This window comes from Oncorhynchus tshawytscha, linkage group LG03, assembly GCF_018296145.1.
Source record: "Oncorhynchus tshawytscha isolate Ot180627B linkage group LG03, Otsh_v2.0, whole genome shotgun sequence".
Classification (NCBI taxonomy): domain Eukaryota; kingdom Metazoa; phylum Chordata; class Actinopteri; order Salmoniformes; family Salmonidae; genus Oncorhynchus; species Oncorhynchus tshawytscha.
Window position 1 is genome coordinate 35024596 of NC_056431.1, and position 72089 is coordinate 35096684.

General features: G+C 41.0%; 1 protein-coding gene and 1 long non-coding RNA gene across 2 annotated transcripts; both read right to left on the minus strand.

Annotated features, from left to right (window-relative positions):
• Positions 1–20358: 20358 nt before the first annotated feature.
• Positions 20359–26790, minus strand: LOC112245452. Its single transcript, XR_002952739.2, has 3 exons — positions 25596–26790; positions 24912–25014; positions 20359–20798 (listed from the first exon to the last, which is right to left on the minus strand). It is a non-coding gene; the product is annotated as an uncharacterized LOC112245452 (long non-coding RNA).
• Positions 26791–43343: 16553 nt separating this feature from the next.
• On the minus strand, positions 43344–50904 carry p2ry8 (P2Y receptor family member 8). The gene is made up of 3 exons (XM_024403113.2): positions 50831–50904; positions 46030–46348; positions 43344–45889 (listed from the first exon to the last, which is right to left on the minus strand). The coding sequence occupies exons 2-3, from the start codon at positions 46320–46322 to the stop codon at positions 45130–45132; spliced, it is 1053 nt and encodes a 350-aa protein (XP_024258881.1). The 5' UTR covers positions 46323–46348; positions 50831–50904; the 3' UTR covers positions 43344–45129.
• Between the last annotated feature and the right edge of the window lie 21185 nt (positions 50905–72089).

Sequence of the window (72089 nt, forward strand, 5' to 3'; positions counted from 1 at the left end):
CGGCACAGGTGGCACCGGACTGGTGACACGCACTTCAGGGCGAGTGCGGGGAGCTGGCACAGGACGTGCCAGACTGGGGAGGCGCACTGGAGGCCTGGTGCATGGAGCCGGCACAGGTGGCACCGGACTGGTGACACACACCTCAAGGCGAGTGCGGGGAACTGGCACAGCACGTACCGGACTGTTGACACTCACTTCAGGAAGGGTGCGGAGAGCTGGCACAGGACTCACCAGACTGCTGACAGGCTCCTCAAGTCGGATGCCGTGCAGAACACACCTACATAACATTTCTCTTATCTCTCTCTCTCCCAACTTCTCCATCGCCTCCCTGACGGTCTCTGGCTCTTCAGGGTGAGTACGGGGAGTTCGATAAAGTCCTTCTTTATTTCCCCAAAAAAGTCTGTCTAGTTAGCACGTTTGATTCAGTAATCCACCCGTTCCACTCATTCAACATGCAGACAAAGGAATACCAAAAGTTACCGGTAACCTTCATCCAAACAAGTTCAAACAACATTTCTTATCAATCCTCAGGTACCCTAAGATGTAGATAAACGATAACATTTAAGACAGAATGTAGTATGTTCAATACCGGAGATAAATAACGAAGTGCGCGCTCTTATCCACGTGCACAACAAGACTGCAGTCCCAATAAAAGACACCTTGAAAAACGACAACTACTAGCTCATTTTTCAAAAAACATCTAGTGGAAGCCCTAGGAACTGCAATCTGGGAGGAATTCCTTTGAATATACCATAGACAAGCATTGGAATGGCCTGTGATCTCAAAATTATTCCGGATTGATTCTCCTCGGATTTTCGACCTGCCATATCAGTTCTGTTATACTCCCAGGCATTATTTTAAACATTTTAGAAACTTCAGAGTTTTCTATCCAATACTATAATTATATGCATATCCTAGCTTCTGGGCCTGAGTAACAGGCAGTTTACTTTGGGCACGTCAGTCATCTGAACTTCTGAATACTTCCCCCTAGCCTTAAGAGGTTTTAATATTGTACTTATTCACAGAGATTTCCTCCCATGCCCAGTTCACATTTTCTCACATGTACCGCGCAATTATTGGAAAATTGGTCCACCAAATGCAAGTCAAATAAAACCAACAACAAACACAAATGGGTTGTTGCATATTATCAACATTAATATGTATTTGCAGTGCCTTCAAACAAAGACACAAAGAGACTTAACCTGTTGGTGTCTACAGTGGTGGAAAAAGTACTCAATTGTCATACTTGAGTAAAAGTAAAGATATCTTAATAAAAAAAATACTGAAGTAAAAGTGAAAGTCACCAAGGAAAATACTACTTGACTAAAAGTCTAAAAGTATCTGGTTTCAATATACTTAAGTACAGTGGTGTAAAAAGTACTCAATCATCATACTTGAGTAAAAGTCAAAAGTAAAAGTAAATGTTATACATTACATTCCTTATATTAAGCAGTGGTGGAAGTACTTAAGTTTCATAAGTAAAAGTATGAAATGTAAGAGCCGTAAATCCAAAAAGCAAAACAGCCAGGCCTTTTATTTGGTTTGAGCTTTTCTGAAAGGTAACGACTTGTGTGGATTCTCAAATTGTCAGCACTTCAAAATACATCTCTTACAGACAAAATAGAATTATGGCTTAACAATTAAGGAATATAGCCAGTAAACCTAACCACTTACAAACACAGTCACTTTGCTTTAGAAAAAATAGAACCCTATTCATAGGGGAAAAAATTGAACTCATCAAAAGTACACACAACCTCACTGTAGGAATATGAGGACATCACCACTGATGGAACTGTATCAGAAATCAGTGTGACAGGTCAAGCATTTTAACAAGGACACCTATAACTTGTGAATTTTACACATAAATTAACAAAATGCATGAGGCATCCATATCCTTGTGCTTGCTAGCATTAAGCTGTCATTACTTGAAGTTGAAGAATTGAATGTTCATCATCAGTAAAAATTGTTTTTCAAAGTTTCTGGAATCCAGCCTTGCACTCCTGGGACTGAAAACAAGTCCTGCAGTGCTGAACAGCTGATGCAGGTAAGGGTGTGTTTAACCTCAGAGACAGCTTACAGACTGCCGGGAAGAACTTGAGCAACTCAATTTGATCAGCTAAACAGACCAGGTATCCGTCCAGCTGTTTGGAGCTTTCTTGTGCTTGAGACGTTTTCATGGCAGAGAAGAAGTCCTCCTCATCTGATGAACTGGTGCCATCACCTAGCTGCAGTAAGGGTTATTCCAGGTGGTCCTTGATGTAGTCCATTCCTGAACTACAAGGAAGACGGCAATATTTTTTATTTATTTTTATTTATTTTACCTTTATTTAACCAGGTAGGCAAGTTGAGAACAAGTTCTCATTTACAATTGCGACCTGGCCAAGATAAATCAAAGCAGTTCGACAGATACAACGACACAGAGTTACACATGGAGTAAAACAAATATACAGTCAATAATACAGTATAAACAAGTCTATATACAATGTGAGCAAATGAAGTGAGAAGGGAGGTAAAGGCAAAAAAGGCCATGGTGGCAAAGTAAATACAATATAGCAAGTAAAACACTGGAATGGTAGTTTTGCAATGGAAGAATGTGCAAAGTAGAAATAAAAATAATGGGGTGCAAAGCAGCAAAATAAATAAAATAATTAAATTAAATTAAATATTAAATTAAATTAAATTAAATACAGTTGGGAAAGAGGTAGTTGTTTGGGCTAAATTATATGTGGGCTATGTACAGGTGCAGTAATCTGTGAGCTGCTCTGACAGTTGGTGCTTAAAGCTAGTGAGGGAGATAAGTGTTTCCAGTTTCAGAGATTTTTGTAGTTCGTTCCAGTCATTGGCAGCAGAGAACTGGAAGGAGAGGCGGCCAAAGAAAGAATTGGTTTTGGGGGTGACTAGAGAGATATACCTGCTGGAGCGTGTGCTACAGGTGGGAGATGCTATGGTGACCAGCGAGCTGAGATAAGGGGGGACTTTACCTAGCAGGGTCTTGTAGATGACATGGAGCCAGTGGGTTTGGCGACGAGTATGAAGAGAGGGCCAGCCAACGAGAGCGTACAGGTCGCAATGGTGGGTAGAATATGGGGCTTTGGTGACAAAACGGATTGCACTGTGATAGACTGCATCCAATTTGTTGAGTAGGGTATTGGAGGCTATTTTGTAAATGACATCGCCAAAGTCGAGGATTGGTAGGATGGTCAGTTTTACAAGGGTATGTTTGGCAGCATGAGTGAAGGATGCTTTGTTGCGAAATAGGAAGCCAATTCTAGATTTAACTTTGGATTGGAGATGTTTGATATGGGTCTGGAAGGAGAGTTTACAGTCTAACCAGACACCTAAGTATTTGTAGTTGTCCACGTTTTCTAAGTCAGAGCCGTCCAGAGTAGTGATGTTGGACAGGCGGGTAGGTGCAGGTAGCGATCGGTTGAAGAGCATGCATTTAGTTTTACTTGTATTTAAGAGCAATTGGAGGCCACGGAAGGAGAGTTGTATGGCATTGAAGCTTGCCTGGAGGGTTGTTAACACAGTGTCCAAAGAAGGGCCGGAAGTATACAGAATGGTGTCGTCTGCGTAGAGGTGGATCAGAGACTCACCAGCAGCAATATAAATCATGCAGTTATGAGCCTACATTAATCCATCCCCATCCCATATCCTCTCACTGTCAACTGCGTTTATTTTCAGCAAACTTAACATGTGTAAATATTTGTATGAACATAAGATTCTACAACTGAGACATAAACTGAACAAGTCCAACAGACATGTGACTAAAATAATTGGAATAATGTGTCCCTGAACAAAGTGGGGTCAAAATCTAAAGTAACAGTCAGTATCTGGTGTGGCCACCAGCTGCATTAAGTACTGCAGTGAATCTCTTCCTCATGGACTGCACCATATTTGCCAGTTTTTGCTGTGAGATGTTACCCCACTCTTCCACCAAGGCACCTGCAAGTTCCCAGACATTTCTGGGGGGAATGACCCTAGCCCTCACCCTCCGATCCAACAGGTCCCAGACATGCTCAATGGGATTGAGACCCGGGCTCTTCGCTGGCCGTGGCAGAACACTGACATTCCTGTCTTACAGGAAATCATGCACAGAACGAGCAGTATGGCTGGTGACATTGTCTTGCTGCGAGGTCATGTCAGGATGAGCCTGCAGGAAGGGTACCACATGAGAGAGGAGGATGTCTTCCCTGTAACACATCATTGAGATTGCCTGCAATGACAACAAGCCCAGTCCGATAATGCTGTGGCACACTGCCCCAAAACATGACGGACCCTCCACCTCCAAATCGATCCCGCTCCAGAGTACAGGCCTCGGTGTAATCCTCATTCCTTCAACAATAAACGTGAATCCGACCATCACCGCTGGTGAGACAAAACCGCGACTCTCCAGTGAAGAGCACTTTTTGCCAGTCCTGTCTGGTCCAGCGACGGTGGGTTTGTGCCCATAGGCGATGTTGTTGCCGGTGATGTCTGGTGAGAACCTGCCTTACAACAGGCCTTCAATCCCTCAGTCAAGCCTCTCTCAGCCTATAGTGGACAGTCTGAGCACTGATGGAGGGATTGTGTGTTCCTGTTGTAACTCGGGCAGTTGTTGTTGCCCTCCTGTACCTGTCACGCAGGTGTGATTTTCGGATGTACCGATCCTGTGCAGGTTTTGTTACACATGGTCTGGCACTGCGAGGGTGATCAGCTGTCCGTCTTGTCTCCCTGTAGCACTGTTTTAGGCATCTCACAGTACGGACAGTGCCATTTATTGCCCTAGCCACATCTGCAGTCCTCATGCCTCCTTGCAGTATGCCTTAGGGACATTCACACAGATGAGCAAGGACCCTGGGAATCTTTCTTTTGGTGTTTTTCAGAGTCAGTAGAAAGGCCTCTTTAGTGTCCTATGTTTTCATAACTGTGACCTTAATTGCCTACCGTCTGTAAGCTGTTAGTGTCTTAACGACCGTTCCACACAGGTGCATGTTCATTAATAGTTTATGCTTCATTGAACATTGGTGTTAGCTAAAATTTGAAAGCTAACATTAGTTAGCTAGCTAGTTTGACCAGGTTTTTAGAGAAAATATATTTGTCTAGACTAACATTAGCTGACTAAAATGTGCCCAGATTCAGAAACTACCAGTTAACTAGCTTGTTAACAAGGGCACATTTTAGCATGTGAAGTTGCAACGTAAAGTTGGTTTTATATTCACACATTCTGACATTCATCAGACATTCGCCAAAAGCCATTTAAAATGGTAAAAATCAATAACTAATTCACCGTTTGTCAAAGAAACACCAAACTAGGTATGATTGAATCTATAAATGTTTTTACTTTTACAACCTTTGTTTTGAGGAAAAAAATCAAGTTTTGACTTGATATAAATACACTACAGTTCAAAAGTTTAGGGTCACTTTGAAATGTCCTTCGTTTTGAAAGAAAAACATTCAAATAACATCAAATTGCTGAGAAATACTGTGTAGACATTTTTAATGTTGTAATTGACTATTGTAGCCGGAAACAGATTTTTTTATGGAATATCTACATAGGCATACAGAGCCCCATTATCAGCAACCATCACTCCTGTGTTCCAATGGCACGTTGTGTTAGCTAATCCAAGTTTATAATTTTAAAAGGCTATAGAAACCCCTTCTGTAATTATGTTAGCACAGCTGAAAACTTTTGTCCTGATCAAAAAAGCAATAAAACTGGCCTTCTTTAGACCTGTTGAGTATCTGGAGCATCAGCATTTGTGGGTTTGACATGGTCAGAAACAAAGGCTTTCTTCTGAAACTCGTCAGTCTTTTCTTGTTCTGGGAAATGATGGCAATTTCTTGAGAGAAATTGCCAAGAAACTGAAGATCTCGTACAACTCTGTGTACTACTCCGTTCACAGAACAGTGCAAACTGGCCCTAACCAGAATAGAAAGAGGAGTGGGAGGCCCCGCAACACAAATGAGCAAGAGGACAAGTACATTAGAGTGTCTAGTTTGAGAAACAGACACCTCACAAGTCCTCAACTGGCAGCTTCATTAATTAGTACCCTAAAAACACCAGTCTCAATGTAAACAGTGAAGAGGCGACTCCGGGATGCTGGACTGCCTAGCAAAACAAGTTCCTCCATCAGCGTGCCAACTCGCCGATGTTGCTTGCATATTTTTTCCAACATAATTCATTTTTCCTTCCAGCTTCAGATTGATTTGATTTCGAAGGTAACAAAGGTGTCAGAGGAAATGTATCGGAGGAAATTATATTTTTTCAATGTTTGATGTAGTGAAGTAAAACTTAAAGTCAGCAGAAATATAAATAGAAAAGTAAAGTACCGATACCCCAAAAAACTACTTATGTACGGTAACAAAGTATTTCTACTTCATTACTTTACACAACTGGGTGTCTAAACCTCTTTCCCTTGGCGTTCAAACCTAGCTTGCTTAATGATAAGCCATAATTATGATATTAGGAAAAACTAACCAATCACATTCTGTACATTCCTGCACATTGAATACACTTAAATAGTATGTATATGCACACATTAATAAACACACTAAAATACTATGCAAATACAGTGCATTCCAAAAGTATTTTGACCCATTAACGTTTTCCACATTTTGTTACGTTACAGCATTATTCTAAAATTGATTTTTTTTTCATCGTCAATACCCCCTCACACAAAACCCCATAATGACAAAGCAAAAACAGGTTTTTAGAAATGTTTGCAAATTCTTATTTTTTTAAACACGGAAATATCACATTTACATAAGTCTTCAGACCTTTTACTCTGTACATTGTTGAAGCACCTTTGGCAGCATTTACATCCTTGAGTCTTCTTGGGTATGAAGCTACACGCTTGGCACACCTGTATTTGGGGAGTTTCTCCCATTCAACTCTGCAGATCCTCTTAAGATCTGTCAGGTTGGATGGGGAGTGTCGCTGCACAGCTATTTTCAGGTCTCTCCAGAGATGTTCGATGGGGTTCAAGTCTGGGCTCTGGCTGGATCACTCAAGGACATTCAGAGACTTGTCCCGGAGCCACTCCTGTGTTGCCTTGGCTGTGTGCCTAGGGTCGTTGTCCTGTTGGAAGGAGAACCCTCGCCCCATTCTGAGGTCCTGAGCTCTCTGGAGCAGGTTTTCATCAAGGACCTCTCTGTCCTTTGCTCCGTTCATCTTTCCCTCGATCCTGACTAGTCTCCCAGTCCCTGTCGCTGAAAAACATCCCCACAGTATGATGCTGCCACTCCCATGCTTCACTGTAGGGATTGCGCCAGGTTTCCTCCAGACGTGACGCTTGGCATTCAGGCCAAAGAGTTCAATCTTTGAAAGTCCTTTAGGTGCATCTTGGCAAACTCCAAGCGGGCTGTTGTGCCTTTTACTGAGGAGTGGCTTTGGTCTGGCCACTCTACCGTAAAGGCCTGATTGGTGGAGTTCTGCAGAGATGGTTTTCCTTCTGGAAGTTTCTCCCATCTCAACAGAGGAACTCTGGACCTCAGTCAGAGTGACCATCGGGTTCTTGGTGGGCTCAATTTCGAGTCTTGTAGCAAAGGGTCTAAATACTTATGTAAAACGTGATATTTCTGGTTTTTGTGGGGGGTTTTGCCAAAAAATCAAAAAACCTATATTTTGACTTTGTCATTTTGGGGTATTATGTGTAGATTGATGAGGGAAAAAAAATATTTAATCAATTTCAGAATAAGGCTGTAAAGTAACAAAATGTGGAAAAAGTCAAGGAGTCTGATTACTTTCTGAATGTACTGTACATGCACACAAGACACACACATGCACACACATGTACACACTCATGCACACACAAACAAACACACACAACTACACATCTTTCCATGAAAGGCCAAGTCCTAGGCCTGGTTAATGTAATTGCTTTTCATTGATCCTGTCTGATCAGGTGACTACTGTTCATCCTTTTACAGGAAGCTAATGCCAAGCTCCTCTGTCTGTGGGGACGTGAGAATGTGCTGACCTCTGTCTCCCATTCCACGTACCAGAATGATACCATTGGGCATTCAAACCTTCACTGTTAAGGCAAGGCTGCAAGCTCTTCCCGACAAATATAACCTAGCTCTCTGGTACCCTGCAAATCATGTCCCATTTTGTATTCTACAAGAGTCAAATGTCATGGAGTCTGTTGCCAATGTTGTTAATGATTGTATAAACAGCAATCATTTGTACATTGCTAGACATGACCGCCTTGTCGATCTGATAGCCAGCGAGGTGAAATAGGTAGTCTCACCAACAGCACACATCCCGAAACATTATTGTGTAAGAGGAAGCTGGTTTGAAGTTGATGATGTTTTTTCCCGTGTGCCAAGTACTCCAGATGTTGTTGTTGTTGGGGAAGGCCAGAGGGAGGTGCTCATTTTGGAAGTGGGCTGCTCATTTGATGGCTACATGGAGCATGCCTTTGCCGACAAGCTTCTTAAATATCAGCCCCTCGTGGCACTCTTGGACAGCCTCTGGTTTAGGGGCAAGCTGGTGGCACTGATATTTGGCAGTCTCGGCCATGTGTACAGGCTTGCAGTGCGTGTTCTCCAGATTGTGGGCCTGCCAAAGACTAAGGCAAAGTTGTTGGCTAGGTACTCCTCTGTTTCAGCTGTCGTGGGCAGCCTAGCTGAGCTCTTAGAAAAAAGGGTTCCAAAATAGGGGAAAGGGGAAAGGGTTCTATGTGGAACCAAGTTGTAGGTAGCACATTTTTTATAAGAGTATGTTTGGAGAAGGAGGTGCTTTCTGTACCCTTGAACCAAGCATACAGGGACCTTCTTTTTTAGTGTAAATTTGATTGATGTATTCAAATAAAGTATGAGAGAGAGAGAGAGAGCTTGCATTTGTCAGTTCTCATATGACTTCATCAACCCACAAGGCCATGTTTGTGTGTATGTAGGGTTTCATGACTTTAAACTAAACATGGAGACACTTCATACTGTGGACAGACAGATACTTTTTTTAACCAAGAGGAAGAAAGAGGGTCTCTTTGTGTTTTAGATAAGAAACAATAAAAGGAGACTTTGTAAAAGCGTATCATGCAAGACCAAGGATTTGGGGCGATACTCAAAGCTCCTCCCAGAGATCATGTGATGTCAGCATCTGAAGTGTGTGCCAGGCCAGTGTGTGTTTGCCGCCGCAGCGCAGCAGGCCGAGCTGGAAGAGTTTTAAGGATATTTCAGTTTGTTTGAATAATGCTGGCAAGTGCATACCTCCAGGAATATATCTGAAAGAGGGTTTTTAAACATACTCCTGAACCCAACTGGACTAGAGCCATTTGCCTGGAGTCTGGTACTGCCAAATGCATTTGCGCACACACACACACACGCATAATCGTACACAAGCACACACTCTGCACTGTGTAGACTAGAGCATGTACCATAGAGGGGGTTTGTTAATATGCAGTCCAATTTTTGGTGGTAGCATCGATCAGATCAGAGGTGAGGGTTTAAAATCAGACCAGGCTGCTGAGAGACTCTGAAGAGACATTCTCTGGCAGAGATTAAGATAACATTTCCCCCCTTAGAAGATCACAGTTTCCCGCTTTTGATGGAACAATAAAATAAGGCCCAATTGTCTTGTGATGCTCATTAGAAACATTGACTTTAAATGTGGGGAGAGTTTTTTTTAGCTGTAAATTGACAGATAGAGTTCCTTTGAAAGTAATTGCATTATTATTGTAACTTAGTGTATTATTTTAGTATAACCTTGACTACAAAGTATTCACTATGTCAAGCTGTGAGGCGATTTCATAAAATAATAAAGCATGATTCTGCTGTTCAGTATTTCAGTCTTTACAAAGCTTTCATGGACACAGTACAAAACAGATTGTATTCACAAAACAATTTGGCTCACCGATCACTTAGCCAGGCCTCTTGTGTGCTGAAGTATATCTTCCTGTGTGTCTAAAAGGTGTATTATGTCAGGCAATATGAAAGGTAGTCATTTATAAGCTCACTATATAGCAGAAACATCAATGTGACCCCTATTCCGATCAAATGCTGCAAGTTAGGATTAAGAGACTCATACACACTGTCATTATCTGACCTTAGTTCCTTTTGTATGTTTCTATTTTAGGTTGGTCAGGGCATGAGTTGGGGTGGGCATTCAATGTTTTTGTTCTATGTTTGGTATTTCTATGTGTTTGGCCTGGTATGGTTCCCAATCAGAGGCAGCTGTCAATCGTTGTCTCTGATTGAGAACCATACTTAGGTAGCCTGTTTTCCCACTCTTATTTGTGGGTGGTTGTTTTCTGTTTAGTGTATGTCACCTTACAGAACTGTTTCGTTTCTTCCATTTCACTTTGTTATTTTGTTTTGTGCGTTCAGTCAATAAATTATGACGGACATTTACCACGCTGCATATTGGTCCGATCCTTCTTACTCTTCCTCAGACCAAGAGGAGATTCGTTACACACACACCACTTATGTGAAACGTAAAAGAATATCAGACACTAGTGTGTGTGTGTGTTTGTGTTTGTGTGTGTGCATACAGTGATGCACATTGATAAATTATAACAACATTTCAAACTGTTTACTAATTTATTAGCTATGTAATATCAGTTTATAAGCAGTTAATTAATAAGCAGATCCTTATCTTGTGTGTTAACAATACCCTCTAATCCGTTACCGAAGCAACATCAGCCTTCCTCAACAGCAAGCAGAGCAGGGCGGCCACCGAACAAGCCACAGATAATGTGATGTAAAATGTGTGTGTATGTGTGCGTGTTCAAAGTTGAGACCTTGGGTGATATCGTGGCATAGGCTTCCTTTACCTCCTATACGCACAGAGGAGGATTTTATTTTATTTATTTAACCAGGTAGGCTAGTTGAGAACAAGTTCTCATTTGCAACTGCGACCTGGCCAAGATAAAGCATAGCAGTGTGAACAGACAACACAGAGTTACACATGGAGTAAACAATGAACAAGTCAATAACACAGTAGAAAAAAAGAGAGTCTATTTACATTGTGTGCAAAAGGCATGAGGAGGTAGGCGAATAATTACAATTTTGCAGATTAACACTGGAGTGATAATTGATCAGATGGTCATGTACAGGTAGAGATATTGGTGTGCAAAAGAGCAGAAAAGTAAATAAATATAAACAGTATGGGGATGAGGTAGGCAAAATTGGGTGGGCTATTTACCGATAGACTATGTACAGCTGCAGCGATCAGTTAGCTGCTCAGATAGCAGATGTTTGAAGTTGGTGAGGGAGATAAAAGTCTCCAACTTCAGCAATTTTTGCAATTCGTTCCAGTCACAGGCAGCAGAGAACTGGAACGAAAGGCGGCCAAATGAGGTGTTGGCTTTAGGGATGATCAGTGAGATACACCTGCTGGAGCGCGTGCTACGGGTGGGTGTTGCCATCATGACCAGTGAACTGAGATAAGGCGGAGGTTTACCTAGCATGGACTTGTAGATGACCTGGAGCCAGTGGGTCTGGCGACGAATATGTAGCGAGGGCCAGCCGACTAGAGCATACAGGTCGCAGTGGTGGGTGGTATAAGGTGCTTTAGTAACAAAACGGATGGCACTGTGATAAACTGCATCCAGTTTTCTGAGTAGAGTATTGGAAGCTATTTTGTAGATGACATCGCCGAAGTCGAGGATCGGTAGGATAGTCAGTTTTACTAGGGTAAGTTTGGCGGCATGAGTGAAGGAGGCTTTGTTGCGGAATAGAAAGCCGACTCTAGATTTGATTTTAGATTGGAGATGTTTGATATGAGTCTGGAAGGAGAGTTTACAGTCTAGCCAGACACCTAGGTACTTATAGATGTCCACATATTCTAGGTCGGAACCATCCAGGGTGGTGATGCTAGTCGGGCGTGCGGGTGCAGGCAGCGAACGGTTGAAAAGCATGCATTTGGTTTTACTAGCGTTTAAGAGCAGTTGGAGACCACGGAAGGAGTGTTGTATGGCATTGAAGCTCGTTTGGAGGTTAGATAGCACAGTGTCCAAGGATAAAAGATAACTAATATAATGACCATGGCATAATGAAGGCTTGCTGATGTCCATGATTTCCATGGTTTCCACTATCCATATGAGAGGCTAAAATAAGCTTTGTCTGGACAAACATTAGCAACCGACCGAAAGAAATTGCCCAAATACAACACAAACCCTTATTCCCATGTTCAAGTCGATATGGCCAAGATTATAATCTCCAGGCAAATTAATAAATGAAACACATTTTTCTCTTTTTTTAATGGTGACCAATTTAGGAGCAATTTCCCTAATGAAATTATTTAGAAAGTGATGTAACGTCCATTTCTTTTTATGTTGAAAGCAAAAGCAGCGTCTAGTCTTGGACCTTTCGGAGCTGCTAATGCAGCACAACAAAATCAAAGTCTTCAAAAGAGCTTTTCATTCCACTTAAAGTTGATGAAAACCCTGCGACTGACCTCAGAATATGAGTAGATTACATCTTCCGCAGGTTCACCTACGGAAACCTTGTTACGACTTTTACTTCGTCTAGATAGTCAAGTCTAGATAGTCATTCTTGATATGCCACACCTGTCAGGTGAAATGCTCACTAACAGGGATGTAAACGTGTGTGCGAACACTTCTGGGATTTTTTATTTCAGCTCATGAAACATGGGACCAACAATTTACATGTTGCAATTATATTTTTGACATAAGATAGCAGAGTGAACAGTCTATGACTTGGGTGGCTGGTGTCGTTGACAATTTTTAGGGCCTTCCTCTGACACCGCCTGGTACAGAGGTCCTGGATGGCAGGGACCTCGGCCCCAGTAATGTACTGGGCCTGTACGCACTACCCTGTAGCACCTTGCGGTGATGCTGCCAGTCAAGATGCTCTCAATGATTCTGCTGAATAACCTTTTGAGGATCTGATGACCAATGCCAAATCTTTTCAGCCCCCTGAGGCTTTGGCGTGCCCTCTTAACAACTTCACAATGTGTCTAGTCATCGTCGGCAATCAGGCCTACCACCTGACGGTGTTGGAGTCATGCGCGGCCATGCATTCGTGGGTAAACAGACAATACAGGAGGGGGTCCCCGTGTTGAGGGTCAGCGTGGCGGATGTTTTGTTGCCTACCCTCATCACCTGGGGGCATCCTGTCAGGAATTCCAGGATTAAGTTGCAGGGGAGGGCACTTTGGTGTTGAATGCTGAGCTGTAGTCAATGAACAGTATTCTCAATTAGGTGTTCCTTTTATCCAAGTGGGAAAGGGCAATGTGGAGTGCAATAGAGATTGCATCATCTGTGGATCTGTTGGGGCGGTATGCAAATTGGAGTGGGTCAAGGGTGGGACAAGCGTGTCTGAGATGATGGTGTTGATGTGAGCCAACCTTTCAAAATATTTAATGGCTACAGATGTGAGTGCTATGAGGCGATAGTAATTAAGACAGGTTATCTTGGTGTTCGTGGGCACAGGGACTATGGTGGTCTGCTTGAAACATGAAGGTATTACAGACTCAGTCAGGGAGAGGTTGAAAATGTCAGTGAAAACACTTGCCAACTTGTCAGCACATGCTCTGAGTACTTCTCCTGGTAATCCATCTGGCCCTGCAGCCTTATGAATGTTAACCTGTTTAAGGGTCTTACTCACATCATCGTCCGGAACAGCTCGTGCTCTCATGCAATATTCAGTGTTGCTTGCCTCGAAGCGAGCATAAAAAGCATTTAGCTCATCTGGTAGGCTCGCGCCACTGGGCAGCTCGCGGCTGTGTTTCCCATTGTAATCCGTGATAGTTTGCAAGCCCTGCCACATCTGATGAGCATCAGAGCCAGTTAGTAGGATTCGAGCTTAGTCCTGTATTGTTGTTTAGCCATGTTGATGGTTTGTCAGAGGGCGTAGTGTGATTTCTTATAAGTGTCCGGGTTAGTGTCTCACTCCTTGAAATTAGCAGCTCTAGCCTTTAGCTAAGTGAGTATGTTGCCTGTGATCCATGGCATCTGGTTGGGAAATGTACAGTGCATTCGTGTTTTCAGATCTCTTCCCTTTTTCCACATTTTGTTACGTTACAGCCTTATCCTAAAATGTATTAAATAAAAACATATCCTATCAATCTCCACACAATACCCCATAATTACAAAGTGAAAACAGGTTTTAGAAATACCTTATTATTCAGACCCTTTCCTATGAGACTCGAAATTGAGCTCAGGTGCATCCTGTTTGCATTGATCATCCTTGAGATGTGTCTACATCTTTATTGGAGTCCACCTGTGATAAATTCAATTGATTGAACATGATTTGGAAAGGCAAACACCTGTCTGTATATAAGGTCCCAACAGTTGACATTGCATGTCAGGGCAAAAACCAAGCTATGAGTTCGAAGTAATTGTCCTTAGAGCTTTGAGACAGGATTTTGTCGGCACAGAATTGGGGAAGGGTCCCAAAGAATGTCTGCAGCTTTGAAGGTCCCCAACGTCCACAAGTCTTAGTGCCAGCATCGGTTTGTGGTGGTAAATGGACAGCTACTCAAATACTCTCTTGGTAAATAGTATAGTCTACCATGAGGTATTCTAACTCAGTGGATCAGACTTCCTTAACATTGCACAACAGCTGTTGTTTAACAAAGAGGTACACAACACGTCAGAGCCCGTGTTGTAGGATTTGAACTTACCCGATGCTGCTTTACTGTCCTGCCGATGCATAGAAAAACCAGCTAGATGTGTATTATGCAGGTCCTTGTTCAGACAAGCTTCTAACAAACGTAGGATATTACAGTTCTTCAGGTCCCATTGACAAGATACTCTTGAACATAGCTCGTCCAGTTTTTTTCTCCAGTGAATGTACAGTGCCTTGCGAAAGTATTCGGCCCCCTTGAACTTTGCGACCTTTTGCCACATTTCAGGCTTCAAACATAAAGATATAAAACTGTATTTTTTTGTGAAGAATCAACAACAAGTGGAACACAATCATGAAGTGGATCGACATTTATTGGATATTTCAAACTTTTTTAACAAATCAATAACTGAAAAATTGGGCGTGCAAAATTATTCAGCCCCCTTAAGTTAATACTTTGTAGCGCCACCTTTTGCTGCGATTACAGCTGTAAGTCGCTTGGGGTATGTCTCTATCAGTTTTGCACATCGAGAGACTGAAATTTTTTCCCATTCCTCCTTGCAAAACAGCTCGAGCTCAGTGAGGTTGGATGGAGAGCATTTGTGAACAGCAGTTTTCAGTTCTTTCCACAGATTCTCGATTGGATTCAGGTCTGGACTTTGACTTGGCCATTCTAACACCTGGATATGTTTATTTTTGAACCATTCCATTGTAGAATTAGCTTTATGTTTTGGATCATTGTCTTGTTGGAAGACAAATCTCCATCCCAGTCTCAGGTCTTTTGCAGACTCCATCAGGTTTTCTTCCAGAATGGTCCTGTATTTGGCTCCATCCATCTTCCCATCAATTTTAACCATCTTCCCTGTCCCTGCTGAAGAAAAGCAGGCCCAAACCATGATGCTGCCACCACCATGTTTGACAGTGGGGATGGTGTGTTCAGGGTGATGAGCTGTGTTGCTTTTACGCCAAACATAACGTTTTGCATTGTTGCCAAAAAGTTCAATTTTGGTTTCATCTGACCAGACCACCTTCTTCCACATGTTTGGTGTGTCTCCCAGGTGGCTTGTGGCAAACTTTAAACAACACTTTTTATGGATATCTTTAAGAAATGGCTTTCTTCTTGCCACTCTTCCATAAAGGCCAGATTTGTGCAATATACGACTGATTGTTGTCCTATGGACAGAGTCTCCCACCTCAGCTGTAGATCTCTGCAGTTCATCCAGAGTGATCATGGGCCTCTTGGCTGCATCTCTGATCAGTCTTCTCCTTGTATGAGCTGAAAGTTTAGAGGGACGGCCAGGTCTTGGTAGATTTGCAGTGGTCTGATACTCCTTCCATTTTAATATTATCGCTTGCACAGTGCTCCTTGGGATGTTTAAAGCTTGGGAAATCTTTTTGTATCTAAATCCGGTTTTAAACTTCTTCACAACAGTATCTCGGACGTGCCTGGTGTGTTCCTTGTTCTTCATGATGCTCTCTGCGCTTTTAACGGACCTCTGAAACTATCACAGTGCAGGTGCATTTATACGGAGACTTGATTACACACAGGTGGATTGTATTTATCATCATTAGTCATTTAGGTCAACATTGGATCATTCAGAGATCCTCACTGAACTTCTGGAGAGAGTTTGCTGCACTGAAAGTAAAGGGGCTGAATAATTTTGCACGCCCAACTTTTCAGTTTTTGATTTGTTAAAAAAGTTTGAAATATTCAATAAATGTCGTTTCACTTCATGATTGTGTCCCACTTGTTGTTGATTCTTCACAAAAAAATACAGTTGTATATCTTTATGTTTGAAATGTGGCAAAAGGTAGCAAAGTTCAAGGGGGCCGAATACTTTCGCAAGGCACTGTACATATGCCAATAGACAGAGGCTAGAGGCGGTTTATTTACTTGCCGCCTTAGTTTCATCAGGGTGCCTGAATGTCGGCCTCTATAAATGCCGTCTCTTTCTCTTCCGAGTGTCGGGGATTAGTGCCTGGTCCAGGGTAAGCATTATGTCCTGCACCGCCGACTCGTTGAAGTACAAATCTTCATCCAAATCGAGGTTAGTGATCGTTGTACTGGTGTCCAGAAGTTATTTTCGGTCATAGGAACCAATGGCAGAAATATTTATGTGCAACAAAATTGAAGACCAGAGCGAAGAAACCTTAATCCGTGCCTTAACTATTTTAAATTACAATTTCAATGGGGTGATGTCAGATTTGGGAAGTGCCAAGGATTCCGTTTCAATTTTTTCCCCTTTTAGTAAGAGACCACTGTACGAATGACGGTAAGGACCATTTCAATGTAAGATTTTTTTTATGTACATTGTTAGCTCTTTTGTCAACATTGTTATTGGAGTTATTTACAGTGAGGCAAAGATGTTTTTAAATCTATTTTTTATTAAACCTTTATTTAATCAGTTAGTCTCACTGAGATCAAAATACCTCTTCCTGTAACGGATGTTGTCGGGAGAAAGAGAGGAGGACCAAAGCGCAGCGTGGTAAGTGTTCATGATGATGATTAATTAAAACTCAGAACACTAAACAATAAATGACAATGTGAATTTACAAAACCGAAACAGTACCGTGTGGCAACAAACACTCCCACGGAAACAAACACCCACAAACCAAAAGTGAAACCCAGGCTACCTAAGTATGATTCTCAATCAGGGACAACAATTGACAGCTGCCTCTGATTGAGAACCATACTAGGCCGATCTCAAAAACCCACATAGAAAAACAGACTGCCCACCCAAATCACGCCCTGACCATACTAAAACACAGACAAAAACAAAGGAACTAAGGTCAGAACGTGACACTTTCTCAAGGGAGTGTGTGCATATGTTTGTGTGAGCGAAAGACAGAGAATGAGAGAATGACAGAATGTATGTGAGTTGAGCAGCCGAGTTCAGCAGAGCCTTGAGCTGTAAACCAGGTCAAGTTTGCCCTCTACAGGTCATTGTCTTGTGTTCCAATCAAGTCACTCACTCCATTCACTTGTTTTTCTCCACAGGTACAGTATATTGGGGGGGTCAACATGTACAAATCAACCGCATGTTTTACATACAGAGATTGCTATACCCCAACGTCGTAGGTTTAAAACAATAAAACATTGCTCAAAGAAATTATACTTTATAACTAGGTTGTGGGATATCAGACAAAGGATAGAGTGACCTCATTGCTAAATAAGAATGAATTGATGTTCTAAAACATGACACATGACCTTATAATAAGGCCAAACTACCGTACACATAGAAACGTGTTACTTTATGTGGGGTGAATGTTGGAATAATGACCAGTGTCTTTAATATTATTTCAGACATAATATACTTTTTAGTGTAAAACAATTATTAAAGCAAAATGTATCTTTCATGCCAATGGTCACTATTGGTGCAAAATACTGTATTTTTCAGTAAAGGGTTGGGAATGTCAAGTTATAAAACATGTATGTGGCCAGTAGACCTAGCTTGGCTGATGCGCGACCCACGTCACTACGAGAGCCGGGGTCAGCCGGACTAAAGTAGACCTACTTAGTAGAATGTTTATTTGCTACAAAGAATTGTAAATGAATGTTATTTAAAGGCATGCATAGTAAAACTTTTGAGACATTATCCTATTTGCATTTTGTTTTTACTGAACTGTAAGAATTGTCTATTTCCCCAGCAGTTGGTTCACATTAGCCGCCTGCACAACAGAATTTCCTATTTAATCCAACCAAACCTTTATTGGAGCAGATTGCTTTCTAGCCTACTTCAGAAAGTCCATAGCTTGACAGCAGTAGGGGTAAGATGAACACATGAACCCCTCACTAACACGTTTCCACGCTAACCAGCTGTCCCCCTGCGGTTTCTGACTCGGCCAAACCTTTGAAATGTCTTTTCAAGGCATGAAAACACATGTTCACAGCTTTGGTAAAAATCCTATTTGTACACTGTAATTACACTTTGAGAAGTTGCAAAGTTTTGTGTTTCGAAACCTTTACTTTTTCTCCTCTCATTTCTGATATTTATTAGGGTGCAAATGAGGCTCTGTTGATAAGAACAAAGAGGTTTCTGATTATGTTGCTGCTGTTATCAAGGGAAGCAATCAGGAGACCTCAGTCAATAATTTTAACAAAAGTGAGACACATTTGCTCATAGCAAACAGGCCTGTGTATCAAATCAAGTTTTATTTGTCACATACACATGGTTAGCAGATGTTAATGCGAGTGTAGCGAAATGCTTGTGCTTCTAGTTCCGACAATGCAGTAATAACCAACGAGTAATCTAACCTAACAATTCCACAACTACTACCTTATACACACAAGTGTAAAGGGATAAAGAATATGTACATAAAGATATATGAATGAGTGATGGTACAGAACGGCATAGGCAAGATGCAGTAGATGGTATCGAGTACAGTATATACATATGAGATGGGTAGTTTAGTTTAAAGTGGCTAGTGATACATGTATTACATAAAGATGCAGTAGATGATATAGAGTACAGTATATACAGTGGGGAGAACAAGTATTTGACACACGCCAATTTTGCAGGTTTTCCTACTTACAAAGCATGTAGAGGTGTGTAATGTTTATCATAGGTACACTTCAACTGTGAGAGATGGAATCTAAAACAAAAATCCAGAAAATCACATTGTATGATTTTTAATAAGTAATTCATTTGCATTTTATTGCATGACATAAGTATTTGATACATCAGAAAAGCAGAACTTAATATTTGGTACAGAAACCTTTGTTTGCAATTACAGAGATCATATGTTTCCTGTAGTTCTTGACCAGGTTTGTACACACTGCAGCAGGGATTTTGGCCCACTCCTCCATACAGACCTTCTCCAGATCCTTCAGGTTTCGGGGCTGTCCGCTGGGCAATACGGACTTTCAGCTCCCTCCAAAGATTTTCTATTGGGTTCAGGTCTGGAGACTGGCTTGGCCACTCCAGGACCTTGAGATGCTTCTTACGGAGCCACTCATTAGTTGCCCTGGCTGTGTGTTTCGGGGTCGTTGTCATGCTGGAAGACCCAGCCATGACCCATCTTCAATGCTGTTCATCGACTACAGCTCGGCGTTTAACACCATAGTACCCTCCAAGCTCATCATCAATGTCGAGACCCTGGGTCTCGACCCCGCCCTGTACTCCCTGTTCACCCACGACTGCGTGGCCACGCACGCCTCCAACTGGAAGACCCAGCCATGACCCATCTTCAATGCTGTTCATCGACTACAGCTCGGCATTTAACACCATAGGCCGTTTCGTTGCTGTTGGTAATCAAGACTACCACTGTCGTGTCGTCCGCAAACTTGATGATTGAGCGAGTTGTAGGCGTGCATGGCCACGCAGTCGTGGGTGAACAGGGAGTACAGGAGAGGGCTCAGAATGCACCCTTGTGGGGCGCCAGTGGTGAGGATCAGAGGGGTGGGGATGTTGTTAACTACCCTCACCACCTGGGGGGCGGCCCGTCAGGAAGTCCAGTACCGAGTTGCACAGGGCGGGGTCGAGACCCAGGGTCGTAGTCAATGAACAGCATTCTCACATAGCTATTCCTCTTGTCCAGATGGGTTAGGGCAGTGTGGTTGTGATTGCGTCGTCTGTGGACCTATTGGGGCGGTAAGCAAATTGGAGTTGGTCTAGGGTGTCAAGTAGGGTGGAGGTGATATGGTCCTTGACTTGTCTCTCAAAACACTTCATGATTCATGAAGTGAGTGCTACGGGGCAGTAGTTGTTTAGCTCAGTTACCTTTCTTGGGAACAGGAACAATGGTGGCCCTCTTGAAGCATGTGGGAACAGCAGACTGGGATAAGGATTGATTTAATATGTCCGTAAACACACCAGCCAGCTGGTCTGCGCATGCTCTGAGGCTGGGGATGCTGTCTGGGCCTGCAGCCTTGCGAGGGTTAACACGTTCAAATGTTTTACTCACGTCGGCTGCAGTGAAGGAGGGTCCGCAGGTTGTGTAGGTGTACAGTAACAAGTTTGAAGTACATATATGGCATCCTACCTCCTTTATTGTGCTACTCATAGACCTTTCTAAATGTGGTTATATTTCCTGCTGAGAAAAGGTTCATGTGAGAGTACTGATGGGAAAAGTCTATTTGTTTTCTGTGGGGGTGTATGATGGTACCTTTTATTGGAACTGACCTCTCCCAGAGTTGCTTCCTATGCAGGGGAAGCAGTAGGGGAGATATGTTGTCTGGAAATACTCCTCTCCAGTAATCAATAAGACTGCCCAGTTCCCCTGCCCTGGCTCACCCCACAGAGTCTTCAGTATGATGAGAATGAAAGGTGGGAGAAGGATAAGAGAGCCTGGAATCAGACACAGATAAAGCATTGTTATTCATGCAAAGAGAAGCAGGATTTATACAGGCAAAAATACTTGTTTCCTGGAAATTGTACTTCAGTGAGGGGAAATTAGAGTAACTTAAAATCTGGATTATGCGTCACATATAACAAGCTGCAGTGGAATGTGATTGATATTTACAAATGGAAAGAACTATAAGTACTTTAAGGTTATGGAATATATGTGTGCGTGCATGTGTGTCCTTATTAGGTATACCACTTCCACATTGACCTGCCAACTCCAACTATACAATACAATACACCTAAATGCTGACAAGCAGTATTTTTGTGTTGATATAAACGTATACATTTGAAAAAAATACATATATATTCTCCATTATAACCACCGGTCCTGTTGATCTTTTCATTCTGTCTCGATTGATCTTAATGGTGGGCGGAGGAATAAATACAATTTAAGAATCTGATTACAACATCTTCTTACTTGCCTTGTGTTCAATTTCTCTGGTGTTGACACACTGCACATCTCAGTGAATAGGATCAGTTATTCATCATGCATGGAATCTCAATTTCATGAAAATGTTCAACAACAAAAAATATAATCAACATGTAAAGTGTTGGTCCCATGTTTCATGAGCTGAAATAAAATATTGCAGAAATGTTCCATACACAAACATCTTATTTCTTTAAATGTGTTTGTACAAATTTGTGTAGATCTCTGTTAGTGAGCATTTCTCATTTGTCAAGATAATCCATCCACCTGACAGGTGTGGCATATCAAGAAACTGATTGAACATCATGATCATTACACAGCTGCACCTTGTGCTGGAGACAAAAGGTCACTCTAAAATGTGCAGTTTGGTAACACAACACAGAAGTCTTAAGTTTTGAGGTAGTTTAATTGGCATGCTGACTGCAAAAATGTCACCCAGAGTTGTTGTTAATTTTTCTACCATAAACCCCCTCAAGTCATCTTTGAGAATTTTGCAGTACGTCCAACCGGAACTCATGTAACCATGCCAGCCCAGGACCTCCACATCCGGCTTCTTCACCTGCAGGATCGTCTGAGACCAGCCACCGGACAGCTGAGGAAACTGTGGGTTTGCACAACCAAAGAATTTCTGCACAATTTGTCAGAAACCGTCTCAGAGAAGCTCATCTGTGTGCTCGTCGTTCTCACCAGGGTCTTGAACTGACTGCATGTCGGGCATAATAACCAACTTCAATTGGCAAATTCTCACCCTCGATTGCCACTGGCATGCTGGAGAAGTGTCCTCTTCATGGATAAATCCCGGTTTCAACTGTACTGGGCAGATGGAAATAACTAAAATAAACTTTTATTGTTAAATAAAATGTACTTTTATTAATTCATTGTCCTCCTAGAGTTGCTGAATCTCCTCTCTACTTCAGTTTGCTCCTCAATTCATGCACCTTGGTTGGAAAGCGAGGTAGTGTCAATGATCCCTTCCCTTGTAAGTATGCTGCATCCCGACCATTCTGACCCATTTGTCAGACCATTCTGTCATGAGTGAGAATGTGGTCAGTGTTTTAGCTGCAGCATACTTCCAACCCATATTTCCTTCCTACTTCAGTCAGTGGATGTGAGGAAGCACAACGTGGTCTCAGAACATTTCGTATTATTCTGTACGTAAATCCTAGAAACTCCATTTAGTATGATAATCTATGTTATTTTTCTTATGGTATGTATTAACTTTTTATGGCTGCAGGGGCAGTATTGAGTAGCTTGGATCAAAAGGTGCCCATTGTAAACGGCCAGCTCCTCAGTCTCAGTTGCTAATATAAGCATATTATTATTAGTATTGGATAGGAAACACTAAAGTCATCAAAGGTAAATTATTAATTTGATTGCTTTTCTGATTTTCGTGACCTGATGCTAAATGTACTTAATGTTTATCGTGCGATCGATAAACTTACACAAACGCTTGGATTGCTTTCGCTGTAAAGCATCATTTCAAAATCTGAGACGACAGGTGGATTAACAAAGGCCACCCAAGTCATACACAGTTCTCTCTGCTACGGCACGGCTGGAGCGTGAAGTCTAGGTCCAAAAGGCTCCAGCTTCTACCCATAAACCATAAGACTGCTGAACAAATAGTCAAATGGCTACCCGGACTATTTGACTTGCCTAGTTAAATAAAGTTGAAATAAAAAAATATATATATTTAAAAAATTGCACTGCTGTTTATTATTGATGCATAGTAACTTTATTCCCCTATGTCTTCACTGTCATTTTCAACCTCTCCCTAGCTGAGTCTGTAATACCTACATGTTTCAAACAGACCACCATAGTCCCTGTGCCCAAGAAAGCGAAGGTAACTTGCCTAAATCATTACCGCCCCATAGCACTCACGTCGTTAGCCATGAAGTGCAATGAAAGGTTAGTCATGGCTCACTTCAAAACCACCATGCAAGAAACCCTACACCCACTCGAATTCGCATACCGCCCCAACAGATCCACAGATGACGCAATCTCAATCGCACCCCCACACTGCCCTTTCCCACCTGGACAAAATACATCTGCACGCTGATCTTCAACACTGGGGCCCCTCAGGGGTGTGTACTTAGTCCCCTCCTGTCCTCCCTCTTCACCCACGACTCCAACATCTTTTTTAAGTTTGCTGACGACCATAAGACTGCTGAACAGCTAATCAAATGGCCTCCTGACTATTTACATTGACCCCCCCCCAACACACACACACACACTTTTATTAACACTACTGCTACTCACTGTTTATTATCTATCCATAGTCACTTTACCAATTACCTCAACTAACCTATACCCCCACACATTGACTTGGTACCGGTACACCCTGTATACAGCCTCATTATTGTTATGTAAATAACTTTAGTTTATAATGTAAATATTTTATTAACTCTATTAATTGAACTGCATTGTTTGTTAAGGGCTTGTTAAATAAGTAAATATTTTACGGTAAGACCTACACAAAAGTTTGGATTCACGTACTCATTGCAGGGTTTTTCTTTATTTTGACTATTAATAAGCGTGCCTTGTTAATTTATGGAATTTCTTTCATTCTTAATGCATTTAAGCCCATATGTTTTGTTGTGACAAGGTAGGGGTGGTATACAGAAGCCCTATTTGGTAAAAGACCAAGTCCATATAATGGCAAAACAGCTCGAATAAGCAAAGAGAAAGGGCAGTCCATCATTACTTTGAGACATGAAGGTCAGTCAATCTGCAATTGCAGTCGCAAAAACCATCAAGCGCTATGATGAAACTGGCTCTCATGTGGACAGCCACAGGAAAGGAAGACCCAGAGTTACCTCTGGTGCAGAGGATAAGTTCATTAGAGTTACAGCCTTAGAAATTGCAGCTCAAATAAAGGCTTCCCAGAATCAGAACCGGCCGTGATTGGGAGTCCCATAGTACGATGCCCAGCGTCGTTCAGGTTTGGGCGATGTAGGCTGGTATTGTAAATAAGAATTTGTTCTTAACTGACTTGTCTAGTTAAATAAGGGTTAAATAAAAATAAATAAAATGAAATCAACTGTTCAGAGGAGACTGCGTGAATCAGGCCTCATGGTCGAATTCCTGCAAAGAAACCACTACTAAAGGATTACCAACAAGAAGAAGAAACTTGCTTGGGCCAAGAAACACAAGAAATGGACATTAGACAGGAGGAAATCTGTCATTTGGTCTGATGAGTCAAAATTTGTCTTCGTGAGATGCAGAGTAGGATGATCTCTGCATGTGTGGTTCCCACCATGAAGCATGGAGGAGGTGGTGTGGGGGTGCTTTGCTGGTGACACTGTCTGTGATTTATTTAGAACTCAAGGTACAGTTAACGAGCATGGCTACCATAGCATTCTGTAGCGAGTTTTTAGGAGCAATAGATGTTACTGTCACCACAATTGTTGATATTCCATCAATTTTGAAATGTTAAATTAAAAACCCCACTGAATGGAATGAAGTCCTGTTAAGTCATAATAACTCTGTCCTGCCCCAAAATACCTATTTCCCACCTGCCCAGCCACAAACAAACCTTTCCCTCCTTTCTGCTTTTCCCAGGAATACCGCCCATTCCCTCTCCCCAAGCTAGAATCCCCCTTTTCCCAGGTGGCTGTGTGGTGTTCTTGTACCTGTTGGAATGGAATTAAGTCCTCTTGTTCCAGGAAATTACAGCCAGGTTTGGCCAAGCAGTCCAAAAACTTAGACACATCACCGTGACAGGTCTGCAACGTTCTGGGAAGGAAAGAGGGAACAGATGGTTTCAGGGTTTCTCTCGTTCAGAGGACATTTCAGACCGAGTTTGAAATCATTCACATTTGGCGTTGCAGTGCAGGTTAATACATTCTGAAATTAGGATTTTGAATTGATGCTGCAACATTCTCAGTGTGACATCCATTATGTCATCGTCATTGTTCTTTCCAGTTTAAACCCCCTCAGAGCCACGAGGTAACGTCAGAGGATATTTGACAAATTCTCCAGAGGCTTTACAAGTTATTATAACAGTACATTTACAACAACACACAACCAAGATCACAGTCCAGTAGAGTATAGTACACGCCCTGCGTCCTTACTTTAGTGTCCAAGAGAAACACAGAAAAGGACCATACATCCATTCATACATGCAACCATCCCCACTGTTTGTTTTTTTAACTGTTTTCTTAAATAAATAAATAAAAAGACAAAACATTAGAGAAAGACACCTGTGTAGGCTTTGCCTTAGCTTTGACCATCACATGTGGATATTCGTAGTTGGTAACAAGAGAATATGGGACTATGGGGTGGCTGGTTGGGTACAAGAAGCACCATTGTCTTACTTTCTCCACTTGGCCACAAACTTGTTAACGGATACGAAGCCAGTCCTGTCACCTCCAGAACTGAACAATGGAGCTTTCCAGTAGAGAGGACACTCGCACACCTGGAGAAAGAGAGATGAGAAGGGGTAAGTGTCAGATCACTTTACTATCCTTGACAGGTCACATGTAATAGAAATGTGTCAAACAAAATATGGTCCAGCTACCCTCTTAAGTGCTCTACATTATCCTTCAATAGGGTGAGCTAAATCAGATTATTTTTCTCTCTCTCTTTCTTAAACAAACAGCTGTCAGTCATTGCTCTGTTCCCACCTAAAGAGCTTAATGGAGTCCAGGAAGATTGTTAAACATGGTCAAAATGTGACACAGCATTTCCCTGGGCTGTGAGTGATATAGCAGCGAGTCCAGTTGAGCTCCCCGGGATGACTGGCTTTGTGAATGGCCCATCTCCCACTGATAATTGCCGTGTTTCCCTCAAAGAACTCTCTGACAAAACCTGGCTGACGTTTCTTTCTCAACTCAGGTTCCACTCAGGTCAGCGGTCACATACCTGTGACCGGGGGGTTAAGAGGGGTGACAGAGATAATATTTTCAAGGGTTAAGAGAAAGAGAAAAAAATATTTGGTAAAACCAGGGGCTAATTGAGCTAATGAAAACAATTTGCTGGGTGGCTGTGGAGCTCCGGCGATACAAATCACCATCTCACCTTGGCAACCTGCTCCATCTCCTCAAAGGTGGCCCTTTCACTGGGGAATTTGGAAAATATTTTTTAGATCATGAAAATGAGGCTGTTGATGTTAAAGTTGGCTTTGGGCCAACGCCTTGGGAAGTAGAGAACTTTAGAAGGCTTTCACTCAGTGCCGTGGCAACGGACTGCTCGCTTTTCACTTGGGCCTGAAGAGAGATAGACAGGACAGAAATACATACTGTTAGCCGCCGATGCTAACACAGCACCCACTAACACTAGCGCTTTCTAAAGTAAGCAAAGCCTAACTAGACCTTATAAATACTCATCCGTCGGCCCTGTCTCCCTCTGCCCCATTAGGTAAGAGATATGGTTGCTCAGCAAATTACGCCATCCATCTACCAGTTAACTGTAATGGTTTTCAATAAAGATATGTCAAGTTATGTTGGAATGTTCAAAACACACCATTTACACGAAGAGTCATTCTGGCAGGCAGGCGCGAAACACCAGGATAGACTCCTACAGACATATAGTACCAGTCAAAAGTTTGGACACTCATTCAAGGGTTTTTCTATACTTGTACTATTTTCTACATTGTAGAATAATAGTGAAGACATCAAAACTATGAAATAACACATGGAATCATGTAATAAAACAAAAAGTGTTAAACAAATCCAAATATGTTATATTTGAGATTCTTCAAAGTAGCCACCCTTTGCCTTGATGACAGCTTTGCACACTCTTTGCATTCTTTCAACAAGCTTCACGAGGTAGTCACCTGGAATGCATTTCAATGAACAGGTGTGCCTTGTTAAAAGTTAATTTGTGGAATTTCTTTCCTTCTTAATGTGTTTGAGCCAATCACTTGTCTTGTAACAAGGTCTATTTTCTGTATACGATATATCTTCTGTACTCCCTATTTGGTAAAAGACCAAGTCCATATTAAGACATGAAGGTCAGTCAATCCGGAAGATTTCAAGAACTTTGAAAGTTTCTTCAAGTGCAGTCGCAAAAACCATTAAGCGCTATGATGAAATGATGAAGGACAGCCACAGGAAAGAAAGACCCAAAGTTACCTCTGATGCAGAGGAGAAGTTCCTTGGAGTTACCAGCCTCAGAAATTGCATCCCAATTAATTGTTTCAGAGTTCAAGTAACGGACACATCTCACCATCAACTGTTAAGAGGAGACTGCGTGAATCAGGCCTTCATGATCAAATTGCTACAAAGAAACCACTACTAAATACCCGAGCTCTGAAGCAAGCTTCCAGAAAATTGGAACGGAAATGGCGCCACACCAAACTGGAAGTCTTCCGACTAGCTTGGAAAGACAGTACCGTGCAGTACCGTAGAGCCCTTACTGCTGCTCGATCATCCTATTTTTCTAACTTAATTGAGGAAAATAAGAACAATCCGAAATTCCTTTTTGATACTGTCGCAAAGCTAACTAAAAAGCAGCATTCCCCAAGAGAGGATGACTTTCACTTTAGCAGTGATAAATTCATGAACTTCTTTGAGGAAAAGATTATGATTATTAGAAAGCAAATTACGGACTCCTCTTTAAATCTGCGTATTCCTTCAAAGCTCAGTTGTCCTGAGTCTGCACAACTCTCCCAGGACCTAGGATCAAGAGAGACGCTCAAGTGTTTTAGTACTATATCTCTTGACACAATGATGAAAATAATCATGGCCTCTAAACCTTCAAGCTGCATACTGGACCCTATTCTAACTAAACTACTGAAAGAGCTGCTTCCTGTGCTTGGCCCTCCTATGTTGAACATAATAAACGGCTCTCTATCCACCGGATGTGTACCAAACTCACTAAAAGTGGCAGTAATAAAGCCTCTCTTGAAAAAGCCAAACCTTGACCCAGAAAATATAAAAAACTATCGGCCTATATCGAATCTTCCATTCCTCTCAAATTTTAGAAAAGGCTGTTGCGCAGCAACTTACTGCCTTCCTGAAGACAAACAATGTATATGAAATGCTTCAGTCTGGTTTTAGACCCCATCATAGCACTGAGACGGCACTTGTGAAGGTGGTAAATGACATTTTAATGGCATCGGACCGAGGCTCTGCATCTGTCCTTGTGCTCCTAGACCTTAGTGCTGCTTTTGATACCATCGATCACCACATTCTTTTGGAGATTGGAAACCCAAATATGTCTACACGGACAAGTTCTGGCCTGGTTTAGATCTTATCTGTCGGAAAGATATCAGTTTGTCTCTGTGAATGGTTTGTCCTCTGACAAATCAACTGTAAATTTCGGTGTTCCTCAAGGTTCCGTTTTGGGACCACTATTGTTTTCACTATATATTTTACCTCTTGGGGATGTTATTCGAAAACATAATGTTAACTTTCACTGCTATGCGGATGACACACAGCTGTACATTTCAATGAAACATGGTGAAGCCCCAAAATTGCCCTTGCTAGAAGCATGTGTTTCAGACATAAGGAAGTGGATGGCTGCAAACGTTCTACTTTTAAACTCGGACAAAACAGAGATGCTTGTTCTAGGTCCCAAGAAACAAAGAGATCTTCTGTTGAATCTGACAATTAATCTTAATGGTTGTACAGTCGTCTCAAATAAAACTGTGAAGGACCTCGGCGTTACTCTGGACCCTGATCTCTCTTTTGAAGAACATATCAAGACCATTTCAAGGACAGCTTTTTTCCATCTACGTAACATTGCAAAAATCAGAAACTTTCTGTCCAAAAATGATGCAGAAAAATTAATCCATGCTTTTGTCACTTCTAGGTTAGACTACTGCAATGCTCTACTTTCCGGCTACCGGATAAAGCACTAAATAAACTTCAGTTGGTGCTAAATACGGCTGCTAGAATCCTGACTAGAACCAAAAAATGTGATCATCTTACTTCAGTGCTAGCCTCTCTACACTGGCTTCCTGTCAAAGCAAGGGCTGATTTCAAGGTTTTACTGCTAACCTACAAAGCATTACATGGTCTTGCTCCTACCTATCTCTCTGATTTGGTCCTGCCGTACAAACCTACACGTACGCTACGGTCACAAGATGCAGGCCTCCTAATTGTCCCTAGAATTTCTAAGCAAACAGCTGGAGGCAGGGCTTTCTCCTATAGAGCTCCATTTTTATGGAATGGTCTGCCTACCCATGTCAGAGACGCAAACTCGGTCTCAACCTTTAAGTCCTTACTGAAGACTTATCTCTTCAGTGGGTCATATGATTGAGTGTAGTCTGGCCCAGGAGTGGGAAGGTGAACGGAAAGTCTCTGGAGCAACGAACCGCCCTTGCTGTCTCTGCCTGGCCGGTTCCCCTCTTCCCACTGGGATTCTCTGCCTCCAACCCTATTACAGGGGCTGAGTCACTGGCTTACTGGGGCTCTCTCATGCCGTCCCTGGAAGGGGTGCGTCACCTGAGTGGGTTGATTCACTGATGTGGTCATCCTGTCTGGGTTGGCGCCCCCCCTTGGGTTGTGCCATGGCGGAGATCTTTGTGGGCTATACTCAGCCTTGTCTCAGGATGGTAAGTTGGTGGTTGAAGATATCCCTCTAGTGGTGTGGGGGCTGTGCTTTGGCAAAGTGGGTGGGGTTATATCCTTCCTGTTTGGCCCTGTCTGGGGGTGTCCTCGGATGGGGCCACAGTGTCTCCTGACCCCTCCTGTCTCAGCCTCCAGTATTTATGCTGCAGTAGTTAATGTGTCCGGGGGCTAGGGTCAGTTTGTTATATCTGGAGTACCTCTCCTGTCCTATTCGGTGTCCTGTGTGAATCTAAGTGTGCGTTCTCTAATTCTCTCTTTCTCTCTCTCTCTCTCTCTCGGAGGACCTGAGCCCTAGGACCATGCCCCAGGACTACCTGACATGATGACTCCTTGCTGTCCCCAGTCCACCTGGCCGTGCTGCTGCTCCAGTTTCAACTGTTCTGCCTTATTATTATTCGACCATGCTGGTCATTTATGAACATTTGAACATCTTGGCCATGTTCTGTTATAATCTCCACCCGGCACAGCCAGAAGAGGACTGGCCACCCCACATATGCTCTCTCTAATTCTCTCTCTCTTTCTCTCTCTCTCTCTCGGAGGACCTGAGCCCTAGGACCATGCCCCAGGACTACCTGACATGATGACTCCTTGCTGTCCCCAGTCCACCTGACCGTGCTGCTGCTCCAGTTTCAACTGTTCTGCCTTATTATTATACGACCATGCTGGTCATTTATGAACATTTGAACATCTTGGCCATGTTCTGTTATAATCTCCACCCGGCACAGCCAGAAGAGGACTGGCCACCCCACATAGCCTGGTTCCTCTCTAGGTTTCTTCCTAGGTTTTGGCCTTTCTAGGGAGTTTTTCCTAGCCACCGTGCTTCTACACCTGCATTGCTTGCTGTTTGGGGTTTTAGGCTGGGTTTCTGTACAGCACTTTGAGATATCAGCTGATGTACGAAGGGCTATATAAATAAATTTGATTTGATTTGATTACTAAAGGACACCAAAAAGAAGAACAGACTTGCTTGGGGCAAGAAACACGAGTAATGGACATTATACCGGTGGAAAACTGTCCTTTGGTCTGAAGAGTCCAAATTTGAGATATTTGCTTCCAATCACCTTGTCTTTGTGAGACGCAGAGTAGGTGAACGGATAATCGCCGCATGTGTGGTTCCCACCATGAAGCATGGAGGAGGTGTGATGGTGTGGGGATGCTTTTCCAGTGACACTGTCTGTGATTTATTTAGAATTCACAGCATTCTGCTGCGATACGCCATCCCATCTGGTTTGCGTGGTGGGACAATCATTCGTTTTTCAACAGGACAATGACCTAAAACACACCGCCAGGCAGTGTAATGGCTATTTGACCAAGAAGGAGAGTGATGGAGTGCTGCATCAGATGACTGCCAATTGAAATGGTTTGGGATGAGTTGGACCGCAGAGTGAAGGAAAAGCAGCCAACAAGTGCTCATCATGTGTATGAATTCCTTCAAGACTGTTGACAAAGCATTTCTCATGAAGATGGTTGAGAGAATGTCAAGTGTGCAAAGCTGTCATCAAGGCATAGGGTAGCCATTGTGAAGAATAATTTTTGGTTACTACATGATTACATAGTTTTGACATCTTTACTATTATTCTACAATGTAGAAAATAGTAAAAATAAAGAAAAACCCTTAAATGAGTAGGTGTCCAAACTTTTGACTGATACTTTATGGTCAACCCATTTTAATACACTCTTCAGCACCATGCAAATTGATGCAAACACAGAACAATGCCAAATTTATGAGAAGTTGAATGGATTAGAAAAAGCTATAAAAGGACAATTACTGAACAGAAAAATAAACTTCAGGCTCTCAAATTTTAAAAAGCATGCGGACCTGATGGAATCCTAAATGAGATCTACACATTCACTAGTAGAACATTTCACTTGGCTATATTAAAACTGTTTAATTTGATCCTGAGTGTAGGTTATTTCCCTGACATCTGAAATAATGGACTCATTACCCCAATTTTTCATAACGAAGACACATTTCACCCTAACAATTAATGAGGCATGTGTGAACAGTAACCTGGAGAAGATTTTCTGTAGTATTATAAATGTAAGATTTCCAAACTTCCTTCAGAGAAGAAACAACTTCATTGTGTATTTTATCCCCTTGATTAAAAAATAAATTGTGCCGATCACATCCCTGAGTGAGTATTACTGTGCTGGCCATTTGTATAGCCTGTCTGGTGTGTAGCGTATGTGCCCCACATTCAGCTGATTCATATTCCTTCTGGCAGAACCGTCAGGGTCTCGGCAAAATACTCGTTAGCATACCAGGAGGAGATGCCTTCTGGCATCCGCCTTTTAATTTGTATTGCGTGCCGAGCGAATGGGCTCTGACCGTTGTGATGAATGAAGAAGGGTTTGGCGCCAAGTAGATGTGACTGTCCTGGGCCGTTTCCTCACACCTGGTGATTTATGGGTTTTTCTATAATTTAATTTCTCATGGGAAGGGTCAAGGGCGGCGCACTGCCATCCGCCCCAAAATGAAGCTGTTTTGATTTCACTGCCCCCTTCGCATTTAGATCAACATTTAGTATCCTTTACTCCTTCAGCAGAGAGGGGGTCCAGTGTCGTGACTTGACTTGAACATTAACCTGAGGACTGTTATTTATCTAATCAACTAACTGTTTAACTGTTACCCGATTTCAATTAATAATGTAACAAGTAACTCATTAGGATCTAGGGCACCACGAGAGTGGTTCTTTAGAGTTGCCATCTCCCGAATTAAACTCTAAAAGGTCTCTAATTATCACATCTATAAATAGTCAACTTATTAATCATAACCTCATATCATATCATCCTTCTGAACAGTCGTAACCTCCTTGCATCTGCAAAAACAGAGCCTTACTTATGATTCAGTACAACACAAATTGGTTTAATTATATACTGTATTTACTAGCTAATTAAATGGTACCACAGAATAAACATACACACTTAATGAATTAAAAACAGGTCTTTAGCGGACTGACAACAATATGGCTGCTTGCTACAAAAGACATGGAGAGGGAGAGAGGGACAGAGACACTTAACGTTGGTACATTTAGAAACTCCTCTCACTTACAGTACTCCTATACTTTGCACACAACCGCCGCCCGCTTGGATTTAGAAATTATGAATGTATTTACGTGAAATGCCTTGGTTCGCCGTGTATCTCTCTCGGAACCGAGCTGCCTTGGAAAGGGGGTTGGGCCTTTTCGTGGCACGCTTGAAAGGCTCTGATTGTCAAAAAAAAATTCCAACAAGTCTTCTACTGTTGTTCTTCTCTGTAGTTGTCCGCTTGTCGTGTAGTCCTGAACAGAACTACAGAGTTGATTTTTCTTCCATTCGCTCCTGAAGATAGGCTAGCCAGCCGTATCGATGGTTCCCAGTGGGGTGAAGAGAGTAGCATAATACGATGGTTTTAATATAGTAGTAGAATGGTTGAGATTCAGACCCCTTTAAATGTAAGCTGCAGCTCTAAGTCTCTGGGTTGATATGTTAATTCATTTGTTCAGTCGGGCTGACACGCTCTCTGACCTCACACAGGGGCGTGACTTGTCACTTTTCTAAGTTTATGTAAAACAATTATCTTATGGCTCCTAAAATGACATCCCTCTCTTAACAAAAACACTCATAATTTTTCATATTTCATGCACAAAGCACAGGATGGACACAAAGCACAGGATGGACACTTCATGTGTGTAGTGGGCATACTTTCCAAGTTACAGTATTTCCTTTATATTATTTTTAATGACATCACAAAATAACAAACTAAATGACATTAGTGTTCTATAGATCGCCTCTGACCATTCCTCACGTTCTATGTTAGAAATATTGTTCCAGTATTCACTTTAGAACGTGTTAGAGTTTCAGCGAGAAAGGGTCTATTGAAACAAAAGACATTCCTCTGGTGAACATTGGAGAGGGAGTGCTGAATGTTCTGTCAACATAAAAAAAATCATATGACCTTCCATAATGTTTATGACCACAAATAAGAATAACTGCAGCAACCATGTGTTTATAAACGTGGGTATAAACTTTTACACTTCAGCATGCTTTTGTGGCACTGTCGATTCCTCACGGGCAAGGAAGGTTGAGGGTTTGCCGACTACAACAGACAAAGCATACTGATTTCGGGCACTTCAATATCATGGTTTGCGTTTTCAACACTGCAATAAAGACTGTCAATCTCGACCAACAGAAAATACATCCCTCCCTGGTGTTTTGTAACAGATGTCTCTTTCCAATCATCAAATGGCTGCTGCACAGATTGTTGCTAACATCCTGTGTGTGTGTTGTTCAGGATGTGGTGAACTCTCACACATGCCTGGCCTTCCTGAAGGAGACGTCTAACTTTCACTCACGCTACATCATCACAGAAAGTCAACATGCATACCACACCAAAATACCACTAAGTTTGTCTAAAGAGGTTAAAGTGTTTTGTTAAACCTGTTGGGGCTGAAAAGGTGGCGCAGGGAATTCAAAAATATTCTTTAGAAATATTTTACTTTCACACATTATCAAGTCCAATACCTCAAATGAAAGATAAACAGCTTGTTCATCTACCCATCATGTCAGATTTTCTAAATGTTTTACAGCAAAAACACAACATATATTTAAGTTAGACCACCACCAAACCAAAGAAAAAACACAGCCAAAGATAAAATCACAAAAGCAGGATTAGAAATAAAATGAATCACTAACCTCTTGAAAATCTTCATCAGATGACAGTCATATGACATGTTACACAGTACTTTTATGTTTTGTTCGATAATATTTTTTTATTTTTTTATTTTTTTATTTCACCTTTATTTAACCAGGTAGGCTAGTTGAGAAAAAGTTCTCATTTGCAACTGCGACCTGGCCAAGATAAAGCACAGCAGTGTGAACAGACAACACAGAGTTACACATGGAGTAAACAATTAACAAGTCAATAACACAGTAGGAAAAAAAGGGGAGTCTATATACATTGTGTGCAAAAGGCATGAGGAGGTAGGCGAATAATTACAATTTTGCAGATTAATAACACTGGAGTGATAAATGATCAGATGGTCATGTACAGGTAGAGATATTGGTGTGCAAAAGAGCAGAAAAGTAAATAAATAAGAAGAGTATGGGGATGAGGTAGGTAAAAATGAGTGGGCTATTTACCGATAGACTATGTACAGGTGCAGCAATCGGTTAACTGCTCAGATAGCAGATGTTTGAAGTTGGTGAGGGAGATAAAAGTCTCCAACTTTAGCGATTTTTGCAATTCGTTCCAGTCACAGGCAGCAGAGAACTGGAACGAAAGGCGGCCAAATGAGGTGTTGGCTTTAGGGATGATCAGTGAGATACACCTGCTGGAGCGCGTGCTACGGATGGGTGTTGCCATCGTGACCAGTGAACTGAGATAAGGCGGAGCTTTACCTAGCATGGACTTGTAGATGATCTGGAGCCAGTGGGTCTGGCGACGAATATGTAGCGAGGGCCAGCCGACTAGAGCATACAAGTCGCAGTGGTGGGTGGTATAAGGTGCTTTAGTGACAAAACGGATGGCACTGTGATAAACTGCATCCAGTTTGCTGAGTAGAGTGTTGGAAGCAATTTTGTAGATGACATCGCCGAAGTCGAGGATCGGTAGGATAGTCAGTTTTACTAGGGTAAGTTTGGCGGCGTGAGTGAAGGAGGCTTTGTTGCGGAATAGAAAGCCGATTCTTGATTTGATTTTCGATTGGAGATGTTTGATATGAGTCTGGAAGGAGAGTTTACAGTCTAGCCAGACACCTAGGTACTTATAGATGTCCACATATTCAAGGTCGGAACCATCCAGGGTGGTGATGCTGGTCAGGCGTGCGGGTGCAGGCAGCGAACGGTTGAAAAGCATGCATTTGGTTTTACTAGCGTTTGAGAGCAGTTGGAGGCCACGGAAGGAGTGTTGTATGGCATTGAAGCTCGTTTGGAGGTTAGATAGCACAGTGTCCAAGGACGGGCCGGAAGTATATAGAATGGTGTCGTCTGCGTAGAGGTGGATAAGGGAATCGCCCGCAGCAAGAGCAACATCATTGATATATACAGAGAAAAGAGTCGGCCCGAGGATGGAACCCTGTGGCACCCCCATAGAGACTGCCAGAGGACCGGACAGCATGCCCTCCGATTTGACACACTGAACTCTGTCTGCAAAGTAATTGGTGAACCGGGCAAGGCAGTCATCCGAAAAACCGAGGCTACTGAGTCTGCCGATAAGAATATGGTGATTGACAGAGTCGAAAGCCTTGGCAAGGTCGATGAAGACGGCTGCACAGTACTGTCTTTTATTGATGGCGGTTATGATATCGTTTAGTACCTTGAGCGTGGCTGCGGTGCACCCGTGACCGGCTCGGAAACCAGATTGCACAGCGGAGAAGGTACGGTGGGATTCGAGATGGTCAGTGACCTGTTTGTTGACTTGGCTTTGAAGACCTTAGATAGGCAGGGCAGGATTGATATAGGTCTGTAACAGTTTGGGTCCAGGGTGTCTCCCCCTTTGAAGAGGGGGATGACTGCGGCAGCTTTCCAATCCTTGGGGATCTCAGACGATATGAAAGAGAGGTTGAACAGGCTGGTAATGGGGGTTGCGACAATGGCGACGGATAGTTTCAGAAATAGAGGGTCCAGATTGTCAAGCCCAGCTGATTTGTACGGGTCCAGGTTTTGCAGCTCTTTCAGAACATCTGCTATCTGGATTTGGGTAAAGGAGAACCTGGAGAGGCTTGGGCGAGTAGCTGCGGGGGGGGGCGGAGCTGTTGGCTGAAGTTGGAGTAGCCAGGCGGAAGGCATGCACTACACAATATGCATTTTTATATCCACAAATCTCGTTTAAATTGACGCCATGTTCCAAAATTCCTCCAAAATATCAGGAGGAATTATAGAAAGCTACACCAGATAACTGAAATACTCATCATAAACTTTGACTAAAGATACATCTTCTACATATAATTAAAGATACACTGGTTCTTAATGCAAACGCTGTGTCAGATTTCTTTTAAACGTTACGGAAAAAGCCTAACATTGCAATAATCTGAGATGGCGCTCAGACGTAACCACCATGTTTGAGTCACCAGAAATACGAAATTACAACATAAATATTCCCTTACCTTTGATCTTTCATCAGAATGTAGTGCAAGGAGTCCTAGTTCCACAATAAATAGTTGTTTTGTTCCATAATGTCCAATACTAGTGTCCAAGTAGCTGTATTTGCTATCACTTTCAGCTCACGTGCCCAAAAACTGGCTGCTGGTCCAAGATAACTCGCACGAAAACTTCCAAAAGATATATTCTAGGTCGAAAAAACTGGTTAAAGTAAGTAGAGAATCAATCTTCAGGATGTTATTATCATATGTATCCAATAACGCTCCAACCGGATCATACGTTTTCATCTGGAGCCGAATGGAACAGCCGTAGCAGCCACAGAGAAATGTGCCACAGGAAAATGGCATTCTGTTGGGACACTGACTATTTTCCCTCCCATTAGGTCAAAGTTCACAGCAAATGCTCCATTACACTTTCTACTGAATGAGGATATCTAGTGGAAGGCGTAGGAAGTGCTTCCAGATCCATATCTTGTTGGGAAAGGAGGGCGCGATGACGTCAAAGTTGCCCCAACTTTCAGAATTTCACTTCTTGTTTGGGAGATTGCCTGCCCTATGAGTTCTGTTATACTCACAGACATAATTCAAACAGTTTTAGAAACTTCAGAGTGTTTTCTATCCAATAGTAATAATAATATGCATATATTAGCAATCTAGGACAGAGTTTGATGCAGTTCACTATGGGCACGCAATTCATCCAAAGTGAAAATATCATGTTTTAAATATCATGTCAAATGTGTTCCGTCTTAATTGGATTGTGTGAGTGACTCTGAAGCATTGGTGTCACATAATCTTTATTTTTTGGGTGTGTGAGGATGAGTTGAAGTGGACTTTTGAGTATAATGGAGGCTATTAATGCTGTCTGTTGTGTATGCAGGTTGTCTGTTGTTAAATCATTGTGTTGTGTACCTTGCAGGTTGTCCAGAGGATATTCTACAATGTCAACAGGTCATGGACAGGCAGGATCAGCTGTTCGGAGCTCAGGAAAAACAGATTTCTCCAGGAAGGAAGGAAGTTCTGAGGTGGAACGGATAATTTGTCAGATGAGGAGGGGCTGTTTGGAGTCTGGTTCCTCCCATGGTTTCTTCCCATCAAGGGAGGATTTCCTCATCACTGTATAGTGAAAAGTGCTAAATAAGTCACTATTAATTGATTGGTTAATTGATTGTTTGGCTGGTTGGTTGGCTGGCTGGTTGGTTGTTGAATTGATTAGTCCAACAGAATGTGTCCCTGCTAGAGCAGCAGCAGGAAGAGTATGTGAACCAGCTGAGTTCTTCTTGTATTTCTATGTCATCTACTACAAGTTCTGGGAGTTCGACGCAGACCATGACCTCTACATAGACCAGAGAGACCTGGCCATACTGTATTTATGGTATGGAGATCATTCACTTGACGTCCCGATGAGCTTGATTTATGTTGTGTGATTGTGGATCACATCTCCCCTAGTCAAAGGCTTTTTTTTCACTACCTTGACATTTTGGCTTCTACAGACATTTCTGTAATAGGCAACATCAAGTATTTTATGTCTATGGATTCAGCAAACTGTTAGCTACAATAACTATAATGTCAACAACAACAAAAACGTTGAGACACTTATGAGTGAAAATATGCCATAAAGGTAAAAAAAATATATAAAATGTTGAATTTCTTTGTATCTTGTTGTGAAAAGCACTGTAAACTATAATAGACAAGATATCCAACACCAGATAGTGAATCCCCCTGTTCTTGAGAATAATGTACCAGTGTTTAGAGGCACAAATATCAATGAAACAAACAACTATATAAAAACTTGGGACTACTGCCCACATCTGTTTTCAACAGAACATGAGCCCATTCACATATAATGGCCAAGTCTGACCCTCACATATTTTGTCACAGGTGAAAGCCATTCCTAATTTCACAGAGGGTCACCCCAGTGTTCCCACAGTCATTAGTGGGACTAGTTCCCCATCTACTGGCCTTCATGTGTATTGCACCTTAGGGAACTACTTAAGCAATAAGGCCCGAGGAGGTGTGGTATATGGCCAATATACCACGGCTAAGGGCTGTTCTTAAGCATGACGCAATGCAGAGTGCCTGGATACAGCCAATAGCCATGGTATATTTGCCATATACCACAAACTCCTTAGGGTTGCTATTATAAACAGGTGACCAATGTAATTAGAACAGTATAAAAAAATACCCATGGTATATGGTCTAATATAGTACAGCTTTCAGCCAATCACCATTCAGGGATCAAACCACCCAGTTAATAATACTGTGTGTACGCATGTACAGTTCATTTGGAAAGTATTCAGACCCCTTGACATTTTCCACATTTTATGTTACAGCCTTAACTCGACTAACAGTTGCCCCAGCGCATTGACTCTGTGCCGATACCCCCTGTATATAGCCTCGCTATTTTTATTTTACTGGTGCTCTTTAAATATTGGTTAATTGTATTTATTTTGGGGGGGAATATTTCTTAACCGCATTATTGGTTAAGAGCTTGTAAGTAAGCATTTCACTGTAAGGTGGAATTTCACTCAAGCAAAAAAACACCAGTCTCAATGTCAACAGTGAAGAGGGGACACCGGGATGCTGGCCTTCTAGGCAGAGTTCCTCTGTCCAGTGTTTGTGTTCTTTTGCCCATCTTAATCTTTTATTTTTATTGGCCAGTCTGACACATGGCTTTTTCTTTGCAACTCTGCCTAGAAGGCCAGCATCCCGGAGTCGCCTCTTCACTGTTGACGTTGAGACTGGTGTTTGCAGGTACTATTTAATGAAGCTGCCAGTTGAGGACTTGTGAGGCGTCTGTTACTCAAACTAGACACTCTAATGTACTTGTCCTCTTGATGTGCATCGTGTTGTGCATCGTGGCCTTCCACTCCTCATTCTATTGTGCTTAGAGCCAGGTTGCGCTGTTCTGTGAAGGGCGTAGTACACAGCGTGGTACCAGATCTTCAGTATCTTGGCAATTTCCAGCATGGAATAGCCTTCATTTCTCAGAACAAGTATAGACTGATGAGTTTCAGAAGAAAGTTATTTGAGCCTGTAATCGAATCCACAAATGCTGATGCTCCAGATACTCAACTAGTCTAAAGAAGGACAGTTTTATTGCTTCTTTAATCAGGACCAAAGTTTTCAGCTGTGCTAACACAATAGCAAAAGGGTTTTCTAATGATCAATTAGCCTTTTAAAATTATAAACTTGGATTAGCTAACACAACGTGCCATTGAAACACAGGAGTGATGGTTGCTGATAATGGGCCTCTGTAGATATTCCATAAAAAATCTGCCGTTTCCAGCTACAATAGTCATTTACAACATTTACAATGCTTACACTGTATTTCTGATCTATTTGATGTTATTTTAATGGACAAAACATGTGCTTTCTAAGTGACCCCAAACTTTTGAACGGTAGTGTATCAAATCAAATGTTATTGGTCACATCCCATAGGAAAGCTAAATCCAAGATGAGAGCTCGTTTATAACCTCTTTCCATCTCCTAGACAAAAAGAGCACTAGTCAATACTAAAGTGAGATGCTGTGCATTTTCTCATACATCTCAATTGTCACTCCTGAGAAGTAGACATGGATCTGTCTCACAGTGATCACTGTATGAGTTCTCTGAACTCTCTCACACGTGTCTCTTTTCTCAGTCTCAGCTACTAGATAAATGAGAGTAGTACTTAAAGATTTCAATGTGATACGAACAATTAGATGCTCTATCTCAAACATGTCTTACATTCATCCCATACAGATCTCAGTGGTAACGTCACAAAATGTGGAAAAGTCAAGGGGTCTGAATACTTTCCGAATTAACTGTAGGTACCAGGAAGCCATTTCAGGCTGTCAATCAAGTTATAGTAGCTAGGTCGTCGAACTACAGACAGTGGCGACCCGTCGTTCTGTTTTTAGCGACACCTGTTTAGCCTGTTTTGCATGTTATTTTGGCATTAGTACGTGTTACATATCAGTTTTCAAACAATGTAAAAAAATATATATAATAATTGATTTAATAAATCTGCATACAAACAGCCTAGCTCAGTGCTTTCTGTGGTGGTGTGGGAGCCAGGAGAAAATATGGAGCGTAGGGGTTGGTAATGTTCTCTAGTTGCGCCGTCATTGGCAGTCATCATCATGAATCAAGTCGACAATCTACTGGCAAATCCTTTTCGATCCTTGTCATATGAAGATAAAACATATTGATGCTCGTCGGCCATTGGACATAAACATTACACAACAAGTTAGAAATTCGCAAATTTGGCAATGAGTGATTTGTAAGGAATCAGTGGCTACCTGCAAGCATTGCAAAGCAATTACTAGCCTGCTTTTCAGTGCAGTGGGTGTTTGGTCCAAATCTGGGTTTAAGGGTCTCTTTTCCAAGCTTAAAAGGATAAATATTCATATGCAACACCATGGGCAAGAAAAGGTTGAATACTTTGGCTATGCAGTCAATCCAGTATGACTTCTGCCGCGTTCAAAAGAACTGGAAACTCGGAACTGGGAAATCTCTGACTTCAGTGAGTATAAGACAACTGGGAGCTCAGAGAAAAACGAGCTCCGACTTGGAAAATACGTTTTGAACGGTCATCCAACTTGGAATTCCAAGTCGGGAACTCAGACATTTTTCTAGAGCTCTAACCTAAAGATTCAACCTTCTTTTTTCGAGTTCCCAGTTGTATTTAAAGCACCGTAAATCCAGAGGATTCCAGACTTTGATGACAATGTTTGATTTGCCCAAAAGGACTGCCGCGCCACCTTCCTATTCAAGTGATCACAGCACAACAAAGTGAGTCCAAAAATGTCTAGTATGCTGCTGCATAAATTGTGTAATATGCCAGGGAGATATGTATACTGTACCTAAGAAAGTAATACTAAGTGTAGGTTGTGTAGTAAGCTGTAAGTAGCTCATGTGCCTCACACTAATAATTTGGTCCCTTTCCCCCTCATAACTTAGCCTACTGTTCTGACTTGGTGGTGCATATGTAGCCTATAGCCAGTTTTAGAGAAATGTAATCATTGAATAACCTTGTTGTGATTAACACCTAAGGAAATGAATTTCCATGTGTCCTAAAAAAAGATAGCAGTGTTATTGAAGTTACTCATTACGTTGGTCGTCAAAAATGTAAATATAAATTACCAAACATACACTATACAGCACATTTGGAAAGTATTCAGACCCCTTGACTTATTCCACATTTTGTTACGTTACAGCCGTATTCTAAAATGAATTAAATAGATTTTTCCCCCCTCATCAATCTACACAAAATACCCCAAAATGACAAAGCAAAAGCAGGATTAGACATTTTTTTAAATGTATAACAAAAAAAAAAAACTGATATCATAATTTACATAATTTTTCAGACCCTTTACTCAGTACTTTGTTGAAGCACCTAGCAGCGATTACATCCTTGAGTCTTCTTGGGTATGAGGCTGCAAGCTTGGCACACCTGTATTTGGGGAGTTTCTCCCATTTTTCTCTGCAGATCCTCTCAAGCTCTAAGGTTGGATGGGAAGCATTGCTGCACAGCTATTTTCAGGTCTCTCCAGAGTTCAGTTCCGGGCTCTGGCTGGGCCACTCAACAACATTCAGAGAATTGTCCCGAAGCTATGTCAGAGTTGTCTTGTCTGTGTGTTTAGGGTCGTTGTCCTGTTGGAAGGTGAACCTTCGCCCCAGTCTGAGGTCCTGAGAACTCTGGAGCAGGTTTTCATCAAGGATCTATCTGTACTTTTCTAGTCTCCCAGTACCTGCCGTTGAAAAACATCCCCACAGAATGATCCCCACCCCCCCCATGCCTCACCGTAGGGATGGTGCCAAGTCTCCTCCAGACATGACATTTGGCATTCAGGCCAAATAGTTCAATCTTGGTTTCATCAGATCAAAGAATCTTGTTTCTCATGGTCTGAGTCCTTCAGATGCCTTTTGGCAAACTCCAAGCGGGCTGTCATCTGATTCCGTTACTGAGTTTGGGTAATCCAAATGTTACGTTACTGATTACAATTTTTGGGCAGGTAACTAGTAACTGTAACAGATTACATTTAGAAAGTAACCTACCCAACCCTGTAAATCAGACATGATTACTCTTACTGTAACAAATCTTAATATACATTTTCAAAACACTATCAAGTCTCATATGCAAACATACTTAGATCAACCACATGGTGGCACTACAAGCGGAACACAATATCTATCTGTTTGACAGAGTCATGGAATTTGGCACACATGCTCGGGGATGTGAGTATAGCTAACCTGTAGAGTATGGTTGTGTTTGGCCTCATGGTGGCGCTGTTGGAAGAAGGTGAGCAACAGTTTTCACTAGAATCTTTGAAAGGAAAATTAGTTATTATTTGTATTTATTTAACATTTATTTAACTAGGCAAGTCAGTTAAGAACAAATTCTTATTTACAATGACGGCCTACAGAGGCCAAACCCGGACGGGACGACGCTGGGCCAATTGTGCACCGCCCTATGGGACTCCCAATCATGGCCGGTTGTCATACAGCCTAGAATTGAACCAGGGTGTCTGTAGTGATGCCTCAAGCACTGAGATGCAGTGCCTTAGACCGCTGCGCCACTCGGGAGGTTTGAGATGGGCCTATAATTTTTCAGATCATCTGGATCAAGATCTGTTTTGTGGTTTAGTTGCAGCCAGTTGTTTTCTAGATATTGTTGTTTATATTTTCAATATATATTATACACTGGCAACAGCCAAAATAAATAACCTAGGAATCAAGCTTAACCTGTCATATCTGAACATACACAGGTAGGGCAAGACTACACAGCCTTCCCTTAAAGGTGAAAACACATCCACCGAATTATGGCCTGGCGTTCGCTGACTGCGTGGTGTGTTTTAGGGACCACCCCACCAGTGGGCGTCTGACTGCCAAATCGGTTTGCAAATTACAGCAGGCACTCTGTTTAGACTGGTGGTAAGTACTTTCGGCCGTGCTGAGAAACCAAAAACGAATCTGAATCACAGGACTTCAAAAAGATACATATGCACTTCCAAAGATAATTTCTATATCCATCAAGGCTTGAGTATAACATTTTCTAAATTGAACACTTCATAATTTTCTTTCAACTCACAGTTTTGACCTCAATCACAACACAGAGGCCATATAGCCCTAGGCCTCTTTCTATCCATGCTCAGATGTGTGTGCTCTCAACATTAGAAAGGACAAAGAAACCAGACAAATGCAAACTTTGAGCGCTCCAAACTAACGACATTGGGGAAAATGACTGGAAACTTCTACATCGAATTCTGAGAAGTGTAGCATAGTTTGTGAGATCTGAAAACAATGTGTCCCCACTGAGAATTAGAACGGTAAATTCATATGCATATATATTTCAGGAAAGAACAAAGATTAGCGATGTGACCAAACCATAACGGTCTAGATTACTGGGAAATTATGGTGATTAACAGTAAATGCATTACTGGTGATATAATTTGCTGGGAATCAATAAACATTGAACAAACAAAGGGTATACTTAATAATTCACATAATGAAATAATGCATTTGCCCGAATTGGCAGGAGGCAGAGAGCACATTGGTGGTGAGAGGAGCCTAGCTCTTATTCCTATCTTTATGCAAGTTGCAACATTCCTTCACAAAATAAATAACCCTTTTTTTTCTTACTAAGGCCAAGATTCAATCATATTAAGCTGAGGTTTTGGCAGTGTCGGAGGTGGAACTGCATTGGAGCTGTCAAATTAGTGAGCAGCGGCTCTTGCAATCACTGTCAGGAAAGCCACACCCGCCCTACTTCCGTTAGAAGTTCAGAGCGACTGTAGGCTTTATATAAATAATTACTTTCAAATTGAAAAATCATTCAACTAAATTCTATCATCTTAAACCAGGTGTCGATTACATCTCACATTCCAGTGTTCAAACTTGTAAACGAGGCTGCAAATGATTTCTGTTAATGCGAAATCACTTTCAATGTTAATGCGAAATCACTTGCAATGTCCTCTTTAGGTTTACTGCCAGGAGCGACTTGTGGATTTGTCAGCTCTAACTCAGTTCCACCTCTGACAGCATCAAAACAACAGCTATGCCGATGTCGGCAAAAGCAGATCTGATTGAATAGAGCCCTAACTTTGGAAATGCAGAAGCACCATCTGTCCTGGTTTGTTAATCTATATACAGCACACAAAAACATTCCATCCTGTGAAATTATTGTGAAATGTAATTTGACCCAACACGAGACATTGCGACATGTCATCTCGGTTGTCATCTGCCCTCTCTCTTCACTTTACAGGCAAAGTTTTTTAACAGTGTTGTTTAACTGAAACTCTGCCGTTTTCTCCGCCCTGTCCCCCAGACACATACTGGGCAGAGTACAGGCTCTCTCGGTGCGGGTCTGTCTTCCCTGTGTCCAGACTGCTCAGTGTTCTCAGCCTTAGCATCTGCCTCAGCTTTTGACGGAACTCCCTAGAGGCAAAGTAGTAGATGAAGGGGTCGAGGCAGCTGTTGAGGCAACTGAGGGAAAGAGTCAGCTTGTAGGCCATGTAGAGGGAGTCCCCGTAGAAGAGCCTCCGGATGGTGTGAGCCAGGAGGAGAATGTTGTTGGGAGCAAAGCAAAGTGTGAAGACCGTTAGGACGGTGACGGCAAGACGGATAGCTTTCTCTTTCTGGTTGGTCTTGGAAACTCGGGCCAGCTTGCGGATGATGCCGACGTAGCAGAATACAGTGATGCAGAACGGGATGAGGAAAAGGATGACAAACAGGGTAAGGAGGAAAGCAGCCCAGGCCTCCATCGATGGAAGCATGTCCCTCTTCAGAACGTCAAAGCAGGTGGTGATCCCGAGTTCTGGAACGTGGAAAGTCAGGTCGGTTGTCATTAATGGGTACAGGACAGATAGGACGACTATCCACATGGCCAAACAGCCGATAACAGCGAATGACTTCCTTTCCCTGGTCTCACGGAAGAGCATGGGCCAACAGATGCCCAGGTAGCGGTCTCCACTGATGGCGGTCATAGTTAGAATTGAGCAGTACATGTTGGCAAAGAACACCAGGGTCAGGAGCCTATGAAAGATCAGAATATATTTAATTGTTATTCATCTGTGACAAAAGAAAGTTGTTGGCTCAGGGCATGGAAAAGACATCTTTCTCAATGAGACTAATCAGGATAAATAAATTATGATTAAAAAAATAAACAAGAATACCTGCATACGCCCGGGCCCAGGCTCCAATTATGCCCCTGCATCTGATACTTGATCTGGAACGGCAGGACGAGGCCCAAGACCAGGTCAGTCAGGGTCAGGTTTATCATGAAGATAATGGAGGGGGTTTTGGGAGAGGTACGGAAGAGGAGAAGCCACATGGAGAGGCCATTTCCTGTCAGGTTGATGACGGTGACCACGATGTAGATGATGGAGATAGCAGTGCTGGCTGTCGTGTTCTGGAACAGGGACAATGTGATGTTGTCCAGTTTGGTGCTGTTGGTACTCCATGCCATGGTGACAATGGCTTCACACAGACTACCTATGATCAGACAGACATTTAGATTATGTAAAAGGATAGAATTGTCTTGTCTGTAGCCCAATGTACTAGCTAGTGTCACGTGGGATCTGAACTTTTCTTTTAAAACAAGAATTAGCAGACAATAATGTGCCAATGAATTAAAGATCACCAATTTATTTTTTCACCACACCCTAATAGGGTAATTTATTCCTTCTTTAAGAAGGACAACAGTTTTCAGTTGTGCTAACATAATTGCAAAAGGGTTTTCTAATGATCAATTAGCCTTTTAAAATGATAAACTTGTATTCGCTAACACAACGTGCCATTTGATCACAGGAGTGATGGTTGCTGATAAAGGGCCTCTGTACGCCTATATAGATATTCCATCAAAAATCTGCTGTGTCCAGCTACAATAGTCATGTACGACATTACCAATGTCTACACTGAATTTCATGTTATTTTTAAATGGACAAAAAATGTGCTTTTCTTTCAAAACAAGAACATTTCTAAGTGACCCCAGACTTTGGAACGGTAGTGTATATAAGGTTGAAGTCAGAGGTTTACATACACCTTAGCCAAATACATTTAAACTCAGTTTTTCACAAGTCCTGACATTTAATCCTAGTAAAAATTCCCTATCTTAGGTCAGTTAGGATCACCACTTTATTTTAAGAATGTGAAATGTCAGAATAATAGTAGAGTGATTTATTTCAGCTTTTATTTATTTCCTCACATTCCCAGTGGGTCAGAAGTTTACATACACTCAATTAGTTCTTGGTAGCATCGCCTTTAAATTGTTTAACTTTGGTTAAACATTTTGGGTAGCCTTCCACAAGCTTCCCACAATAAGTTGGGTGAATTTTGGCCCATTCCTCCTGACAGAGCTGGTGTAACTGAGTCAGGTTTGTAGGCTTCCGTGCTCACCCACACTTTTTCAGTTCTGCCCTCAAAATTTCTATATGATTTTGGTCAGGGCTTGGTGATAGCCACTCCAATATCTTGACTTTGTTGTCCTTAAGTCATTTTGCCACAGCTTTGGAAGTATGCTTGGGGTAATTGTCCATTTGGAAGAACCATTTGCGACCAAGCTGTAACTTCCTGATGTCTTGAGATGTTGCTTCAATGTAGCCACATCATTTTCTTCCCTCATGATGCCATCTATTTTGTGCAGCAAAGCACCCCCACAACATGATGCTGCCACCCCTGTGCTTCACGGTTGGGATGGTGTTCTTCGGCTTGCAAGCGTCCCCCTTTTTCCTCCAAACATAACAACGGTCTTTATGGCCAAACTGTTCTATTTTTGTTTCATCAGACCAGAGGACATTTCTCCAAAAAGTATGACCTTTGTCCCATGTGCAGTTGCAAACCATAGTCTGGCTTTTTTATGGCGGGAGTAGTGGCTTCTTCCTTGCTGAGCGGCCTTTCAGGTTATGTCGATGTAGGACTCATTTTACTGTGGATATAGATACTTTTGTACCTTTTTCCTCCAGCATCTTCACAAGGTCCTGGGATTGATTTGAACTTTTCACACCAAAGTACGTTCATCTCTAGGAGACAGAACGCGTCTCTTTCCTGAGCAGGATGATGGCTGCCTGGTCCCATGGTGTTTATACTTGCGTACTATTGTTTGTACAGATGTACTTGGTACCTTGAGGCGTTTTGTCTCAGGCGTTTTGTCTGAGGTCTTGGCTGATTTCTTTTGATTTTCCCATTATGTCTAGCAAAGGGGCACTGAGTTTGAAGGTAGGCCTTGAAATACATTCACAGGTACACCTCCAATTGACTCAAATGATGTCAATTAGCCTACCAGAAGCTTCTAATGCCATGACATAATTTTCTGGAATTTTCCAAGCTGTTTAAAGGCACAGTCAACTTAGTGTTTGTAATCTTCTGACCCACTGGAATTGTGATACAGTGAAGTATAAGTGAAATAATCTGTCTGTAAACAACTGTTGGAAAAATTACTTGTGTCATGCACAAAATAGCTGTTCGAACCAACTTGCTAAAACTATAGTTTGTTTACAAGAAATGTGTGGAGTGGTTGAAAAACAAGTTTTATTGACTTCAACCGAAGTGTATGTAAACTTCCGACTTCAACTGTATTAGAAAACATTTCTAAAACCTGTTTTTGCTTTGTCATTATGGTTTATTGTGTGAAGATTGAGTAGAAAAAATGATTTAATCCATTTTAGAACAATGCTCTAACGTAACAAAATGTTGAAAAGGTCAAGGGGTCTGAAAATTTCAGAATGCACTGTATATCTAGGGATAACCACAAACAAAATCGGTGAATGCAGATGCTTCTGAAGCTGAGAAAAATGTGTGGGCATGCGGAAAGAGTCTGACTTTCTGTAAATGGCAGTCAAAGAGAAGAACAATAAATGTTGTCCACCAAACGCTTATTTAGGCCAGGGTTTCCCAAACTCTGTCCTGTGCATCCCCCCCAACACAGCTGATTCAAATAATAAAAGCTTGATGATGAGTTCATTATTTGAATCAGCTGTGTAATGCCAGGGCTAAAAACAAAATGTGCACACAAGGGGGGCCCCAGGACAGAGTTTGGGAAACTCTGATTTAGACCCAATCACGATCTCTTCAGAGCAAGTTATTACATATGGTCCCGTTTTAACATTCTCTATGAAATGGGCTTTTTTAAGTTATGTATGTACATGCAGTAAGCTTTGAAATTATAGATGAATGTCCATTTGAATGTGGTAAAAAGTAATTAAATTTTGATGATGGCAGTATGATAAACAAAAGAAAATTTTCATTTACAGCTAATTGTTGAAATGTTTATGTTTGCTTTTTAAAGTATTATTATTACATTTGCAATATGTAACTTTTTTGGTGACTTGACCAAATTCACATAAAAATGTAAGTTATAGAATTGTCATTCTTATTGAAAGCAAGTCAAAGAAGTGGTAGATCTGTTCTATGTGCTCTATTTTTATGCTTCCAGTTCTTAATTTTAATTTTGTGTCTTTTACTTTCGGTTTTGTACAAACCTTTAAAAATACAATATTTTGATGTAATTCAAATATATTTCACAGTGATTTAGATGGTACAATGATTCTCTACTCCATCTATTGCTTATTTTATCACATGAACTGAAATAAGGAAAACCTTTCAAATTATAGCAACCAGGAAATGGGGGAGCGATTTCTGCATATTGCACCTTTTAAAGGACCAAAATAACCCAAAGTCTCTAAATGTATAAGTAGTTGCAAACATGCAAATTAAGCCTAAAATGCAATGTATGTATGTATGTAATGTAATGTAATGTAATGTAATGTAATGTATGTATGTGACTGCATACAGTTTGTTTCTTCATTGAAGTGCAGTACTATTTAAACTTTCTCTTACTGAAAGCCAATATTAGGCTATACCATCGATAAGTTGAAATATCATCACGTCTTTAACAGCCTTCCACCCGAAAGTCAATTCTGCATGAAAAAAGTATTAAAGGGGACAGTTAAAAACTAAGCCTGTGCTAATAGTCCTCTGGAACCACATTAATTCTGTGAAATAACATAACTGAGAATCTCTTGTAATACTAGTCCTGTGCAAATAGGGCTTTAGGCAACAACAACTATTGTGTATGATGAACTGTATCATGTATTATAGCTGTTAGTATAAGCTGTTGTCTATAAAATCAGTTTTTTTTTGCATTGAGTGTGATATTTTTCTATTCTTGTGGTGACAATAATGTGTTTTTGGCTCTGGAGTGAACTTCCCATTGTAAAATACTACAACACTAGCACACACCACAAGGACTAAATACACTTTCACCCAAACATATTGAGGGTGTTAATAACCACATACCAAATGTGACTGTGTTTGCTGGCGCTTTCTATATACTATAGAACACATTTCCAGTGTTGTACAAAATATGAAATTCCAAAAGTGCATGAAATTCCAACAGTGCATCTTGGCTCTTGCACAGTAAATCCCCCTCCATGTGCAAGTGAAGTGGCACTCTAATCTTATATTATTTAACCAAAACACAAGCTTTGCCAAAGGTAAATAGCACAGGTACTGTATGCATCTAAACAGAATGCCTTCATTCTAACTTCAAATATAGAACGTAATATATCTGAACATTATCCCGATTTCTGAGACAAGGTACTCTGAATTGAAACAAAGAACAATGACATATTTTAGGCTAAATCTTTATCAATCTCGAATTCAGATTTTGGACATTAACAGTTCAAATTGAAGTATCTTTGTATTAAGGGCTCCCGAGTGGCGCAGCGGTCTAAGGCACTGCATCTCAGTGTTAGAGGCGTCACTACAGACACCCTGGATGAATCCAGGCTGTATCACAACCGGTCGTGAATGGGAGTCCCATAGGGCGACACACAGTTGGCCCAGCGTCGTCCAGGTTTGGCCAGTGTAGGCCGTCATTTCAAATAAGAATTTGTTCTTAACTGACTTGCCTAGTTAAATAAAGGTTACAATTAAAAATGTAAAAAGTGTAAAGCAAAGAGACAGAGCAGTACTTACCTCTGTGAATACACCGAGTTGATTCAGAGAGGGGCGGTTGGGGGATGGATGCATTGTACTGTAGCAGGTCAGGAAACGGGTGCACGTTACTGTCGAATAAGGGAAGTGCGTCATGTCTCCATATCCAACTGCCATAGGCAGGCAAAACTAGTAAACAAGGTGTAATAATGTATGTGCACTCTGTTTCTGTTTGGTATTTGCTTTCCTTTTATTAGGTAAGTTGATTCAGGATACATTCTCATTTACAACAACGACCTGGAAAAAAGTGTGCGTGTGCAATAATTAAATTCGCTCTTGCACGCCATTTCTTTTTTATAGGACTCATTTTAATGCCAAAAGGTTACTTTCACAAAACTTAGTACACTGTGTTCATAACAGATTGTAGTTTTGGGAACAGAAAACTGTATTGAGATCGGGCTTATTTCTACGAGAAAATCAGAATGTCGGCACAGTTCCATATCCAGACGCCTCACAAGTCCTCAAATGGCAGCTTCATTAAATAGTACCCGCAAAACACCAGTCTCAACGTCAACATTGAAGAGGTGACTCGGGGATGCTGGCCTTCTAGGCAGAGTTCCTCTGTCCAGTGTCTGTGTTCTTTTGCCCATCTTAATTTTTATTTTTATTAGCCAGTCTGAGATATGGATTTTTCTTTACTCTGCCTAGAAAGCCAGCATCCCGGAGTCGCCTCTTCACTGTTAACGTTGAGACTGGTGTTTTGCGGGTACTATTTAATGAAGCTGCCAGTTGGGGACTTGTGAGGCGTCTATTTCTCAAACTAGACACTCATGTACTTGTCCTCTAGCTCAGTTGTGCACCGGAGCCTCCCACTCCTGTTTCTATTCTGGTTAGAGACAGTTTGCGCTGTTCTGTGAAGGGAGTAGTAAACTGTGTTGTATTTTATCTTCAGTTTCTCGGCAATTTCTCCCATGGAATAGCCTTCATTTCTCAGAACAAGAATAGACTGATGAGTTTCAGAAGAAAGCTCTTTTGAGCCTGTAATCAAACCCATAAATGTTGATGCTCCAGATACTCAACTAGTCTAAGTAAGGACAGTTTTATTGCTTCTTTAATCAGAATAATAGTTTTCTGCTGTGGTAACATAATTGCAAAATGGTTTTCTAATGATAAATTAGCCTTTTAAAATGATAAACTTGGATTAGCTAACAACGTGCCATTGGAACACAGGAGTGATGGTTGCTGATAATGGTCCTCTACACCTATGTAGATATTCCATAAAATCAGCCATTTCTAGCTACAATAGTAATTCACAACATGAACAATGTCTACACTGTATTTCTGATCAATTGGATGTTATTTTAATGGACAAAAAGAAGAACACAGGAGTGATGATAATGGGCCTCTGTACGCCTATGTAGATATTCCTTAAAAATACCTGCAATTTCCAGCTACAATAGTCATTTACAACTTTAACACAGTCTACACTGTATTTCTGATCAATTTGATGTTATTTTAAGGTACAAAAATGAGCTTTTCTTTCACAAACAAGGACATTTCTAAGTGACTCCAAACTTTTGAATGGTAGAATATGTGTGTAGAGTGTATGTGCGTGTCTCTTCACAGTCCACACTGTTCCATAAGGTGCAGTTTTAGCAGTTAAAAAAAAAAAATCTGATTTTACTGCTTGACTGAGTTACATGATGTGGAATAGCGTTCCATGTAGTCATGGATCTATGCAGTACTGTGTGTTTCCTGTAGTCTGTTCTGGACTGTGAAGAGACCTTTGGTGGCATGTCTTGTTATTTATTTATTTATTTTTATTTATTTTACCTTTATTTAACCAGGTAGGCAAGTTGAGAACAAGTTCTCATTTACAATTGCGACCTGGCCAAGATAAAGCAAAGCAGTTCGACAGATACAACGACACAGAGTTACACATGGAGTAAAACAAACATACAGTCAATAATACAGTATAAACAAGTCTATATACAATGTGAGCAAATGAGGTGAGAAGGGAGGTAAAGGCAAAAAAGGCCATGGTGGCAAAGTAAATACAATATAGCAAGTAAAACACTGGAATGGTAGTTTTGCAATGGAAGAATGTGCAAAGTAGAAATAAAAATAATGGGGTGCAAAGGAGCAAAATAAATAAATAAATTAAAAATTAAATACAGTAGGGAAAGAGGTAGTTGTTTGGGCTAAATTATAGGTGGGCTATGTACAGGTGCAGTAATCTGTGAGCTGCTCTGACAGTTGGTGCTTAAAGCTAGTGAGGGAGATAAGTGTTTCCAGTTTCAGAGATTTTTGTAGTTCGTTCCAGTCATTGGCAGCAGAGAACTGGAAGGAGAGGCGGCCAAAGAAAAAATTGGTTCTGGGGGTGACTAGAGAGATATACCTGCTGGAGCATGTGCCACAGGTGGGAGATGCTATGGTGACCAGCGAGCTGAGATAAGGGGGGACTTTGCCTAGCAGGGTCTTGTAGATGACATGGAGCCAGTGGGTTTGGCGACGAGTATGAAGCGAGGGCCAGCCAACGAGAGCGTACAGGTCGCAATGGTGGGTAGAATATGGGGCTTTGGTGACAAAACGGATTGCACTGTGATAGACTGCATCCAATTTGTTGAGTAGGGTATTGGAGGCTATTTTGTAAATGACATCGCCAAAGTCGAGGATCGGTAGGATGGTCAGTTTTACAAGGGTATGTTTGGCAGCATGAGTGAAGGATGCTTTGTTGTGAAATAGGAAGCCAATTCTAGATTTAACTTTGGATTGGAGATGTTTGATATGGGTCTGGAAGGAGAGTTTACAGTCTAACCAGACACCTAAGTATTTGTAGTTGTCCACGTATTCTAAGTCAGAGCCGTCCAGAGTAGTGATGTTGGACAGGCGGGTAGGTGCAGGTAGCGATCGGTTGAAGAGCATGCATTTAGTTTTACTTGTATTTAAGAGCAATTGGAGGCCACGGAAGGAGAGTTGTATGGCATTGAAGCTTGCCTGGAGGGTTGTTAACACAGTGTCCAAAGAAGGGCCGGAAGTATACAGAATGGTGTCGTCTGCGTAGAGGTGGATCAGAGACTCACCAGCAGCAAGAGCGACCTCATTGATGTATACAGAGAAGAGAGTCGGTCCAAGAATTGAACCCTGTGGCACCCCCATAGAGACTGCCAGAGGTCCGGACAGCAGACCCTCCGATTTGACACACTGAACTCTATCAGAGAAGTAGTTGGTGAACCAGGCGAGGCAATCATTTGAGAAACCAAGGCTGTCGAGTCTGCCGATGAGGATGTGGTGATTGACAGAGTCGAAAGCCTTGGCCAGATCAATGAATACGGCTGCACAGTAATGTTTCTTATCGATGGCGGTTAAGATATCGTTTAGGACCTTGAGCATGGCTGAGGTGCACCCATGACCAGCTCTGAAACCAGATTGCATAGCAGAGAAGGTATGGTGAGATTCGAAATGGTCGGTAATCTTGTGGTGTAGGTATGGGTGTCTGAGCTGTGCAGTAGTTGCTTAAACAGGCACCTCTGTGATTTCAACATGTCAATACCTCTCACAAAGACAAGCAGTGATGCAATCAAGCTCTCCTCCACCCTGAGCCAGGAGAGATTGACATGCATATTATCAATTGGGTGGAGGCCGGCCTGTGGTGACTGTTTAACAGTCTCATGGCCTGGAGATAGAATCTATTTATCAGTCTCATGTGTCCAAGCTTTGGCACAACTGTACTGTCACCGCCTTCTAGATGGTAGCGGGGTGAACACACCTCCAGCCTGTCAATGATTTAACCAAGCAATAGACCAGTGAGCAACAAACCCATCCTCACAACATCAATGCTAGCCAAGATATTTAGAAATAATGTCACTATATATTAACAAACAATTATATTTACAGTATATAAAATAATAATATAATAACAAGTAGTACAAATAATAAGTAATAATGTAATAAACATTATTACAATATAGAGTTAAAAAGTAAGGTCGCTCTCACTCTAAAGATGCCGGTATTTTGCAGAGTTAAATTAACTATGTATCAGTAGACAGCTGCACACATGTACTTTCCCAGTTACAGTGAGGCATGTAATTGATGACTAGCATGACTTTATACACACGGCACAGCACACAGGTCTAAACATTGAACTGGAGGAGTGGATAAAAACACTATGAATGAAAAGAGAACCATTTAGAAATCTTAGGAGAACAGAGATATACTTAACACATTATAAAAAATATTTACCAAACATCTTAAAGTTGTCATGAAAGGTCACTCTTCTTGTGTTGTCACAATAACCCCATGATTATAGGATACAGTAAAAGCTGAACTCTTGCTATCAACAGGAAGACAGCCCATGCCTGCCCATGAGCAGGCATCTCGTGAATCTGGTGAACAACAATGAAGAAAGCACACTGTTCTCTGTTCCCACTTCAGTCTCATAACATCACATTTCACAGTTGTAAGCAGTTAGCTAGATCTTGCTCGCCAACTCTCCACACACAGATTACAGATCTGACTCACATCTGTGAAGAGGGTCATTCCACAAATAGAGTGCCTTTTGTGTACGTCTAAGATTGTGTGTGCATTTTGATGAAACACTGATGAAACACTCAAAGCACTGTTTTCTTTAAAATATATATATATATAAAATTCTCTGAAAATGTCAAACTTCTGGGAAATGTTTTATCCATTGAACCACAAGATTTTCACAATAAAAAAATAAAAAGTCAAATCATAAAATGAATAGTCAAATCATAGAGTAAAAACAGGTAAGCTGGTTTTACTTTTTCGGACATTTTCTATTCGTGTTTTGTAGTGAAAAACTGAGCGCGTCAAGTATAACATGTCAACACTGTTACCCATAAATAGACAAGCTAGACATTTTGTAACAAGTTCAAATATTGTTGTTAAGTTTGCATGCAATTTCCTCTTCCTGTGGCACACAACAAGCTTCAATGGTTGATTTAAGATGAAACTGTCAACCCTTTCACAGTCCACAATCACTCACTTTTATATACATTTCTCTTAATTTTAACTCTTGAGATGGGATGTTTGTTATGAAGTTGAACATGTGTTCTTTATGAAACAATGTTACGATTCATGAAATAAATTGTTATTTTGGGCAAAATTACACTACCCAAAAGGCACACTATTCGCAGAATGACCCAGGAGCAACGCATCACCAAATGGATTTGGCCCAGATATAGCAAAAGAGACAGAGCAGTACTTAAGTCTGAGAATACACATACTCGAATCAGATAAGGGCGGTTGGAGGATGGATGCATTGGTACTGTATAGGGTCAGAAATAGTTGCAATTTACTGTAGAAAAGGGGAGGTGCGTAATATCTTCATATCCAACTGTTTTGCCACCATCGGCAGGTAACACTAATAAACAAGGTGTACATAGTGCACTCTGTTTGTGTTTGGTATTTGCATTTCCTTTATTAGGTAAATTGATTGAGTACACGTTCTCCTTTATAATAACGACCTAGAAAAAATGGCTGCCGACAACATTGCAAATCCCTAACATTTGGGCAGCTATTGTCTAAATATTTCTTATTATATGTGTATATACAGTAAAACACTTCCCCAAAGTGTAGTTAAATATCCTGAGTTAGTCAACAATTTAGGTCTTCTCCATTAACAAACAAATATTAATGACAAGCTAGCTTGAAGTCTAACTTCTTCCCAGAGAGGTAGATAGAGACCTGGATTTGAGCCCTTATGGTGACAAAGACAGAGAAAGAAGAATCTACAGACCTCATTGGGTTGGAAAACATTGAAATTGGGAGATACACACCTGTGCACATCAATACATGAACATGCATATTCACATACAGTTGAAGTCGGACATTTACATACACCTTGGCCAACTACATTTAAACTCAGTTTTTCACAATTCCTGACATTTAATCCTAGTAAAAATTCCCTGTCTTAGGTCAGTTAGGATCACCACTTTATTTTAAGAATGTGAAATGTCAGAATAATAGTAGAGATAATTATTTATTTCAGCCTTTATTTCTTTCATCACATTCCCAGTGGGTCAGGAGTTTACATACACTCAATTAGTATTTGGTAGCTTTGCCTTTAAATTGTTTGACTTGGTCAAATGTTTTGGGTAGCCTTCCACAAGCTTCCCACAATAAGTTGGGTGAATTTTGGCCCATTCCTCCTGACAGAGCTGGTGTAAATGGGTCAGGTTTGTAGGCCTCCGTGCACGCCCACATTTTTTCAGTTCTGCCCACAAAATGTCTATAGGATTGAGGTCAGGGCTTGGTGATGGCCACACCAATACCTTGACTTTGTTGTCCTTAAGCCATTTTGCCACAACTTTGGAAGTATGCTTGGGGTCATTGTCCATTTGGAAGACCCATTTGCGACCAAGCTGTAACTTCCTGACTGATGTCTTGAGATGTTGCTTCAATATATCCACATCATTTTCTTCCCTCATGATGCCATCTATTTTGTGAAGTGCACCAATCCCTCCTGCAGCAAAGCACCCCCCAACATGATAATGCCACCCCTGTGCTTCACGGTTGGGATGGTGTTCTTCGGCTTGCAAGCCTCCCCCTTTTCCTCCAAACATAGCGATGGTCATTATGGCCAAACAGTTCTATTTCTGTTTCATCAGACCAGAGGACATTTCTCCAAAAAGTATGATCTTTGTCCCCATGTGCAGTTGCAAACTGTAGTCTGGCTTTTTTATGGCAGTTTTGGAGCAGTGGCTTCTTCCTGGCTGAGCGGCCTTTAAGGTTATGTCTATACAGGACTCGTTTTACTGTGGATATAGATACTTTGTACCGGTTTCTTCCAGCATCTTCACAAGGTCCTTTGCTGTTCTTCTGGGATTGATTTGCACTTTTCGTACCAAAGTACGTTCATCTCTAGCGGTATGACGGCTGTGTGGTCCCCAGGTGTTTACAACTTGCGTAGTATTGTTTTGTACATATGAACATGGTACCTTCAGGCGTTTGGAAATTGCTCCCAAGGTTGAACCAGACTTTTGGAGTTCTACAATTTATTTTCTGAGGTCTTGGCTAATTTCTTTTCATTTACACATTTTCCCACTGAGTTTGACGGTAGGTCTTGAAATACATCCACAGGTACACCTCCAATTGACTCAAATTATGTCAATTAGCCTATCAGAAGCTTCTAAAGCCAAATTTTCCAAACTGTTTAAAGGCACAGTCAATTTAGTGTGATACAGTGAATTATAAGTGAAATAATATGTCTGTAAACAATTGTTGGAAAAATTACTTGTGTCATGCACAAAGTAGATGTCCTAACCAACTTGCCAAAAGTATAGTTTCATAACAAGACATTTGTGGAGTGGTTGAAAAACAGGTTTTAATGACTCCAACCTAAGTGTATGTAAACTTCCGACTTCAACTGTACGTCCTACCATGCAGCTTTCACCTTTCTCACCACATCCTTTCACACCACCAGCTTGTGAGTTTTTTAACCAAGCAACACCCCAGTGAGCAACAAACCCATCTTCACAACATCAACATCAGACACAATGCTAGACAAATGATTTAGAATTGTCACTATATATTATAACAAACAATAATATTTACAATGTGTAAAATAATAATGCAACAATAAGTGATATTAAAAAGTAATAAATGTAATTATTATTACAATATACTGTAGATCCACACACTAAGGTTGCTCTCACTCTAAAGATGCCAGTATTTTGCAGAGTTAAATTAATTATGTATACGTAGACAGCTGTGTACATGTACTTTAATAGTTACAGCGAGGCAAGTCATTAATGTCTAGCATGACTTTATACGCATGGCACACCTCACAGGTCTAAACATTAAACTGGAGGAGAGCAGAGATACGCTTAACATATAATTTTAAAAGAAATGTCAAGTTGTCATGAAAGGGCACTTTGGGTTATTGTGTCGTCACAATAACCCAATGATTATAGGATACGGTAAAAGCTGCACTCTTGCTAGCAACAGGAAGACAGCCCATGCCTGCTCATGACCAGACATCTCGTGAATCTGTTGAACAACAATGAAAAAAGCACACTGTTCTCTGTTCCCACTTCAGTCTCATAACATCACATTTCATAATTGTAAGCAGTTAGGTAGATCTTGCTCGCTGACTCTCCACACACAGATTACAGATCTGACTCACATCTGTGAAGAGGGTCATTCCACAAATAGAGTGTCTTTTGTGTACCTCTGAGATGGTGTGTATATTTAGATGAAACACTCAAAATTACAATAACACTGTGATTTCTTTTCTCTGAAAAAAATTGCACTTTTCGCACCAAAGTACGTTCATCTCTAGGAGACAGAACGCGTCTCCTTCCTGAGCGGTATGACGGCTGCGTGGTCCCATGGTGTTTACTACTTGCGTACTATTGTTTGTACAGATGAATGTGGTACCTTCAGGCATTTGGAAATTGCTCCAGAGAATGAACCAGACTTGTGGAGGTCTACAATTATTTTTATGAGGTATTGGCTGATTTTTTTTATTTTCCCATGATGTTAAGCAAAGAGGCACTGAGTTTGAAGGTAGGCCTTGAAATACATCCACAGGTACACCTCCAATTGACTCAAAATATGTCAATTAGCCTATCAGAAGCATCTAAAGCCATGACATCATTTTCTGGAATTTTCCAAGCTGTTTAAAGGCACAGTCAACATAGTGTATGTAAACTTCTGACCAACTGGAATTGTTGGAACAATTACTTGTGTCATGCACAAAGTAGATGTCCTAACCGACATGCCAAAACTATTGTTTGTTAACAAGAAATTTGTGGAGTGGTTGAAAAATTTGTTTTAATGACTCCAACCTAAGTGTATGTTAACTTCCGACAACTGTAGATAAAGAACTGCATTTGAGCCCTTATGTTGATAAAGACAGAGAATCTACAGATCTCATTGTATTGGATAACATTGAAATTAGGAGATAGGCACATACACACGTGTTTACGTCAATACATGAGCACGCATGAGTTCTTTATTCCTGTCTGCACGATGTACTGAGAACCCAGATAGCTGAATAGACGGGGAAAGAATATCCAGAGGCAGCCATGTTTCCATGAAACAGAGTATGTTTACAATCCCTTTTGTCTCTCTGGATGGAGATCCTCACCCTGAGCACGTCTACTTTATTATCTAGAGATTGAACATTACCGAGTAATATACTCAGAAGCGGTGGATGGAACACTGGAGGGATTACGTTACAAGAGAGAGACTTTACATTACAAGAGAGAGATGTCATCAGAGAGCACAACAGGACACTGTACTGCTACACTCGGTTTGTTTACATTAAAACATTTTTTATTAAATCGATTTTAACCACAACTAAAGTTTTGTTACTAAGGATTCCACAACGCGGTTAGCCTTTACGGATGAGACTGCAAGTTTGTGTTCCTTTTTCTTTTGGCGTCAATTCTGCGAGTGCTAGCTGGCAGTACTACAGTCGTCGTGGGAAAGACTCATTGTTATCTTCTCGTAAAACAACTGGTTGCAGTATAGAGCCAATCTGGATACCAATCAGATCCTGAGGGAAATAGACATACCAACAGCTTTAAGCTATGTATGGAGGAACAACATACTCCTTCGTGGAAAGATCTGACCACCTCACAAAATAGCTTTAACCTGACAAAAAAATAATAACAGATTAATCTACAGACACGGACGATTTACTTACCATTGAGGTAGAGGCTAGTGCTCTGGCTGGAATCCATGCAACAGTGGAAAAGTTGTGTGAGGAGGTAGCAGGACTTGAGGGGGAGTTTGGAGTTCAGCCAGAGTGAAATTCTCAAGCTCCAAAGAGAAAACAAGGCACTCACAGCCAAGGTAAAAATACACGATTCCAACATGGATTGTCTACTCAGGGAAAACAGGGTGATGAAGGAGACGCTACTAGGCATAGAAAGTCATAGCATGCGTGAAAATATAATTTTTTCCCTGGTATTCCTGAGGACGCATCCAATAATCAAGAGGGCGCGAACAGAGAATTCATGAAATCCGCATTGAAACTTCCTATAGAGACTGTAAACAGGGTGGCTTTCCACCGAGTACACAGACTTGGAGCTCGGAGAGACATGACCAAGGGTCCCCGACCGATCATCGCCAAATTTGAACACTACCAACAAAAGGAGCTGATCAAAAGCAGAGGAAGGGAGCTTAAAAGGACCAAATTCGGTCTCAATAACCAATTTCCAAAGGAGATAAACGAACGTCTAAGGAGACTGTATAAGGTACAAAGACAACAAAGGATGGATGGTAGGCGTGCCTTTATCATTGTGGACAAACTCTTTATAGATGGACAGCTTTTCTGAGACAGTTCCATAACACCGTGGCTGTACTAAATTCTACAGGGACTTCAGGTTACGAAAAAAAAGAAGGTATGGGAACTGTTTAAATATCTGAACATTATGAAGTGAATATGAACACAAACGTACTCAATTACATGCTTGCTTCCACATACAGACTTATACACACACCTGATCTCGCTCTCTTTTCTCACTCTCTTTTCTCTCCCTCTTTATTGTCGAGAACTGTTTTAGAATTTAATGTTTTTATTGTTTGTCTCTTTTTTATGTATTTGTCTACAAGTTTATATATGTTTACAACAAGCAAGGGGAAGATATCAAAATATGGGCATTGGGGAATAATAACATATTGTACGGAATACATTTGTACTGTAGTGAAGCCGTCTCTAGAGTAATGCAAGGTCTCTCATGATCATGTGAAACGTCAATTGCTATGGAAATGCTGGGATGTGTTTTTCAATTAATGTTAAAGGTAATTATGATGCAACTATGATGGTGATACGATATGGATTACAATTATTAATATTAAGGCTATTCGCACACATAGACACTCAAACATGCAATTTGGCAGTTATTATTTATTTGGACATCACACATCATAGTCTTACTCTTATACAGACACCATACACACTCATTATATCATATCCAATATCATACACATCAACCTAGATTTGTTACACACATCATTTGTCTCAATGTTCTAACATCTGTGGCATTGGCTCACAGGCAAACAGGCAAGGGAATAAAAACAAATATTGCTAGAACCTATTTCTTGAATTCTAAATATCAGACATTTGAAAGCTCTAGTTTTGACCTTCATAATATCTCTGATGGCAGTAACTTTACAAGCACTAATTATGGTCAATTTAGACTGAGAATAGTATCTAGTTATAGTAAGGGGTGAAATAAGTACAGCTAGTTATAAATGTGACGGTCTTATAAAAAAAGATCAGTCTTTACATGGCTAAAAGAAAATGAATATAACATACTATTTACAGGAAACTCACTCTACATCCTTAGATGAAGTTGCGTGGGAAAAGGAATGGGGTGGTGAAATAATTTCCTGTCATGGACAAAGGAACTCAAAGGATATGATGATATTAATTAACAAAAATGTTGATCTGAGGGTGCAAATAATCAGGAATGATTCGCAAGGAAGGTGGATCCTTTTGAATATGAAAATGGACGAAAAAGAGATTTGGCTCATTAATCGATATGGTCCAAATCAGGATGATCCACACTTCTTTGAAAACATTTATACCAATTTGTTGAACTTACAGGCAACAAATTATCTAATCATCTAACACAGTGTTAAGTACCTCAATGGATCGTAAAGTTAATCACTCTACAAACTATCATCACCGTGCCCTTAAGGAAATCACAAATATTAAGGACACATTAGAAATAGTGCATATTTGGAGTCTAAAAAAACCCGACACAGTGAGATATACATGGAGGAGACTTAATCAAGCTAGTCGTCTTGACTATTTTCTTGTCTCTTTCTCTCTTGCATCAAAAGGTCAAAAAAGTTTTAATAGGAGATAGGATTATTTTAATAGGATCATCATCAAATTGGCATTCACATAACTCTTATAGATTTTCCACGTGGACAGGGATATTGGAAATTTAATCCAAGTTTACTGGAGGACAACATATTTTTAACTAAGACAAAATAATTTATAACTGCATTTTTCCAGTATAATATAGGTTCATCAAATCCCCTTATTGTTTGGGATACATTTAAATGTACATTCAGGGGTCATTCAATTCAATATTCATCAATAATAAAAAAGCAGTTTCTGGCTAAAGAAACAAGACTAACAAGGGAAATCTATGAACTAATAGTACAGGTAGAGAGCAATAAAAATGATACTACAGAGATACAAAATAAGTTAGAGGAAAAATAAAAAGAACTCGAGGAACTTATTCAAGAATGGTCTAATGTAATCTATTACAAAAATAAAGACAACTGGATGGAATATGGAGAAAAATGCACAAAATTCTTCCTGAATCTCCAATACAGGAACACTAACAAAAATAATTTGCAGAAACTCGTTACTGAAGACGGAGTCATCTATGATTCTCCGAATGATATTTTAATAGAGGTAACTAATTATTTTAGGCAGATGTTCTCTTATCCGTCTCATCCTCTACCACTGAATGAAGATTACGGTAAGGAATTCTTTCCAAACAATATAAAAAAATGGAAAATTAACAAAATGTACAGAAATATCAGTGCGAAGGCCAAATTACAGAGGAAGAACTTTGAGGCTATTAAATCCTTTCAGTCTGGAAAAAAACCAGGGCTTGATGGCATACCGGTAGAGGTATATCAAGTATTTTTTTTATAAAACCTCCATTGTTAGATTGTTTTAACTACTCCTATAGAAATGGTAGTCTGCCAGGTACTCAGCAGGAAGGTCTGATTTCTCTATTATTAAAACAAGACTCAGATGGCAAATATAAAGACCTGCTCTATCTAAAAAACTGGAGTAAACTACAATATTGTGATGCAAAAATACTAGCAAAATGCATAGCACTCAGAATTAAAAAGGTTTTACCAGGTATTGTTCATCTTGATCAGACAGGTTTTTCATATGGACGAAACATTGGAGATAATATACGACAACTACTAGAAATAATAGAACATAATGAAACATATAAGAAGCCAGGAATGGTATTTATAGCGGATTTTGAAAAGGTATTTGATAAAGTCAGACTGAATTTCGGTAATTCTCTTATAAAATGGGTAAAAATAAATGTATAGCAACCCCAGGTGTAAAATAGTAAGCAAGAGGAGTTAAACAAGGGTATCTGCTGTCACCATATCTATTTGTTATGGCCATCAAAATGCTAACTATTAAAATCAGATCCAATAACAACATTAGAGGATTAGAAATCCAAGGCTTAAAAACAAAGGTGTCCATGTATGCCGATGACTCAAGTTTTATGTTAAGTCCGCAAGCTAGATCCCTGCAATGTCTCGTTAAAGACCTAGATAACTTTTCTGTACTCTCTGGACTAAAACCTAATTATGATAACTGTACAATATTACATATCGGACCCTTAAAAAATACAACTTTTACATTACCTTGCAGCTTACCTATAAAATGGGCTGATGGTGAAGTAGACATACTCGGTATTCATATCACAAAATATATAAATAACCTCTCTACAATGCATTTCAATAGAAAACTTGTAAAAAGAGACAAGATCCTGCAACCACGGAGAGCTAAATACCTGTCTATTTATGGAAAAATTGCCCTTAGTCATATCTCAGTTTACTCACTTACTTATGGCACTACCTACTCCTGATGATTCATTTTTCAAATCATATGAGCAAAAAATATTTTTTCTTTATCTGGGATGCTAAACCAGAGAAAATAAAATGAGCCTATCTATATAATGAATATGAATTGGGTGGGTTGAGATGATTAAATATAAAAAGCACTAAACCTCTCTCTAAAAGCTTCACTCATTCAAAAGTTTTATTTGAACCCTAAATGGTTCTCAAGTAGATTAATAAGAAAAGCTCATCCATTGTTAAAAAAATGCATTTTTGCAGATTGCCATGTCTCATTTCCGATTAATTGAAAATTATACTTTGAAAAAAGTATCTGTCTTTTTCAAACAAGCATTACAGAGCTGGCTACAATTTCAATTTCATCCCCCTGAAAAGATAGAACAAATATTACAACAAATATAATGGCTGAACTCAAATGACATAGCAGGGGTTGATAAAATACCTGTAGTTATGGGAAAGATCTTTGAAAATTGTATTTTGTTCTTAAATGATATTGTAAATTGGAATGGTAGAGTTATGTCCTTCATGGAGTATTCAGAATTGTACGGGAAGGTCTGCTCAATCCATGAGTACAACCAATTTATTATAGCATTGCCCCAAAAAATGGAGGAGGCGGGTGGCAGCGGGAGGAGGTAGGGAACTGGTCTGTCTGCCCAATTAAAGGATCAAAACTGGAGGATGAATAAAAATAGCATAAATAGGAAAGTATACCAGTTTCATTTGAGGACCAGGATGTTGACAACTGTGCCATACAGATTGCAAAATAGTTGGGAAGAGAATTTTGATGTACCGTGTCCATGGTATAGGGTGTATGAGTTGATATATAAACCAACGCAAGATTCAAGACTTGCTTTTCAGCTAAAATTATTATATAGAATTCTTGCCACCAACAAAATGTTGAATATTTGGGGCATAAAATCATTGAAGCTCTGCAGATTGTGTTGTGAGGATACAGAATCAATAGACCATTTATTTTGGTATTGTTCTCAGGTCGCCTGTTTCTGGTCTCAGGTTCAGGAATGGCTGAAAATACATGGCATTGATCTAAAATTGACCCTAGAAATAGTACTGTTAGGAGATCTGGAGAGACCGGGTAGGTCAATTACTAATTAGTAAAAGTATTTATCTTCAACACGCACTCTGTAGATTCTATTCGATTAGATAGATTAAAATTGTATGTTAAACATCATAGCATAGTTGAAAGATATGTGTTGCGTAGAAACACGAAGTGGGTGGCCAGCAGAGATAGATGGGATGGGCTGAGGGAAGCTGAGGGTTGGTATGTGGAATTGGAGACAAGTGGGAGTGGAGTTGCTGTATGAGAGAGAGAATGATGGTCAAAAGATAAAGGGAAAAAAGTCTAAATAAAACATAATAAAAGTACATTTGTATGACACTAAGTGGCAGTGTTTTTACAACTAATGCCGGTTTGCCTGAGGCTGATGCCGTGCAGGTGTTTTTACACATGCATATACACACACTCTTCATTCAAATAAACACATACAAGAACACACACATACATGTAATCGTACCAGACATGCACACAAACATAGAAAGTAGGCATTGCTGTTATGATTTCAGTTGTCCTTGATGTCCTTTGTTTTAAATGTATTATTTGTTTTAAAAAATGGCATTGTTTTTTGCTGTTTTCTTCTGTCTTTTCCTTTTTTCTCTTTAGTTCATTCTCCTGGATGTTGGTGCATTGGCGGTTCTTGGGGATGGGGAATGGAATTCATGGAAAAAAATATCTTACAGTGGGGGGGGGTCTCGAATGGTTGAGGGACAGCTATTGGGGAACTGTGGGGGGATATTGGAGGGTTCGGGCTTCACAAGATTGTGATCATGAAAAAGGAAACTATGACATTTTATATCACTATCATGCACACGCACCCTCACACATTATACAAATAACACAGAAAAGGTAGAGGGCAGCACACGGATCCCCTACCAAATCAAACCCACTCCAACCCCCCAATGCTCTAACAGAGCCCCACCCCAAAACCAGACTTAAAGCAAGCATTAAATACAATGAGTAATATAATATAAATATATTTTTAAAATACAAAGATATTATAAAACAAAAAGTTAAGTGTCAAAATAATGATACCAATTCTAAATTTGGGTTGGTTTACGGAGTTGAAATTTGGGTTGGTTTACGGAGTGAAATTAGCTGGGTCAATGTCTTCTACAAAGGATAGGAAAGGTTGCCAGATATTATACAATGTAATTGCATATCCCCTAAATGAGTAGTGTATTTCTCTAGCTTGAGATGTTGCATATCTTCCTTTATCCAATGCTTAAAAGTAGGAGGAAACTGATCCTTCCACTCACATAGTATAAGACGTTGTGCTAGAAGAGTAGTAAATGCTAGCATGTTGCCCATAGAACTGTTTAGGGGGGCCTCCTGTGGTGCCACTCCGAATAATGCAATAAAGGCAGAAGGTTCTATAGGTTTCTTCAGTATCTTAGAAAACGTTTTTAAAAATTGATATCCAGAAATCGGTCAAGTTCAAAATATGTGTAATAAAGTAGCAGGAGCCTGCTTACATGAGTCACAAGTGGGATCTATTTCTGGTCTAATCTTGGATAATTTGGCCTATGAACAATGCAGCCGATTAATTATTTTAAACTGAATTACAGCATGTCTTAAACATATAGATGAAGTATGTATTCTCTGAAGCTGTCACGGCTTTCTTCCTGCGAAGGAGAGGCGGACCAAAACGCGCGTGGTTATAGTTCATGGTTCTTTAATAAGAAAACTCAAACATGACCAAACTACAAAACAATAAACGTGAAAACTGTAACAGTCCTAACTGGTGCATAAAACACAAAGACAGGAAACAATCACCCACAAAATACCCAAAGATTATGGCTGCCTAAATATGGTTCCCAATCAGAGACAACGATAAACACCTGCCTCTGATTGAGAACCGCTCTAGGCAACCATAGACTTACCTAGACAACTAAACTGAACACAACTCCATTAATCTAATAAACCCCTAGACAAGACAAAACACATAAATCACCCATATCACACCCTGGCCTAACCAAAATAATAAAGAAAAGAAAGTTAACTAAGGCCAGGACATGACAGAAGCGTACTCTGCCAAGTGTCGTCTGAAAGTTGTTCACCTAAATCCTCTTCCCATTGATTCTTAAGAGAGTTCAGGGAATCCAGATTGTGCGAGTTTAATAATGTATAGATCAAGCTTATGCCCCCTTTGATATAAGAGTACACTTATATATAAAACATGGAATTAGAAGGGATGTAGGTGGATGTGATGGTAAGTGGCTAGAGTATGCAGATACAAAACTACCCAATTGCTGGTATCTAAAGAAATGGGATCTAGGAATATTCAACTTTTTTTATTAACTGTTCAAAAGATGCTAAATCCATATCAATGTACAAGTCGTTCAGTGAAGAAATTCCTTTTCCGGACCAGATATGAAACGCCCGGACTAATAATGGAGAGAATGTACAGTATGGTTCTTTAATAATAATGGGGGAGAAGTTGAAAATTCACTGAGCCCAAACGATCGCCTGAACAGTTTCCAGATTTTTTGAGAATGTTTTTAGTGTATTTGGAAACAGGCTCAGCAGAGTAAGGCAGCTAAGGAGGTGGAGCCACAGCATGGGGTCTCCAAGGTCAACCATTTCGGCCATGTAATCAGGGATTTCTGTCAATATAGCATGATAGCATGATTCTTATATTAGCTGCCCAGTAATAATATTGAAAGTACATAAGTGCTAGACAACCCTGGGTACGAGATCTCTGCAATACGCTCTTACGTATCCGAGGGTTTTTCTTGTTCCAGATAAAAGCAGATATCAGTTTATCTATGGAGTTAAAAAAAAGATGTTGTTAGATAGATGGGAATACATTGAAATGAGTACAAAACTGCTGTGAGTCAGATCTGTACCGGACGGTGTATCTGTGTGTAGAGTACGTGAGCGAGATCTCAACCAGCTTCATGAGGTAGTTGCCTGGAATGCATTTCAATTAACAGCTGTGCCTTGTTAAAAGTTAAATTGATGAATTTCTTTCCTTGTTAACGCTTTTGAGCCAATTAAATTAGATTTGTCACATGCTCCAAATACGACCTTACAGTGAAATGCTTACTTACACGCACCAACAATGCAGTTCAAGGAAGAGTAAAGAAAATATCTACTAAATAAACAAATATAAAAAATTATAAAAAGAAACACAATAACATAACAATAACGAGGCTATAAACAGGGGGTACCGGTACTGAGTCAATGTACAGGTTAGTCATGGTAGTTTGTACATGTAGATTGGGGTAAAGTGACTATGCATATATAATAAACAGTAAATAGCAGCAGTGTAAAAAGAAAAGGGGGGGTCAATATATATAGTCCGGCTGGCCATTTGATTAATTGTTCAGCAGTCTTATAGCTTGGGGGTAGACTTTGGACCTAGAATTGGCACTCCTGTACCGCTTGCCGTGCGGTAGCAGAGAGAACAGTCTATGACTTGGGTGACTGGAGTCTTTGACCATTTTTGGGCCTTCCTCTGACTCTGCCTAGTATATAGGTCCTGGATGGCAGGAAGCTTGGGCTCAGTGATGTATTGGGCCATACGCACTACCCTCTGTAGCGCCTAACGGTTAGATGCCGAGCAGTTGCCAAACCAGGCGGTGATGCAACCGGCCAGGATGCTCTCGATGGTGCAGCTGTATAACTTTTTGAGGATATTTTCAGTCTCCTGAGGGGGAAAAGGTGTTGTCGTGCCCTTTTCGACTGTCTTGGTGTGTTTGGACCATGATAGTTTGTTGGTGATGTGGACACCAAGGAACTTGAAACTCTCGACAAGCTCCACTACAGGCCCAGTTGATGTTAATGGGGATCTGTTCGGCCTTCCTTTTCCTGTATTCCACGATCATCTCCTTTGTCTTGCTCACATTGAGGGAGAGGTTGTTGTCCTGGCACCACACTGCCAGGTCTCTGACCTCCTCCCTATAGGCTGTCTCATCATTGTCGGTGAGCAGGCCTACTACTGTTGTGTCGTCAGCAAACTTAATGATGGTGGAGTTGTGCTTGGCCACGCAGTCGTGTGTGAACAGGGAGTACAGGAGGGGACAAAGCACGCACCCCTGAGGGGGCCCAGCGTTGATGATCAGCGTGGCAGATTATTTGTTGCCTAAACTTACCACCTGGGGACGGCCCATCAAGAAGTCCAGGATTCAGTTGCAGAGGGAGGTTTTTAGTCCCAGGTGACCTTAGCTTAGTGATGAGCTTTGTGTGCACTATGGTGTTGAACGCTGAGCTGTAGTCAATGAACAGCATTCTCACATAGGTGTTCCTTTTGTCCAGGTGGGAAAAGGCAGCGTGGAGTGCGATTGAGATTGTGTCATCTGTGGATCTGTTGGGGAAGAGTAAAGCGATTTGGAGTGGGTTTAGGGTTTCCGGGAAGATGGTGTTGATGTGAGCCATGACCAGCCTTTCAAAGCACTTCATGGCTACCGATGTGAGTGCTACGGGTAGTCATTTAGGCAGATTACCTTTGCATTCTTGGGCACAAGGACTATGGTGGTCTGCTTGAAACATGTGGGTATTACATACTCGGTCGGGGAGAGGTTGAAAATGTCAGTGAAGACACTTACCAGTTGGTCCACGCATGCTCTGAGTACACGTCCTAGTAATCCGCCAGGCCCCGCCGCCTTGTGAATGTTGACCTGTTTAAAGGCCTTGCTCACGTCGTCTACGAAGATCGTGATCACACAGTCATCCGGAACAGCTGGTGCTCTCATGCATGCTTCAGTGTTGCTTGCAACGAAACAAACATAAAATAAATTGAGCTCATCTGGTAGGCTTTATCATGACTTTGAAAACTGAGTTTCTACTTATCATTAAACATATTCTGACTTACATGTACACAGTTGGAAACAGGCCATTTTATGCAAAGACAGTAACCTACATATGATTAAATTTTAATAGCCAGGCTTTACTTCCTGGCTATTATGACACATCTGGCAGTTCCTTCTCTTCCTAGCCTGTCACGTGGCATGGTTTCCATAGTAATATATCAGTTTTGGTTGCCAATATACATGCACATAGTACTTCAAATCACCCCAACTATCTCATACCCCAGTACACTGACAAGGTACTGGTACGCCTTGTATATAGCCTCGTTATTGTTATTTCATTGTTATTTTATTGTGTTACTATTTTACCTATTTGCACATTTTCTTTTTAACTGCATTGATGGAAAAGGGCTCGTAAGTAAGCATTTTACGGTAATGTTTACACTTGTGTGACAAATAAATGTTGATTTGATTTTGAAATGCACATCAAATAAAGTTTAATTTGATATTGGATCTTTAATTGATGATTGTATTAATGATGATGATATTAATATAATAACCTCAGTCTATAAACCCTATTCCCCCTCAGGAGACTGAAACGATTTCGCATGGTTCCTCAGATCCTCAAAAGGTTCTACAGCTGCACCATTAAGAGCATCCTGACTGGTTACATCACTGCCTGGTATGGCAACTGCTCGGCCTCCAACCGCAAAGCACGACAGAGGATAGTGCAAACGGCCCAGTACATCACTGGGGCCAAGCTTCCTGCCATCCAGGACCTCTATACCAGGCGGTGTCAGAGGAAGTCCCTAAAATTAAAGACTCCAGCCACCCTAGTCATAGAATGTTCTCTGTGCTACTGCACGGCAAGCGGTACCGGAGAGCCAAGTCGAGGTCCAAGAGTCTTCTAAACAGCTTCTACCCCAAGCCATAAGACTCCTGAACACCTAATCAAATGGCTACCCCGACTATTTGCATTGTCCCCCCCACCTCTCTTTTACACCGCTGCTACTCTCTGTTGTTATCATCTATGCATTGACACTTTAATAACTCTCCCTACACGTACATATTACCTCAAATAACTGGTGTCCCTGCACATTGACTCTGTACCGGTATCCCACCTGTATATAGTCCCGCTATTCTTTAATTACTTGTTACATTTATTTTTTATCCTTATCCATATTTTTTTCAAATGTCACACTATCCAGGTCTATGCCCAAACAGTTCGAGCTTACTTTTAAAAATCCATCTCTCCAGAAATAAGTCCTTCACTGTTGTCGCTTGTTATAGACCCAGCTCAGCTCCCAGCTGTGTCCTGGACCCCATATGTGAATTGATTGCCCTCCATCTATCGTCACAGTTCGTACTGTTAGGTGACCTAAACTGGGATATGCTTAACACCCCAGCCATCTACAATCTAAGCTAGATGCCCTCAATCTCACATAAATTATCAATGAACCTACCAGGTACAACCCCAAATCCATAGACATGGGCACCCTCATAGATATCATCCTGACCAACTTGCCCTCTAAATACACCTCTGCTATTTTCAACCGGGATCTCAGTGATCACTGCCTCATTGCCTGCGTCCGTTATAGGTCCGCGGTCAAACAACCACCCCTCAGCCCTGTCAAACGCTCCCTAAAACACTTCTGCGAGCAGGCCTTTCTAATCGACCTGGCCCGGGTATCCTGGAAGGGTATTGACCTCATCCAGTCAGTAGAGGATGCCTGGTTGTTCTCTGAATGTGCTTTCCTCACCATCTTAAATAAGCATGTCCCTTTCAAAAAATGTAGAACTAAGAACAGAAATAGCCCTTGGTTCACTCCAGACTTGACTGCACATGACAAGCACAAAAACATCCTGTGGC

Coding starts and splice junctions, on each gene's coding strand:
- p2ry8 (XM_024403113.2), bottom strand. CDS start 46,322: ATGGCATGGAGTACCAACAGCACCAAACTGGACAACATCACATTGTCC. Junction 45,890..46,029: donor CTGGGCCCGGGCGTATGCAG/GTATTCTTGTTT, acceptor GATCTTTCATAG/GCTCCTGACCCTGGTGTTCT.